Source organism: Anabrus simplex, chromosome 1, assembly GCF_040414725.1.
Source record: "Anabrus simplex isolate iqAnaSimp1 chromosome 1, ASM4041472v1, whole genome shotgun sequence".
NCBI classification, from domain to species: domain Eukaryota; kingdom Metazoa; phylum Arthropoda; class Insecta; order Orthoptera; family Tettigoniidae; genus Anabrus; species Anabrus simplex.
Genome location: NC_090265.1, coordinates 160,031,046 through 160,103,134, shown reverse-complemented (window position 1 = coordinate 160,103,134; position 72,089 = coordinate 160,031,046).

Here is a 72,089-nt window from a genome sequence, read left to right as displayed (position 1 = left end):
GGCGCTGTTGACAGTCGCAAGTGTAACGTAATATTGCTTAATGAATCTTTTTTTTTTTTTTTTTTTTTGCTATTTGCTTTACGTCGCATCGACACAGATATATCTTATGGCGACGATGAGACATGAAAGGCCGACAGTGGGGTTCGAACCCACTATCTCCCGCATGCGAGCTCACAGCTGCGCGTTCCTAACCGCACGGCCAACTCGCTCGGTGCTTAATGAATCAAAGAGGCGACACAATATAGGCTAACTGAGCTCCTGTTAACGTGTTGACCGACTGAGGAACAACTTAGCCTTATACATTGGATTTTTTTTTAATCTGTTGCCAGCTCTGTGTCAAACCCAAAGTTATTAAGCGCGCGACGCCACTGATTGACAGATTACATTTATTTTAATGTAGTTGGTACTGAACTCAAATAATGCGCACGAAGAAACGTTACTAAAATTATAATGTTAAATTTATCCAAACCAATGCATGCTCATGACGAAATTTGCTACAGTGACTACCATGATGCAAAACAATGGCGGTGCTATTAACCAGCTAGAATAGTCTTCGTGCAAATACAGCCCTAGCCACCTAACGTTTCAGCTCGCGTAGGGGCCTAACTCACTCGCGAATGATCGGTTTGTGTGTGCGCGAGGGCGCTATTGGCGTCTCCGTGAAGCAGATGAACCCAAACCAAACCAAACCCCATGGCTCTACAGCCCTTGAAGGGCCTCGGCCTACCAAGCGACCACTGCTCAGCCCGAAGGCCTGCAGATTACGAGGTGTCGTGTGGTCAGCACGACGAATCCTCTCGGCCGTTATTCTTGGCTTTCCGAGACCGGGGCCGCTATCTCACCGTCAGATAGCTCCTCAATTCTAATCACGTAGGCTGAGTGGACCTTGAACCAGCCCTCAGGTCCAGGTAAAAATCCCTGACCTGGCCGGGAATCGAACCCAGGGCCTCCGGGTAAGAGGCAGGCACGTCACCCCTACAGCACGGGAAAGGAAATGAAAGGAAGTATTAATGGCAAATTTTTGTTAGGTGTATTTTTACGAGATAAATATTGCATAATACAGTATAATTGTGTTCTTTTATAATTGTGGTTTTAAAAATTTCAGTTTACATCAGCACACAATGTCTGATCCATAACCAAACCAAACCAAACCAAAATCAAACCCCATGGCACTACAGCCTTGGCCTACCAAGCGACCGCTGCTCAGCCCGAAGGCCTGCAGATTACGAGGTGTCGTGTGGTCAGCACGACGAATCCTCTCGGCCGTTATTCTTGGCTTTCTAGACCGGGGCCGCTATCTCACCGTCAGATAGCTCCTCAATTCTTATCACGTAGGCTGAGTGGACCTCGAACCAGCCCTCAGGTCCAGGTAAAAATCCCTGACCTGGCCGGGAATCGAACCCGGGGCCTCCGGGTAAGAGGCAGGCACGCTACCCCTACACCACGGGGCCGGCCTGATCCATAACCGGCTTAAATAAAAACTAATTAATATATGGTAAAATCCACGTAGGTGTGTCGCCAATTTAAAATGCTAGCGAACTCAAATTGCACTGCGAAACAAACAAATAGAACGAACGAAAGAGATTGCAAGAACCTATCGTTCACACAGAAAAATAATTTTGTATTATGACATGAGTTATAAGGGGCGGTCAAAAGCTTTCCATTCGATGGCCGTATAGTCCTGAATCAGGATACCAATCAGGCAAAATCACAGTGAGCGTTGAAGCACTCATCCCACCAACGCAACAGGTTGAAGAATCCCGTGTGGTAAAGCACCCGTGTCCTGCCGTACATCCTCGTCCGACAGGAAGCGTCGATCTTTCAAGGACCTTTCTGGGGGAGCGAAGGCGTGACAATCGCATGAGGAGAGATCGGGACTGCAGTGCGTGTGCTCGAGTGTCTCCAACTTGAGTTGGCGTACCTTCTGCGTGACGACCTTCGCGGTATGGCTAATGGATGAGGCTAGCCTCCCAGATCGACCGGCGTCTTGTGGCGAAACGCGACCCTCACGGAACTTGGTGCACTATTCCACAAATGTGGTTTTCGACAGACATGCTCCCCCATACACAGTCTTAACTGACCGACTGATGTCCACCTGTGGTCATCCTTCGGTAGCCAAGAACAGAATAGCAGCACGTTGATCCTGTTTGGACGCATTTGGTAATAACGTCACCATAGTTCACGTGGTCGCATCTAACACACGCACCTCGGCACGACAAGACTGCCACACTAATCCCTTGCCTTTCTTTGGCCGAAGGGCGTGAAATGAAAGGCTCACTAGGCCTCGCAAATCTAATACCGTCGGGGTCGGAAAATAATAAGAGTCGGCCAAGAATGTCGGGTAGGTTAGATGAAAAAGGGGAGCCAGGCACAAGTAAGTGGGAATAATGTCAGACTCAGCTAGGGCCCCCGTATTTGCTAACCTACGCTACCAAGTTTAGAGTACTTGGGATTACCTCTTCTAGTTACCTCTTAAGACAGGCAGGGTATATCGAGGTTATACAGTATTGTAGCGCCTCCACTTACAGCGGGATTTATAGGTGAGAGGGGGCGTACGAAAACTACTTTTCTCAAATGACAGATTTTTGAGCGAAGCGTGTGTTTCGTTTTTATTTTCCTTTCTGGCTCTCCCTTTTCATTAAAATTTTAAGTTTCAGTTTGGTGGTCGTGTTCGTCACAGTTATTTTAAGGCGGTTAAAATCAGGAATAATCAGCCCAGCAGCCCCTCTGAGATAACCATTTTATATTTTCCTTTTCGTGTATTTAGTATAAGAGGCTGCCTGGCCGAGGCGGTAAAGGCGTGTTCGGTTCGCCCAGAAGAACGTGGGTTCGAATCTCCGTCAGGAAGTCGTAAAATTTAAGAAACGAGATTTCCACTTCCGGAGATGCACATGTCCGTGAGGTTCACTCAGCCTACATCAAAAATTAGTACCAGGTTAGTTCCTGGGGGCAAAGGCGGCCGGGCGTAAAGCTAACCACTCAACCCCATCAAGTGCCGAGGTTACGGATAGTGGAAGCCTTTACTTTCCACCCCTCCAAGGGCCTTCATGGTCTGTGTGGAGATGCCTTTGCTTTGCTTTTCTTTGCTTTTGTATTTAGTATGAGGGGACACATGGGCTGTGGTCTTGATACTTTGCACATAAATCGAGTAACCGAGTTCGAATCCTGGCGACTTCGGGTTTTAGTGATCATTGTTTTAAAGGGAATTAAATTGAACAACTTTGTACTAACACTAATCAGAAGAGAAGAAGGAAAATTGTAGATTCTGAAAGTTAGACTTGTATGATTCAGCTCTTAATGTCGCACTAACCTTTTTCCTTCGTAGTTAACTACTGCATCTTACATCTATTCTACGATATTCGTCATATAACCATGCCTTAGTCTACCCCTAACGTCCTAAATGTCCCAGGATATGTCCTATCATTTTATATATTTTTTGGTCATATTTCACCAAATCAGTCACCAAGTCAGTCTCCTCTCATCAACTCGATTCAGTACCTCTCCAATCGTACCTTTCACCTTTTGTAACGCCACATTTCAAAATCGTCTATCCTCTTTCTTTAAAATCTAGTTATTGCCCATGTTTCACTTCCACACAATACGACGTTCAAACACGTCTAATTTGTTTACCTATGTTTGAAGCGAGTGAATGTATTTTCTTAATAAAGGCATTTATTGCTTGTTGTGGTCGGCATTTTATGCCTTTCGTACTTCTGCCATCCTTATCATTCAGAAATTTATCAAGATCTCCTACAGAGTAAGAAAAATTAACAGCTTCTTCGGCAAATTTTAGAGCTTTGCTTTCCTCTCTTTGGATTTTCCTTTCCCAAATTATTTTTTATTTCCTTTACCCACTGCTCTATATAAACGTGGGAAAACAGAAGGAACAAACTATGGCCCTGCCTCGTTTCTTTCTGGATTGCTGGTTTCTTTTTCATAGACCTAGATTCTTATCATTGCAGGCTGATTTATGTTCTGATAATGATTTTCCTTTCACGGTATTTGATCGTTATAATCTTTAGAATCTCAAAAAGCTTAGTTCAGTGTATGTTACCTAAGGCCGTTTCTAGATCTGCTAATACCATTTACGTGGGATTGTCGTTCTTAATTCGATCCTCTTAATATCAAAATCAATATTTCCTACATTCTTCTGATCTTCTCCCAACTCAACTTCAATTTGTCCTGCTATTTTTCTCTAAATAATACGTGTTAGAATTTGGCAAGCATGATATCTTAAATTAATGATGTGATAGTGTTTACACTTGTCAGTGCCCGCTTCCTTTTAAGTTGAATGGCACTTCTCCTGTATCAGTTTGTACGTCTTAATGACTACTGTAGCTAGAATAATAATGGCATCCCAGTTTCTCCTGAGGTAGTCAATGATTCTGAGTGTATTTCATTAATCCCAGTTGCCTTGTCTCTATTTTTGTCTCTCAATGCTCGATGAAATTCTGACCTCAAAGCTGAGTTTTCCATATCTTCAGCATCAATATATTCTTCTTTTTTCCATAACCTTATCATGTGTGTCATTCCGTTTTGTTGAATATGTTCCTGCCACTTTTTGCCTGGTCTTCTTTCCCTAGAAGTGGTTTTCCAACTGACTTTTTTAATATGGATGCACCTAGACTTCCTTTCTACAAACGTTTTCTTGATTGTTATATATGCAGCGTCTACTTTTCCTCAACCATACAACCACCAACATCCTTGCATTTTTCTTTCAGCCTTTCTTCCTTAGCTGTCTTGCAATTTCTATTTACATTTTTTCGTCGCCTATTTTCTTTTCTGCCCCCTTCATTTTCTCATTATTGTACTTCCACTGTTCATTAATCAGGTATAGCATCTCCTGAGTTATAATTTTCTTTTTAATTGACCTTACCTTTTTTCCTATCCTTCCTTCAGCAACCCTACTGATATAATGTTTGAGGTCTGTACACTCTTCACCTATTGCATTTCTCTCAGCCTTTTCATTTATCCCTTGTGCAGCATCTTTCTTGAAACAATTCCTCAATCTTTCTCCCTTCAATATACCTACATTCAATCTCTTTGTATTTGCCTAACAAGGATATTTCTGACAGCACTTTTCAGAGAAGTGTGAGGGCAGCCGGTCTATCTGGAAGAATAGCGGTCAAGAAACCACACCTTAGTTCAATTAAGACTGGGATTGCCATAAGGTTCAGGATGAAATTCAGGACACCAACATCGACAAGTTCCAAACATAGGTGCCAACTCCACGGTAGCACTTTCCTCCCATGCATATAGTAGTACGGGGACACAATCGTGTTTTTGTTCCCGCAAAAATATTTGATATATTCATCCTTGCCCCCGTGCTCAAGACCAAAAGTTGGCGCCTGTGGTTCAAACAAGTGTATTTGGGTAATTCCATGTGAACTATCCCATCCATTACCAAAAGACACACTTGTTATATGATGTTAATGTTAAAGATGAAATACAGAAATAACAACAAATCATATTTCAAATAAAATACCTACTCTACAGACCACTCCAAAATTAAATAATATTAAATGTTATTTGCATAGATTTTAAGTAACAGATGGGACATTCCCTTTCAAAAGCATTTGAGCAAAAGTTTAAATAATTTCCTCTGATTTTTAAAATTCAGGACATTTAGGTATTTTTAAAAATGCAGTCAGGGCGTCGGGACACATGTTCAAATCCAGGACAATCCCGCTTTTCCAGGACGTACGGCAACCCTAATTAAGACACACAAGAAGCTGCAACGGGTAAAGGCTCATACAAACTTGACTCCTAAAGACTGAAAAAAAGTGTTGTGGACAAAAGGAGCCGAAATTTGAAGTGTTTGGACAGATATGGGTAGAAGATGCTTCTTAAATACATCACACCTACTGTAATTTATGGTGGAGGTACTGTTATGATATGGATTGTTTCTCATTCAATAGAGTTAGGAAACTTCATATAATCATTGGAAAACTTAACAAAGACGGCTGCCATACCATATTAAGCAGGCACGTTCTTCCATCGGGGAAACGGCTCCTTGGGCGTGGATTTGTGTTGCAACAGGACAATCACCCGAAGTACATACCCAAATTATGTTTTGATGATATTCTCTCAAAACCATAAGAAGGAGAATTGTGTATGTGGTGGAATGGGTACCACAATCACCCGATCGCGTGCGTGCGAAAGGAATGTCCCACTACTGAAAATAAGCTTTGCGATATCTTTCTCGAGTCCTCGGACACACTGAAGCAAGTGTTTGTGAGAAACGCAAGCAGACATTGTCTAGAATAAAAAAGAATAAGATAGCAGTAAAGAGAGGATTTTTTGATGAAATGAAAATTGACGCATTTTTGCTAACTAGGTGCAAATATGTATTCTGTTTTATATTTGAAATAGTGAGGATCGCAGAATTTAAACTTCTTTTAATACTTGTGCAACATGTTGCTTGAAACAATTATTCAATCTATTTTCATTTTACATGCCTACATTCAATCTCTTTGTAAGGTCTCTCAACAATTTTTATTCTCCAATATATGAATTTTGTCCAAATTAATTTTGTCCAAAAACTTTCGCCTAGCAATGTATATGTAAACACATTTATTTCTTACTCTGCGCCAATGCTGGAAGCCATAATCTAAAAATTATTGAACTGTCATGAGGCTATGAAATGTTTAACTACCTCCAATGTGATAGTTGGTGAATCGAAGGGAAGAACAAGGAACTTCAGGTGGTACGAGAAGGAACGCATTAATTTTTTATTATGAAATCGTGATTGGAGGAAATTATGTGAGAGGAACCACAGAAAAGACTGATGCATTAAATGAGAAGTTGGAAGAATAGAGAATGACTGCCAGTGTGGAGAGAAGCAAAAAGAAGAGGTGAGGTGAGGGAGAGGAGAAATGAACAATAGGAATTGGAGATAATATTATTGGAACTATGGAACATTTCAAGCACTTACGAGAAGAATTTAAAGAGAATTCAGGATTGAACATGGGAATCAACTGGAAGAGATAACGGTTGTTTACTATCACAGAGTTTGAGAGAGGATACACTTCTTTACTGCACAAAGAATATTACATAAACTATCACTAATGTCATAGCCGAAGCCAGCAATGAGTGAACATTGAGTACACGCAAACTAAGCGAAATTTCTGACAATTCGGAGGACACAGAGATGAATGAAACCATACGGTGTCCTCGTATTCCTCGAGGTGGAGCAGCTCTTTCGGGCACACCTCCAATGGAAGTGAGCTGAGTGTATCTTTCCTAACCTCGTACCAGCCTTCCTGCCAATCTATCTCTGGCAGTATCGAAAATCGAACCGAGAACCCCCGAGAACAGCAGCTAATTGCGCTAAACGTTACGCTACGGAGGTGGACACACATACGGTAACGATGTGGATGATAATGAAACAGAGAAGAATATAATATTGCACCAGCAAGTCATCTCAGTATAGCTCTACCCAGGCCATTTGAATCCCCTTATGAATCTAATCCAGTCTAGGTTAATACATATTATTCCAGATCAGATCGATGTAGTCTACCTTGATCAAAAGTCCATTTCCATCCAGTCCAGTCCAACCCTTCATAATGTGGACACACTACTCCAATGCCACACCATCCCAGTCAATACTGCACATTTCAATTCTGAACGTTCCTACCTTCTGTGCCATTTCCATTGTTCTAAGAGCAATTTAGCTGAGTCGAATTGCATGAGATTACCGCTAGTGAAATTAAACATTGTGCATAAAGTGATTGAATATCAAGGAAATACGGAGTAGAGCAAAAGAGTAATGGTCACGATCGCAGAGACAAATCACTGTTCGAATTGTTAACGCCAACACTAATATCAGGACGAATAGAAATACACAGTGTGACGACTTCTGCTGGTTGATATGTTTCTACACTACACGGCGCTGGTGTAGATAAATAGTGATCAGCTGTCCCCGAACATGTGATTCTAAATGAGATCTGATGTGACTTCATTCGGAATTTGTCGTTTAAATAAATTATTTAAAACTGAGTGTTCATTATTGTGATGTTTCAGGACTGTGCATTATGTTTACTGGCCGATGACTGCGTTTATGTCCGATCTGTGTTTCGTTCAAATTAAGATACAGTGTTCCTTGTTTTGAAAGTAATATGTGAAGAAATGTGTAGGAAATATTTTACATTTAGTAACGATTATGACATTACTTCTGAAATTGGTTCGTCAGTATCTTAACGAATATTTCAAACGTGTATGTGTCTATAGAGCTAAGTGATCTGTCATTAATTCACCACGAAATCAAACTCAGTTTAATTTATCAATTATAACGTTAAAAACAAATGTCCAACTGTTAGTGTACATCCAACGTAATATAAAAGTATTAAAACTCTGCAGGCACCCACATGTAACGTACCGGTATGTCATACACATTTAATTCCTACATAACTACTTAATGTATATGTTAACATGCTCAGCTTAATGAATACTACCAGCACTTCACCCCCATCAGTCAGTTAACTGGACACCTTGGACATTTTCCGGGTATGTTTTGCGGTCGTACGAGCTTGCATTTCTTTCCTTACTTCTTTTATTCGGAAATAAAATCGGCATCGCATGTAATGTAAAATTGATTTTGGTACCAAGTCCTGAGCTTGTTCAGTACAGCACTTGAGTCCATGAGAAACAGTAATTGGAGGTAAACTATCCACTCATTCTAGAATTATTCCTCGACTTAATGTTTCTTGTACACTAAGATTTCTCACAACTTCTTCTACTGATAAAACATAAATAATAGTTCATTCGATGGGTAAATGAGATAGCTGGATGAGCTACATTATTCTTGTAGACTTGTTAGGGCTAAAAAAGGACTGCCCTTTGCCTCCTCTGTATTGTTTTGCAGAGAACCAATACATGCTGTGCAGCCTCTCACTTCGCTTGCATGTTTAACAATATACCCACAGAAATGATACATAACATTCATTGTTGAACTGGTGAAAGGAGCTATTTGTTCATCTTTCCAACTTTATAATAGTGGCTGATCAAAGGTAAGATTGCTGTGATTTTTTTTCCTAAGCTGTAGTTATGATTTTGGCATTCTCTTTGACAACAGTTTTTGCCATGGCTCTAATCTGACTGAAAAATGATGTTAAGGGTACTATCACTTGTGGGATAGCCCTCGACCACTTTGAGAACAGAGTGGGTTTTGGGGGGTGAAAAAAATGCTGTTTTCCATTCGAATGTTTATCGTAACACGACTTACAACCCGGAACATAGCAAGTTGTAGGCATATTCACACGCGGTAGTAAACTGAAGCATATGCCGGAGTATACGTCCTTCTTCTCAAATGTTTAATCTTCTTCACTTTTCAGTTCACGAAAAGGTAACACCAGATATTTTTCTCGTATAAAACTGTAGAACGTATAAAACTATCAAAAAGACCACAAACTGTTTACACACTTCCACATTAAGCCGACAAAAAGCGTGCGTACTTGGACCTCTTATCGATAGCAACGCTACAGGTGGTGGAGAACATGTACATCGTGTCTGTTAACATGTGATTCAGAGGGAGTCGTCAGACTATTCATTTCTATTCGTCCTGCTAATATAATAAAATTACAAATGACTACACATCGATGAAAAGCGGACTAACTTCGGTCAAGAAAGAAGCAACTCGTTAAAGCACTGAAACTAATATAGCAGCGGAAGAAGGAAAGAATATATTGCAATCATACGTAAGAACAACGTATAATTACGACAATAATATTAATAAATTAATGCTAAATACTGCAAGATTCAATCAGCCAAGCGTTAAGAAGAAGGCATAGAATAGGCCTTGGCTCGTAAAAGAAAGAAACAAATATAAAATGCCCCTTATGTAAACTAATATAAGTAGCGATTACATTCAATATAAATAACTAAAGCAAAAGCGGACATATTGAAGATCGCTTAAAATTAGAGAGATAAACGTCTATTTAAACCGATTCTCGATATCATTGTTATGTTAGAAGGCTTTGCTTATATCAAGATGTTCCAACTAATCTCTTCTATGGATTTGTATCTTCCAATTGCGCAAGACAACTACGTCATGGACATGTAGGAAAAATGTGGGCCGATTGTTCGGGGAAAATCCAACCGATATGACGGGCACCGGAGAGCTGCATTCCCGAGAATATCCCAATAACTGGCGGCGGAACATCGAGGCTGACCAAGGCTACTGAAGGCCAGCCAGAAATAACAATCCCGGTGGCCAAAGGAAAAGATAAGTTTCGTAGAGATATGAATTTAATCGCTAGTTTCTCTACATGGTAGGTTGCTTGCATTTGATTAATAGATGGTAAATCGTATATGTCTTCAAAACGAATCAAATTAAGATAGTTTATCGCGGGTGACCTAATGGTGTGTCGTTATAATGAAGGAAATAGGCAGACCTCATAAAATATAAGACTATCTCTAGTTAGGGAAGTGACTATATAGTATGATAGTGTAATGTTTACGATATTAATGTGCCATAGTGAATCATGCTGTAACATATGTGAAGTATTTGAGAGTAGAATGCTATAGGATTTAAATGAAATTTGGGATATTATGTTAATGAAATTGGTTATATGGACAGATATGGATATAAAGATAGGAAGAAGACATGTTGATGTTAAATGTGAAAACACTGATCCGAAGATAGATTTATTTAGTTAAACATGAAGATTGATATGCGTCAATGTAGGTTATATACGATAAATGTTGTAAGTATTGCAAGAGATATTAAGTGAAATATGAGAATAGGAATATGAGGTGATATTATGTGAGGATGAAAATGAAAGAAATTAGGTACGAATATAATGCTACGAGGATATAATTGAAATGAATGATATACTGAAAGAGAAAGAATGAAGTATTGACGCAAACGCGGATTGATAGTATTTATTAAGTAATAACGATGTTTCTTTGGTTAGAAATCCATATCGTACAGTAAGATGACAACATGAGGCATCGGTTGTGAATAGTGAGATAGGAGTTGATCATCAAAGATAAATCCTAATATGAATGATTATTCATTTAAATTAGTATTTCAATATGATATTCCTACTCATATGTTTTAAGAACGGTTATGGCAGACAATGATTAACATAAATAGTTATTCCTACTTCTTATTAATAATTTTAAGTGGATTATAGTCACTCAATACCTTTAACCATGGTATTCCCTACTCCCATAGTTAAGTTATATAAGGTCATGGATTGAAATTTTGATTCAGTTGAGAGTTTACTTGGTTATTTGTGATATATTTAATTTAGGTTGGTAGCTAAGTTCATGAATAATGCAAGGATAATCAATTAATTTTATTGTTTTGGATGAATTATAGCATATAATTGCTATTGATATACGAAACTAATCTTATCCTTTCCGCCGATCCTACGAAACGTTGAATAAATAAGAAAAGTGTTTGTCCTAAGAACTGAACACAGACTTACGGTAAAATGAGAAGTGTCATACGACAACAAAACTCAATACTAAATTAAATTGATATTAACTCATCCGAATTTGCAATTGTTAAATTTTTATGTGATGTACTATGAAAGTGAAGCAGATACCCATTTCAATGTTAATATTAAGGAGACATGCGACGAATAATAATTATGTATGAACGATGCAAGTTTGTAATACTGAATTAATTGATTAATTTTGGATCATCAATCCATATTTACACATTTTGTACATCGTATTTTCCTTTTATGAATAAATGTTAGTAAGTAAGATATTTTTGAGATGTCATTCATAGCCACTTAGTATAATATATAATTTTGATTTAAATATTGCCTAATGCAATATGTCTGGTCTCCCGACGACTCGTTTGATGGAGACGTCTATCACTGGTTTTCTTAGTCAACGAAATATTTAGTTACGACTCGGGTTTTTCTTTGGACACACTTGAAAATACTACTATGATTACCCAAAGATACTCGCCGATCCTAGCTGGAGTTTTCTTGTACGCCGTCCATCCTGGACGCGGGAGCGGCGCAAGAAAAATTGGCGCCCAACTTTCAGGCAAGAAAAAGACATGGATAAATAAAAAATTATGCCCAACGGTAGGACAGAGTTCAAGAAAAAATATCGCCACCTAACTGAATCCCTCCCTGCCACTTTATACCTTTCAGCAGATGATCCATGTAGACTACGAAAGATTACAGCCTTGTCTAACCCCTGTAATTACCTTGAACGAAGAACTCATTTTACCATCAATTCTCACTGAAGCCCAATTGACAACATAAATGCCTTTGATTGATTTTAATATTTTACCCTTACTTCCATAGTCCCCCAGTAGGGCGAACATCTTTTCCCTCGGTACCCTGTTATATGCTTTCTCTAGATGTACGAAACATAAACACAACTGTCTATTCCTCTCGTATCATTTTTAATTACCTGACGCATACTGAAAATTTGATCCTGACAGCCCCTCTGTGGTCTGAAACCACACTGGTTTTCATCCAACTTCCTCTCAACCACTGATCGCACCCTCCCTTCCAAGATGCCAGAGAATACTTTGCCTGGTATATTAATCAATGAGATACCTCGATATTTGTTGCAATCCTTCCGGTTACCTTGCTTATAGATAGGTGCAATTACTGCTTTTGTCCAATCCGAAGGTACCTTACTAACACTCCATGCTAAATTTCATTTCATATATCTCATTTTATGCCTGCCTTTCCACTATACTTCACCATTTCAAATCAGATTTCATCTATTCCTGCTGCTTTGTGAGAATGGAGTTTATTTACCATCCTATCCACTTCCTCAAGCGTAATTTCACCAACATCATTTTCTTCCTCCCCAGGAGCTTGATTGTTCGCGATACCCCCAGGAAGATTTCCTTTCACATTGAGAAGATGTTCAAAATATTCCCTCTGCCTGTCCAATGATTCCCTGGGATCTATTATGAGTTCACCTGAATTACCCAAACAGACTGTTCATTTCCTTTACACCTCCCTTCCTAGGAGTCTTTATTACTGTCCAGAAAGGTTTGACTGCTGCTTGACCTAGCCTTTCCAGGTTATTACCTAAATCTTCCCAAGTCGTCTTTTTGGATTCAACAACTATATGTTTCGCTTTCTTTCTTTCACCTATGTAAAATTCCCTGTCTGCAATGGCCCTTGTTTGAGCCATTTCTGATAAGCCTTATTTTTACGTTTACAAGCTGCTTTCACTTCATCATTCCACCAAGATGTTCGCTTTTTCCCGTCTTTACACACAGTTGTTCCTACGCATTCCCTTGCTGTTTCTACTACAGCATCCCTGTATGCCATCCATTCTCTTTCTATATCCTGAACCTGTTTACTGCCCACTGTTCAAAACTTCTCACTAATCATATCCATGTACTTCGCTAATTAACAATTAATTCAATAAAACAGCATTCGCGCCTGAACCGTAGGAACGAGATGAGCAGCCGCATACCAATCTCAAGAGTGTTTTTTGGTAAATCCCCCGGCGTGGGGTGGCTAACTCTTGACTGTAAGAACTGAGAGATTTAGAGGGAGGCATCTCATTCTGTTCCAAGATTTTCTCCTGTGTGGTTGTGAATATGTCGGGTTGATCAAGATATTGCGCCATAGGCTTTGTGTTGAACAAAGACTTAACATTTATTCAGTGCGGTCAGGTAATGGTTCAGCCGATAATCGAGCAATGAACTCAGTATAGAACAGTTTTGATTTAATTACTCCGATTGAAAATTTGACAGTGCGGTCGGGAGTGAATTACGGTATGACTGCTAATAACGACGTACGCATAGACTTCGTCGTAGAAGCTGTATGGGCAAACTATGCAAATATAAAAATGTAGAGTATAGCTAGAGATATAGACTCGAGCAACCAATATAATTACCACCAGATTAATATGCATGTAGCGACGTAAAGCCCCTAGCAAAAAAATGTGCGTGTGCAGTTGAGCACGAGACAGTAACATTTATTTTCAACTAATTAGGCTATCGTTTCTGACTTCAGTTAGAATCATTTTTCACACAAGTTCGTGTGCAGTTGAGCAGCAGACAGTAACAGTTATGCTTGGCTTTGCATATTGCCAATATCTGTTTTAATGTCCATGTATATGAGTGGGAGCATCCTTTGTGCAACGCAGTTGACTAACTAGACGTCTGATTGCAGTTAGGACCTGGAGTCGACCTCAAGGGCTGATAGAGCACGAGACCTTCGTTCATTTACCTCAAACAAACGACATCACAATGAAGCTATCCAAGGAAATGAAGCCCGGACTGTCAACCTTTTTTGATGGCAGCATGATGATGCGCTAAGAAGTGTAACCGTGTCCGAAATGGAGGCGCCCTGAGGTCATCAACCATGAGATAAGTGAACAGGTGTTTTGGCATGTGTTAGGGTAGTAACGTTTCGCAGATAGGTTTCTTTAATGTAATTATGATGCTGAGTAAGCCCTTCAGGCAACCTTTTTATGAAAGTAAGAAGTTGGTCAAGCCCTTCGGGCAACCTTTCTATGTAAATAATATGAGGATTAAACCCTTCTGGCAAGTAGTTAATTCTCACAGGACTACTGCACGTGTAAGTTGTATTTATAGCCTTGTTTCATCTGTTACGAGGTAGATAGGTAAAACTTAGGTTCGTTATTATGCAAATATTTAATTTTATTTGTTTATGCATGTTAATGTAGGTAGTTGTGTAGTTAGTGTCTTCAAATGGAAAGTTCTGCCAACTTAAGATGTCTAATGGGAATTTATTATGAAGTGTTTAGTTAAAGAGAGGATTGGCATGATTACATGTGTGCATACATTTCAGAGTGATGGGATAAGCAGTGTGCAAGCATTTGCAACGTTGAATCAGTAAGGATTTTCTAAATTTTCCGGCAGAGTTTTCCACATCTGTGCACTCGATCTAAACTTGGTTATATTGAACGGATGATATTCCGTAAATTATGTAAGGCATTGACACATGGAAGTGTTTTTATTTTAATGAAATGGACCCGTGATGAGGTCAGGCACATAGGCCGTAAGGTGAATAAGAAATAATGATCTCATGTGTATTATGAAGAGGGCCAGTGAGCCAGTGAATACCTGCTTTAGAAGAGCAGAAAATTGAAAGTGTCCCATTTTGCTGAGGCAGTGTCAGCTGTGTGTGGAACCAGGCCGTGTAAAAAAGGGTCTGTTTATATATTTTGTCGTGCGAGACGACCTTCACCCATCCCACTCTGCCAGCGGTCTACGACACAGCATAACACCCTAAGCGAGGGGAGATCCTTTCTTTAAGAAGACTGCATGTGAAATGTGTTTCTTTCATTTAGCTTGTTTTTAAAATTTCAGGTGGCAGAATCTGCGTCTTACTGTGTGTTGTTGCATTATTGTGCTTGTTGTGCTGTTTATATTTTGTTGTATTGTGATATGTGTCGCTGATTATAGAGTGATGCAGCACATAAGTTACATAGTTGTTGTGGGTTCAAACCCATCCTGTGCTTAGTGAGATTCGGGCTCACATTTAACTTCTGTGATTTTGGAAGGGAATAATTTAGTCCTGTTTTCATGTACATGTGTAAATATATCCCGCATGCGAGGGAATTTATAATAGTGATAGTTTATAGATCTGCGAAGTATTACTGCTCCTAACATCATAAAACTTTTAACGTTATGCCAATGCATTTGATAATAAGCGCCTGTTCACATTTATCGTAATCCCTCAAGGTGAAGACAATGATCGTTGGACTCCATGAATCACTTGTTCGATTGCCACTTCATGGTATGTGATTTAACTTGCAATTTATTGCCATTGCATTATGCAAATTTTGAGTTTTTTTCTACTTTCATTTTTGTGCTTTCGATTATTAAAACTTATTTATCTTACTTTGTTCCTCATTTACTCACACAACGACGTTTCCTGTCCGAATAGATCTTTATGATCCTCTTAGTTATAATTTACTAAGGCCACAGGACCGTTCACGCGCTTTTCGACTACTAGATCGGTGCAGCAAGGACAGGAAAGATAGGTAAGTTGTATAACCCCGTACCCACTCAACTTATCTAATTAATTAAGTACCTGTAGAGTACAGTATGTATGTATGTATGAATGTATGTATGTATGTATGCATTGTGACATTTCGTTACATCCGATGGTACCGAGCTCGATAGCTGCAGTCGCTTAAGTGCCGCCAGTATCCAGTATTCGGGAGATAGTAGGTTCGAACCCCACTGTCGGCAGCCCTGAAGATGGTTTTCCGTGGTTTCCCATTTTCACACCAGGCAAATGCTGGGGTTGTACCTTAATTAAGGCCACGGCCGCTTCCTTCCCACTCCCAGCCCTTTCCTGTCCCATCATCGCCATAAGACCTATCTGTGTCGGTGCGACGTAAAGCAAAAACAAACAAAAATTCCGATGGTGTGCTTTGGACAGACGGAGTGTTATATCCTCATGTTGGATGACTTTGCAAACAAGTGTCGTTTTGGTTTGGCGACCTGCCACTTTTGTTTTATTTTTCTTCTTGGCCTTTTGATCTTTGCCGCGAGATTATAAACCTGTGTCGGCAGCAAATACATAAAAACTTGTTTGTAAAGGAAAAGGGATGTTTGCGATCGAAGTTACGAGAGGGTTGAAAGCTATATGCGAATACCGCTTAAGTCCAGTTCTACAGACGAGTGGTGTGATAAACAAATATTACGATCAGAAGAAGAAGAAAATTCTCCTAGTAATAAAGTATTCTTCATTTTGGTCGCCATTAATCCTTGTAGTACAAAGGCACTCGTTATGTGGAATGAAATTTGTGTAATATTGGACAAAAACTCTCTTTTTTACTTCCGGTATGTGCGTGTGATGTGCGCCGTGATTCGACAAGGTCACTCACCTGTCAGGGCTGTGACTGGCTCACTTGCTTAAGGGATCAATCTTCCAGCGGACTTCAGAACGCAACGTTCCTGCCTTCGAATAACTTCGAGTACAATGAGACCTGTCATTTTTGCCATTCAGTTATTTATGCAGAGCATAATAGCTAACAGTCGTCAACCTTATCGAGACTGCTAAAGTAACTTATTCGTCTGTCATATTAAAAATGATCTACGACTTGACAATTTCACCAATATTTTTGTATAAATTTCAGCTACGAAATCAAAGACATCATTCTTATATCAACGATGTTCTTAAAATTAAACACAGGTCCCAAAAGTGCGTCTTTTCAGGAAATCCAAAGATGTACATTCCCACAGAGAAGTCGAAGCTTAGCGATGAGAATCTTAAAAAAATTTAATTATTTTCAAAGTAAATGGCAAACTACTGCATATGAATGTACAAAAGTCATTAACTAAAATAAAAACGATGGGAAACCATAATTGCGAAAGTTCCGAGGTATCATGTTTATTCTCACGGAGTGATGATAGCCATTTAACGAATCCAGGCTAAAAGAAAACCCACAAAAAAAATTTAATTTTTTGTGGGTTTTCTTTCCTTGCAAACTTTGTATTATACGATAAAAAGTCAGACATTAAGACTGTAAAATAACTGTAATTGTAATTTTATTGATTATTTGTTGAAAAAGTAATTTGTAACTGTCATTGAGTAAAATATATCTCAAGCAACTGTAATTCAGCCCAGTTATTTTTACTTGCACTCTCCCCATCACTGGGCGTTGCTCACACATTATATTTTTCTTTGTGATATTTTTACAATGAGCTTAACGTCGCACCGACACAGATAGGTTTTATGGGGACGATGGAAGAGGAAAGGCCTATTAACGGGAAGGAAACGGCCATGGTCGCAACTAAGGTACAGCCCCAACATTTGCCTGGTGTAAAAATGGGAAACTGCGGAAAACAATATTCAGGGCTGCCGGCAGAGGGGTGCGAACCCACTATCTCCCGGTTGCAAGCTCACAGCTTATCGCCGCTAACTGCACGGCCAACTCGCCCGGTTTTCTTTGCGAAACATTGCAGGTAAATGTGAGACGGTTATTATGTTTTAAAGGTACTAACGTATGAACAGGTTTTGCTTTCCGAGCATCTTTACATTACTTCCACAGGGTGGAGATTAGTTGATTGCCAACAGTTCTCATTTACTGAGATGCAAGGTGTAACAACAGCGTTAACGGCATTCAGAGTATGCCGTTAAACTACAAGACATGTAGCACAACAGCCTGTATGTTGTCGTTATATAAATCACTACTGATCTGCATTTAGTGCAGTCGTTCACGTGGCAGATTCCCTAACTGATGTTTTCCTAGCCTTTTCTTAAATGATTGCAAAGAAATTGGAAATTCATTGAACATCTCCCTTGGTAAGTTATTCCAAACACTAACTCCCCTCCCTACAAATGTATATTTGCCACAATTTGTCCTCATGAATTCCAACTTTGTCTTCACATTATGATCTCTCCTACTTTTAAAGACACCACTCAAACTTATTCATCTACTAATGTCATTCCACGCCGTCTCTCCACTCACAGCTCGGAACATACCACTTCGTCGAGCAGTTCGTCTCCTTTCTCCCACGTCTTCCTAGCCCAAACTTTGCAACATTTTTGTAACGCTACCCTTTTGTCGAATTTCACCCAGAAAAATCGAGCTGCTTTTTTGGGGATTATTTCCAGTTCTTGAATTCAGTAATCCTGGCGAGGGTCCCATATATTGCAACCATACTCTAATTGTGGTCTTACCAGAGTCTTACATGCCAATCGTTTATATCGTTACTACAACTCCTAAATACCCTCATAATCATGTGCAGGAATCAGTACCCTTTATTTACAATCCCATTTATGTAATTACCCCAATGAATATATTTCCTTATATTAACACCCAGATGCTTACAATGATCCCCAAAAGTAACTTTCACTCCATCAACACAGTAATTAAAAGTGAAAGGATTTTTCCTATTTGTGAAACTCACAACCTGACTTTTAACTGTCCATCTCACAACATTATCGAGGTCATTTTGCAGTTTCTCACAATTTTATAATTTATTTATTACACTATACAGCATGACATCATCCGCAAAAATCTTTATCTCTCATTCCACGTCTTTATCTCTTATATGTATAAGAAAACATGAAGGTCCATTAATACTGTCTTGAAGAATCCCCCTCGTAATTATTACAAGGTAAGATAAAGCTTCACCTACACTAATACTCTGAGATCTATTTTCTAGAAATATAGCAACCCATTCAGTCACCCTTTTGTCTGGTCCAATTGCACTCACTTTTTCCATTAGTCTCCCTTGATCTACCCTAGATCTACCCTACCTTAGATAGGTCAATCGCGATACAGTCCATTTGTTCTCCTATATCCAGGATACCTGTTATATCTTTCTGGAATATTACAAGTTGAGCTTCATTGGAATAACCTTCCCTAAACCCGTACTGCCTTCTGTCGAACCTGTTATTCATAATCAGAAAGAATGCTTTCCGAAAGCTTACATACAATGCATATCAAACTGACTGGCCTGTAATTTCCAACTTTACGTCTATCACCCTTTCCTTTATACACAGGAGCTATTATAACAACTCCCCATTCATTTGGTATAGCTCCTTCATGCAAACAATCATCAAATAAGTACTTCAGATATGGTACTATTTCCCAACCTATTGTCTTTAGTTCATCCCACGAAATGTTATCAATTCTAGGTGCTTTCCTAGTTTTCATATTTTGTATCTTATTGTAAATGTCCTTGTTATCATACGTAAATTTTAAAACTTCTTCAGTATCAGTCAGCTCTCCTATCTGGACATTATCATTGTAATCAACAATCTTTACATACTGCTGACTGAATACTTCTGCCTTTTGAAGATTCTCGCATACACATTGCCCTTGTTCATTAATGATTCCTGGAATGTCATTCTTGGAACCTATTTCTGCCTTAAAGTACGTATACATACAGTTCCATTTTTCACTAAAATTTGTATGGCTGCCAATTTTGCTTGCCATTATGACTTATTTGCTAGATTCAATTCACTAGTAAGTTCCTTCAATTTCTTCTTGCTTCCACAGCCATTTCTAACTCTACTTCTTTCTAGTCTGCACCTCTTCTTAGTCTCTCTGCTTCTCTGTTATAATACAGTGGGTCCTTCCCATTTTTTTTTTTTTGCGATTTGTTTTACGTCGCTCCTATACAGATAGGTCTTATGGCGACGATGGGATAGAAAAAGCCTAGGAAGTGGAAGGAAGCGGCCGTGGCCTTAATTAAGGTACAGCCCCGGCATTTGCCTGGTGTGAAAATGGGAAACCACGGAAAACCGTCTTCAGGACTGCCGACATTGGGGCTCGAACCCACTATCTCCCGATTACTGGACACTGGCCACACTTAAGCGACTGCAGCTATCGAGCTCGGTAGGTCCTTCCCATTCCTTACCACGTTTAAAGGTACACATCTGTTCTCACATTCCTCAACAATTGCTTTAGACCCTTCCCAGAGTGTGTTTACATTTTTATTTACCTCTTTAACGATCATTATTACTTTTTTTAAACTCCCTCATGCACGTTTTATCAGCCATATGGTACTGCCTAGTAGTCCTACTTTTAAGACCTTCCTTTCTATCACATTTACTTTTTAACTACGACAAAAGACAGCTTCGTGATCACGAATACCATCTATTACTTTGGTTTCTCTATACAGTTCATCTGGTTTTACCAGCATCACGTCCAGAATGTTCTTCCTCTAGTTGGTTCCATCACTTTCTGAATCAGCTGCTATTCACATATCAACTTTTTTGCCATTTGATGGTCATACTTCCTGTCGTTCGCATTACCTTCCCAATTGATATTTGTCAAATTGAGATCATCCACTAAAATCATGTTCCTTTCCACATCATTTCCCACTTAGCTGATTATCTTATCAAATAATTCTGAATCCGTGTCAGCGCTACCCTTTCCCGATCTGTACACTCCAAAGTCATCAAGTTGCCTTTTACGTTTAGAGATGATCCTACCGAGCTCGATAGCTGCAGTCGCTTAAGTGCGGCCAGTATCCAGTATTCGGAAGATAGTAGGTTCGAACCCCACTGTCGGCAGCCCTGAAAATGGTTTTCCGTGGTTTCCCACCTTCACACCAGGCAAATGCTGGAGCTGTACCTTGATTAAGGCCACGGCCGCTTCCTTCCCACTCCTAGCCCTTCCCTGTCACATCGTCGCCATAAGACCTATCTGTGTCGGTGCGACGTAAAACAACTACCAAAAAAAAGAGAGATGATCCTCACACCTAGAATTTCATGTTTGTAGTCTTTAACTTTTTAAAACTTACAGATTCTTCTTTCTCCAGAATGAATACTCCCCCTCCATCCATTCCTATCATATATCTAGGATACACACTCCACTTCCGTGAGAAAATATCTGTATCCATTATATCATTTCTCAGTCATGACTCAACTCCTATTAAAATATCTGGTAAGTATATATCTATGAAATTACTTAATTCTACACCTTTCTTTACAGTACTTCTACAGTTCAACAGTAACATTTGTATGTTATCCGTACTTGACATACAGATCCCCGTACCCTTATCACCGCTCCCTAGACCACCCCGTTTCCCTGAATGTACCTCTCTATAATCCTTCTAAACAAATTTCCTAACTTATACGTACCAATGCCGTTTAAATGAAGGCAATCTGGGCTCAGATCCCTATCTCCTACTCACCCATTAGGATCTAGAAATCTCACTGCCAGTTTCCCACCTACCCAATCCACAGTTTTATTTAAATCCGTAATCACCTACCCGTCAGTATCCCTCTCACTGGGTATTTCATTGATAACAATCTCCGCTGCCTTAAACTTCGCCCGTGCTGCGTTTTACCAGATCCCACACATCCCCACCTATGTTTGGTGCATATACCTGCTTGCCTTACGTTGGTACCAACGTGAAACACTACCACCTTCTCCTTTCCCTCCTCCTTCGCTTTTACTTTCCTCAATAGCTGCCCCAACCTACATCCCGGATAACATTATACCCTGGTTCCATTACCTCTACGCACTTACCCCTCATGCCTAACAATGAAATCCCCCATGACCAGAGCCTCAACCCTACCCACCTCAAATGATCCCCTCTCCTCCTAGCCAGCCCTATCTTTCCTGATTGCTGCAGGAGCTAATTCCTCCTCCCTTTTCATGTACTAATATAACCGCTGCGTAAGTTACAACTCTTTTTAATATCCCGTCTCTGTAAGTATTCTATTCCATCAACAAACCTTCTAATATTTAAATTAAAAAGTCCATTTAAAAAAGAAATATATTCTTCTATCACGCAATCCTAACCTGCAACTTGTTTTTTTTTGGTTTTTTTTTTTTTTTTTTTTGCTAATGTCTTTACGTCGCACCGACACAGATAGGTCTTATGGCGACGATGGAATAGGAAAGGCCTAGGAGTTGGAAGGAAGCGGCCGTGGACTTAATTAAGGTACAGCCCCAGCATTTGCCTGGTGTGAAAATGGGAAACCAAGGAAAACCATTTTCAGGGCTGCCGATAGTGGGATTCGAACCTACTATCTCCCGGATGCAAGCTCACACCCGCGCGCCTGCAACTTGTAATCTAGCGAACGCCTACGGGACTACTCAGAGTAAAATAATGTAAATACCACTAATATAAATTCCTGCAAACATTAAGTACCAATATTTGTGGATCTGAATGTATGAAACACACACAAAATTTGCTTAATTTCTACTACTATTAACTCCTTTATCACTAAGATAGTACAGAGCTCTTGGAACAGCCAACCACTCGCTAACAATGCATGCAACAATTGGCAATTGTCGGCTGAGTTCAACTCTGGTCATCCGTGTAAGCCACCTATCTCTGGAGAGATAGGTGGTTTGTGAGCTACTGACACCGGTGAGCTTGAGCGCTTCACTGTCGGTCATTATTTGAGATATTTAATTTTGAGGGTTAAAAATAATAGTGGTGAGTTAATTAGTAATACTAGCATCCAATTGTAAGCGGAGTGAAAAATTAAACAAACCAAAATGAAGGGGCTGGCAGCTATATCTGGCACAAGATGTTTGTAGAGAAAGATGTTAAATACTAAATATGAGCTACATAATATTATTCCAACTTTGCTTGTAAAATCCAGAGCATTGTATGTGGTAGAAGTATGGAGCATTGAAGAAGGCATTAAGAAACTAGATGTAATAGGTAATATTTTTTCCAAAATAAAAATTGCTCCACCATAATGTACAGCTAATAGTGAAGTTAGAATTCTGTGTGAAGGTATAAGTATACAAGCAGATTATAGCTAGAAAGGTAATAAAATGTTAGTTAAGATTAAGAAATGGAAACGAGAGGGAAATATTGAATTTAAATCATGATTACTGTACTTTTTAAGCATATTATTTTATAGCTGTGATAAGAAGAAGAGGAATATGAACGTGATTAGAGTCGCATTGTCTCCACCCTTGAAATAACCTTCTTTATGTGTGTGATCACTTCATTCGCGATCGGTATATCTTCTTCTACTTCCACAATTCCTTCAGCATCATCAATGTCACCATCTCGTACTTCGTCGTCGTCTTCTTTCTCCTTTCGAACTGAATGGATTATTTCTTCATATTCTACACATTATGAAGACGGCTCACTTATTTTCAACTTCAGGCCAGTTGTTTAAATCCTCAAGAGTAACGTCACAACGAAGAACACTACGAGCAGACTGAATATCACTGCCAGAGAATCTTCCCATCAGAGCAGTTTTCATCGGTGAGATTGTCCGTTTCTTCGCTAGAACAGTTCTGAATGATAGCCGTACTAGTTCTTCTCCGTGAGAGACCTACTGAATACGCTACGGCATTGACAGATTTCAGGTAGAAGTCCATTTCGTTATCGGAATTCACCATAGCATGCAGGTCATGGCGATAGTGTGCTTTAAACTCCCTGATAATGTCTGATCCAATGGTTATGTCAGTGCAAAGGTGTTTTTTCGGTAAGGGTATGCCTGTTATTTTCCTATATCTTTACTTCAGAAGATCTGCGGACAGATGTGCTGGACTGGACTGTGGTCGATGAGGTGTAGAGCCTTCTCTTCAAGTTTCATTGACCATAAAGGGCTTTTCACTGATGGAAATAAATCTTCATTGAGCCACTTAGTGAAAATGTCACTCGTCATCCAAGAATTTTTGAGTGTCCATATGAGGCAGGTAATGACGTCATCTTAACATGCTTGAAACGTCTTGGATCTCGACTTTTTCCTCTTAGCAGTGAGTTAAGTATATGGTTGCCTTTAAGTATATGGTTACCTTTAAGTATATGGTTGCCTGATTTGCTTGTGGCAATCAGGATGGCAACTCGGTCCTTATTCATTTTTGACCCAGAATTACTGGTTGAATTTTCCACATTAAAAGTTCTGGTAGGAATCAGCCAAAATACAGGGCCGTTTCATCCCAATTTCACTCTTGATGATCACTCAGATTGCCTTCGATCATCACTTTGCATAATGCCTGTGGGAATAATGCAGAAGATTCATCGTGCTTCCCCTACAATGTTCTTCTTACTTATACCGTGACGTTGCTTCCTCCGTGAAAACCAATCAGACGCAGTAAAGTCATGGTTACCATGCAAATCATTATGAAAGTTCACGGCTTTAAAAATTGGTCCTGAAAGTGGTACGCCTTCGCTTCGTTTCATTAAAACCTACATGTACAGACACTCATCTAATTCACTATCTTTGTTTCTTTCTGGCCCCATATCACCATCGATTGAATCTACGAAACTTCGAAGTTTCTGTTCTTCCTTTATGTACCCCTAATTGTTCCTTCTGGGATTCCGAATTCACGTGATAATGCAGATTTCGGCGTTTCATTCTTCACACGATTGATTATGTTCAATTTAACGTTCACAGAGTAGGCTTTTCTTTTTTTCTTTTTTGTGACATCACAGCACCTGCACCGAACTCAAGACTTAACTAGGACATTGTCTGACCAAAGCCAAAAATCAACTCTTTTCTTTTTTTGTCGGGGGGGGGGGGGCGGGAAGCGTGGGTTCAGGCAAACAAGTTGTTGAGGGGGATAGAGAAAGGACATCTTAACTTACCCCAGTGTACACAAAGGCTTGGCCAATTCTTCACGTCCCGTTATTTCTGTGAATAGTCAGGCACGCAATTCCTAAAATCCCATTCATTCATCCCTTGAAGTTCTGTTTAGCATGGAGTCGGTAACATTTATACATTGTAGAAAACCTCTATGAAGTTCGTTATTTTATTACATTAAAAATAAGAATTGTATTACTTTTTCGGAGACATAATGGTACTTTGTACCGCGTTCAGTCCTAATTCGCGGTGAATAGGTATGCGTTTAACCGACGATCGACGGATGACCCAAGGGTTCAATATGTCACTTGAGAATTACAACGAGCAATACTTCCATCTAACGTCAAAATTGAAGTAAGTTAAGAAATAACATTTTTAGGTGTGTTGTGTGAATAATAAATAAACTCTTTCGTATGCGGTACACTATATTCTATGAATCGTAAGATACTACGTCTTTGAAGTTTGTAATAGTAATATGTACTTTTTACAGGCCATGCAAACTTCTGTCACGAAATATGTAAGCTGGCCCTCAAAATTCCGTGATAACCTCAGTACTGTATTTCTTTTTGTCTGTTATGTGAATATAACAACATTTCAACACACAATCCGACAAGAATATTAAGGGGAGTCGGAAACCAAAGAAATTTAAAAATTGAATTTTTCCAAATGTTGCCTCATTCAATTATTTGAACTCTGCTGATTAAAATGGTGTATAATTTATTTTAATACGACATGGAAGCATTTTAAAGAAATATTTAAAAAATCAATGCACAATTGTCAAATTGGGCAATTTAGACATGTTTCTTTTTGAAAATATAAATATTGGAACCCTTTAATCTAGAAGGGTGTGGTTCTCACTGTTCTATTTATGAATGTTATGTTCAGAGGTTTCCGGCACTGTCATAACAAACATTTCAATAATTTCGATTAAATAGAGTTGGATTTTAGGGACTGTTATGGGTAAATGTGTGAGTGAACATTCTGACTTACTTTTAAATCATATTCTGAAAAATGACTTTTTTTCACACGTTTGACCCATTATCTCAGAAACTACACTTGACAGGCAGTTCACTGTTTGCAGAGAGTCACTTTGTGCCATGATACAGCTACTGAACCCGATAAAAGCACTTCACATATATAGTTTCTGTTTTACATATATTTATAATGACATTTTTTGTCAAAAATTTGGAACTTATTAAACAAATTCATAACTTTACAATCGTCTGCTCCAACCATTCCATCCTGATCCAGTACTTATGGAATAGATGTAAATACAAGTAGTAAAACTATCAAAGCTCTAAACTTAATACTTCCTGAGATAACGGGGCATCTTTTCTGTCAAATTAACATTATCAAGATAGGGCTTTCCGACTCCCCTTAAATAGAAAATCAGTACAAATACATTTAGAATTTTGGTTCATATTTAATGGAATATCTAAATATTGTTTAACATTTAATCTTTCTTGCAGCGTATCTTATTGAGATATTATTCTCCAAAATACCGTTCACAAGGGCCAGAAAACGAATAGAAATATACGAATCCAACATCGAACGTAATTTCAAAGAAGATATATATATACGAAAATGTATAGGATTATTAACACCTTACCTACAAAATACTAGTCTCATACAGTATCTTCAAATATACAGATCAAATTATTATTTAGAAAAAAGTGTCTTATAAGACACGGTATTAAATATGTAGCCAGGAAGTTTGGTATGAATAACAAATTAAATTCGGTCGTTTTAAGGAGAAGACGATTCATACAGTGCACACCTGCTTGTGAAAGCTGCTTCAATTTATCTATATGCTACGAGAGAGTAAAGTAAATATCCATCAATCGTCAAATCGCCATTATAAAGTTTACTAATGAAAATAAATCTCCCGTTCTGCAATTTTTTGTCTTGAAGTACTTTATTATTTGATGCAGGATTTCTGATGGACTTTGCTGTGGATTTTGTATAATTATTATATTGTAGTCATATAGAATTATTATATTTCATTTATTGAAATGGTATTGTGTCGGCCTCCGGATCCCAAGATAGCGGATTCAAACCTGGCAGATGTAATAACATTTTTTGAAGGGCGGAAAAATATCCATTCGATACTCCATGTCGTACGATGTTAGCATGTAAAAGATTGTGGTGACACATTTGGTGTTCACCAAACAAAATTAATTAAAACTCAGTCATAGACGCCCAAGGGGTTCGAGTTACTCTGCCATCTAGTAGGTTTTGAATAAAACGGAACGTCGAAATTGACTGGCAAGCAGTCAGAGGGCGTCAAATTAAAATGCTTGCACACGTTACCTGAGGCCATACGAATATTTATTTTATTTATTTGAAGTATTTTTAAAATTCATAAAGACTGGGTAAATATAAACATTAAGATGTTAGTAAGTCATATGCTTGCAAGGGAAATATTCAGCTTCAACTCTGCTTTAGCTTAACTGATAACATTAATTTACTCTTTCTCATAACCATCCCCTTAATAACATCAAGAACACTGACTGAAATTTGTTGTAACGTGACAGACCGTTGGAGAGGCTACGGCAAACCAGTGCTACATCCGACCAGACTGAAATATTACCGGTTCTTTGAAACATATTCATGTGAGCCGCCACTTGATATTCCTTCTTAGGCTTACCTTAATGTATATTGGGATTAGAATCGGATATATCCACACATCACAATTATTACTTCACACAAGGAAACTGTGATTGTATGATGAACGTGTCTCGGACTGATAAAAATTAGACCACCGTCTAACACAATATCGAACAACACTGATTAACACTGGATAGCAGTAAGTAGCACTAATTAACAATGAAGAAATGAGCAACACTGTTTGACACACTGGATACTGAACGAATAAGTAACTAAGGGCTGTCCTGGTCTCCTTATGTAAGAAGTATGTGTCGCCGACAGGAGACAAATCGCTCCGCTAATAATGATCCCTCAGGATCGTATAAATATTAAATTTGTACATCTTGACTTCCTGTTTTCACTGATCTACTTTCAAATAAATCGCTTCGCTGAATCTGTGGTAATCTCACAAGCATCATCTTGGATCTCAGCGCATGAAGTAGTTGAGGGGGGACTTTCATATTTCTGTCAAGATAAGCGCTCACGGCTGACGGTTCCCATCACGCACATCTGTCTAATGTGCGTCATTAGTACTGCGTTTGTTAAGTAATACCTTTTCTTACATTATCAAATATTGTAAATTATGCTGATCCCAATGAGTCCTTACTTGTAAATTTCTAAGGTTTGTACCGAAATTTTATTAATATTATTATAAATTGACGCTCGGAATTTGTGTTTTAGTATCCACGAACATACAGAGTAATCGCTGAGAATATCCAGTTCTCAAGTTAGAACTCTGTAAAGTTAACTCCGCCTCCTGACAGAGGCAATATCTGAATGTGGCGTGCTGTATGCACGCTAGAGAGCGTAATTTCAAGGTTTCGCTGTACAGAGAGCTCTCTCTGTCGGTACGCGCAATTGGAGCTTCACCCTTCAAGCTAGCGCAGCGCCGCTTGTATTCCGGACCGGGCGTAAAATGCTTATTACTACCAAATATGTCATAGAACGATGCGAGAAACGGCTTATATATCCGGCTGGGCCTCATGACATGCCTATTAGCATGGTGTTGAATGGTTACAGTATGTAACAACAAACCATCTCACTTTGATGTACAAGCATAAAAGGAAGGAAGGAAGGAAGGAAGGAAGGAAGGAAGGAAGGAAGGAAGTCAAATTGGGCCCAATAAAATCCTGTAAAATTACTAAGATATCTGAATGTGGTTATTGTTGATACGTTTCCGTTATAAAGAACAGGTGCTACAAGCTTTTGACCAATAAAGCAAGAAAGAACTTATTTTAAGTATTCAGGTATTCATTCATTCATATATTGACTACACTGCCAATAACACACAACCACAGACAATTTCCTCTTACAATAATAATCATGCAGTAAATAACATTACAACTGAAATTTAAACCAAAACAAAAGAAAATGCAAGTTGCAAGAAAATAACGAAATTGCAAATATGCGGTATGAATTTTTCTTTCTATAACGGTAATTCGCCTGGGTCATCAGGGAAGGCTCTTAGAGGACAAAACTGAATTGCCGAATATTTTGTCCAGATTGCCCTAATTCCATTACGAACAAACTGCATTTTGTGATTTTCTTCTAACCCCGGTGGCTTAGTCGTGACGCATAGTATTTTCATAGTCACGACGTAGTGAGTTATTGACAATAAAATACCAATAATCATTGTACCGTGATTAAGGCATGTGCAGTGAAGGAGACAATAATCATAACAAGTAAAAGTTGTTAGACTAGCCAGGAAGTGCTCCATAAATGAACAAGTGACGCTCACGTAGGAACAAATAAAGCCAATAACTGAGTTCCTTTATAATGAAAAGGAATCGAGTAGTGACCTTCAGGGACAGCAACCGATACTCGGGTAGTCCATTCGAGTCTATGAGTGGGTCTATCAATTTCATGTTATTCGAAGACATATAGTCAGTGCTCCGATAACCAGTTCCCCATTTTTGCTCATGAATGTAAATGTTCGTCGAACCCATGATTCTACTCTACCAGAACGCGCCGGTGTGCCTGAGTTATTCCAGTCAAGGCCCACGCAGAACTTCCAACAGTATGAGATTGCAGATCAAGAAACCATGGATTCAACCCCGAAGAAGATGAACATAACGAGGTGTCAGTGATGGAGACGTAAATCCATTTGGATATCCTCAAATGACAGCATGGTTACACATAGCAATGATAAGTACATTCCATGATATTCCTAAGCATGAAAATCATAAGTGTCGCATTAATATGTAAAACTTAACTATGTAAATATACTTTTTCAGCGTGCACTTTGATATCCGTGATAACGTGTAGGTGATGCAATATGCGTGTTTCAATGGGGTAAAGTTTCATTATTAGTTTTCTTTTCCTTTCCTTTTCTTTTTTTGGTCTTCTGTGATTATGGGTTAATCACAAATTTATTCCGTGTATTTTTGAATGAGTTAGTGTGTAAGGCCCCATGGTGTGTTAGGTTTGAGTGAAGCATTCGTAAGGGTGGAAGTTGATAATTCAGCAGAATTCATAATCAATTCCAAGTTCATTAGCTGAAATAGGTCCTCTCAATTTTTCAAATATATATTATTCAAATGCTTCACGACTTTAATGCATGTGTACCGCTACATCTCTTTTGATCTTAAGGATGTTAACAACTGGAAGGGAGATATGATGATTCGAGGTGCGACAATGATTTAGATAGTTACGCGAGTGAACGTTATGTTAATTAAAATACCCGTCGATTTAGGATCATCTCAATGAGTAAATAACGTGGATTTGAGGTACTCGTGTGTGAATTGAAGGGCGAAACGGTATGTGTGAAAATGTTTAAAATGACAGATTAAGAGTATGATAGTAATAATAATAATAATAATAATAATAATAATAATAATAATAATAATAATAATAATAATAATAATGAAGTGAACCAATAGGGCCTACTGAATATTGTTAAAGCCCTGATAAAATTATATTTGGAGGTATCTATAAATTATTTGCTTGGAGAATACGGGAGAAATGAACTAAGAATTACATATTTATGTCTGGTTGTGAGTGAAAGTATTTTCCCAACTGACAAATACAGGTTTTTCTTAGAGGCAGATTTATGGCCATCAGAATGAAGGACAGGGGGTAAAGCACCAGGCCCTCGAGGTTAGTACCGTTATATCTGTCAAATGCTCGCACGAGTCACATAGAAATGTTTCCCTCATTTTCGCACTGTATTAAATATTCACATGCCAGTAATGCGTTATCATCAATGTTGTATCCGATAGGTGAAGTAATCCTCCAAATTTTATATTCAAATGAGATCGCAATAGATATTTCAGATAGCACCTCGAAGTCAAACTAGCGTATTTCGATACCCGATTGGTATCGACGTCCTTGGATCGACACCAGTAGACCTGAAATGGGTCACATTTTCAGAAGGCATTAAAGTATTGATGTATTTACAGGTGATTGCTTCATTCTTACACGTGTTTTTATTTGTGTGTTATATCAGTGTTTGGTAATTTACAGTAATTTACAGGATACCAACGTCGTGTGTCCGCTTTGTAAAATATTAGAATAAGATATTGCCCCGGAGAAATGTGTATATACGCGATAGTGTGATGTATGATTAATGTGAAAAGGTAGACTTTATTAGCGTGTTAGCGACAAGCGACGACATGATTTTCATGATTGGGTAAATAGGCGGAGCTGTATTAGATAACATAACATGTCCTAATACTACGACAATCTAAGATAATATTATTTTTCTCACGAGAATGCCATCCTTTTCATATAATTTATGTGTTGTTAGGTAATAATATAGCGAATACCTGCGGGTACCAAAAGTTAGATACAGGGACAGAGCCCTATTGATTAGGAAGTGTAATATGTGTGTGTGTGTGTGTGTGTGTGCAGTGTTAATAAGGGATTTGGGAATGCCAGAATGAGATTCAGAAGTGATAACGACTGACAGACATTTACAGCATTTTCCATATAACTAAATTTTGTGTTTAAAAATTGCCACGCAGGAAACAATATGCCATTTCTTGTGTGTACAGATATTTTCATGTGACTCTATCAGTTATTAAAATTATGTTTGTAGGTTCGAATCCCACTATCGGCAGCCCTGAAAATGGTTTTCCCTGGTTTCCCATTTTCACACCAGGCAAATGCTGGGGCTGTACCTTAATTAAGGGCACGGCCGTTTCCTTCCAACTCCTAGGCCTTTCCTATCCCGTCGTCGCCATAAGACCTATCTGTGTCTGTGCGACGTAAAGCCCATAGCAAAAAAATATGTTTTGAATTGGGAACAATCCATTCTTATTATTTATAAATATAGCGTATTCTTCTCACTATAGCACCCTGCATCCAATATATTTAGATTAAGTGCCCACTTTACTTACGAACAGGACCATTGACCCGTATGCTCTTCAGCGTAGCCGTTGTGCCAGTTGAAGGTAGGGAAGATGGGACTTCGATGCCTGGGTTTGATTTCCGAAGTTCCTCATCCAGAAGATTTCCATCCAAATATTTATTTGTGAAAACTGAATTTTATATTCAGCACTCTGTCGACCGGGGACTGGTGGAATACTAAGAAGGGGTAACGATCCCTTTGTAAATATAATATAGAGTAAAACTTACTTTTCACGATGACATTTTCAAAACTTTCATCCTAAATATGTTTACGATCATAATGCCTTTGTTATCTCTACTCTGAAAAATCAACAAATGTTTAGTTAATAAAACTAAATGGAAGGTTATTCTCACATTACGGTGTGTTGTTTAGTAATATTTGTAGAAAGGTCAATATTTCTGTCGTGCTCTTGGATATTTTACTCATTTATCTCCTTTTTCCTATTCATGACAGTCGTGCATTTCGTCCAAAAATCTTGAAACATTCTGTTCAACAACCACACGTACTTACAGTGTTTGCAGCCAGTTATACAACTAGTATAGATTTTGCATTTATACTATGTGCATTACTAATTAATTGACTGTGCTTAGGAAGGAAATGGCCTCAGCCTTCAGACTAGGTACTGTCCTAACTTTCTCCCAGAATTGGACTGAAGACACTGAGAATACCCCTTCTACTTTTCCCAAGAGTAGGATATTTATTCAGGCTACATTTCTATTGTGATCCATAAACTAACAAGCAATTAAATAAATGAAACAGCTGCATTCAGAGTTATTTATTTACCTCACTCCTAAAGTCAATCAAGAATGATCCACATGATGAATTTCGTAATATTTTACTCTAATACAGACACATAAATTCAACGATATTGATGGTTATCTACCAGACTGAAATGGGATAATAAAAGTATATAATTAGAAAAATAACTAAAATAATAAGTAATGGAGATACGCTTCCTTGACTCTCAAATTCAGTGTCACTTTCGGAATCGCGAGAACAGGACGATTTGTGTCGATATTCTGACCAGGAATGAGAAAAATATCTAAATCGTGAGTTATTAGTACGTTTGTTTCCCTTCTGAGACGACTGTCTAAGATTGATAAGGAACTTTTTATTTGAACGAACGCCACTGATTTCTATTATGGAAGAGTTGCGATTGATTTTTATGTCACTGTTAACACATATGTTCCTTAATAATATTTTTAGTGTTTTAGGGTCATTTATGCATACATTACATACTTCTGTTTCATTCCTATCAGTATATCTGGGTAAAGTATTTCCTACTTCCTTACAGTCAGTATATATCTTTAATACGTTTTCTATGGAACTGCTACTCAAACTGAGGTTACTGGTACCCATCTCCATTTTTGTAGCAATATTTCCCCATCGTGATAATCGTCTAATTACTACTGTGTTAGATATCTCGGAGTAATCACTATCGTCTCTTGTACATATGACACCTTCGTCACTGTTAACACATAAGTTTCTTGATAATATTTCTAGTATTTTGGGGTCAGTGATGGATACATTATATATTTCTGTTTGATTCCTATCAGAACATCTAGGTAACGTATTTCCTACTTCCTTAGAGTCAGTGAATATCTTTAAAATGTTTCCTTTTGAACTGCCACTCAAATTCAGGTCACTGGCTCTCGTCTCCATTTGTGTAGCAATGTTTCCCCATCGTGCTATTCGTCCAATTACGACTGTGTTCGATATGTCGGAGTAATCGCTACCATCACTTATCCATACATCTTCATTGTTATATTTTTCTCTTTGCTTATTCAGTGATTTTCTCCGAAAACGGGGTATTTTCTTAAGACCTATACTCCTCAGAAATTGATTATCTTCGCATAAAATTTCAATAGATTCGTTGTCATCTACTCCGTCTGGCTTTAAGACATGTGTTTTGACAGGTCGGAAGACTTCCTTTGGAAAGTACGACTTGCAAAGAGCGTAAAGCTGCGGGGTTTCAGGTCCTTGTACACTCCTCTCGTACTGCCTTTCATCATATTTCATCCTTCTTTGATTCTCTCCATTATATTTCACTTCCAAATCTCTATCGGCGTCCTTCTTTCTTATTGCGTCCCCTCCATCATGAATATTTCCTCTACCTTCGTTTCTTTCATCACCTTGCCTCCAAAGAATCTCAAGTGTCCCATGTTTCTTCTCGTGAGGTTCTGTTTTGTGGCACTTGTCTTCTCCAATATATTTTACCTCATAATCAATAGGCTCTTGAACGTCGACTCTTACAGATAGTATTTTATTAACTCTAATGGGCTCAGTTTCGTAGAAACCCTGAAGAGGTTTGACCTGTTTTACTTCAGAAAGTGATATCTTGGTTTGAATCTTCTCTTCAGTTCTTTGTAAGAGCCTCAATGGCTCTTTTCCCTCATTTCCGGGGGTCTCAACTTCATTTTCATTCTCCCGATTACCATATTGCTTTTCACGAAACTCTGTCGTATTGTACGAGTTTTCCTCACGTCCTTCTTCATCATATTCCCACCCGTAAGGGTTCCCATTTTTATTTATCTCATCTTCCTTATAATCCGTGGGTTCTGGCAAGCTAACTAACACAACGCTTGAACGAAATCTTCGAATGTCTAGGGGCTCCATTTCTTGATATCCTTCCACATACTGTACATGGCTTACTCCGGAAAATGACACTTTATTTTTGAGTTGTATTTCCTTTGCCTTAAATAATGTTAAGGACCCTTTTCTCTTGGCTCCCGAAATACCCTCTATATCTCCTTCTCTAGGGAATGAATTATTCCACCCCAAACCCCAAACACTCGATGTATGTTCACCATCTCTCTCATAATTCACGCTATTCAGTGGTATATCAAACAAGGATTGATAACTTTCACTCTCGGTTGAAGTATCACTTTCTTGAGTTTCAGTGTCAGACATTTTCGTGTGAAATGATTTGAAAATTGACTAATCCAAATTGGCACTACAATCTGCTCTGCATAACGGGACCGATTTATTTTCGCTTATCACGTACTGAGTGTAACACCCTCGAGCAAAGCGCATGTTAATATATCAACGAACATATCTTTCCTTGTTATTTCTGTCGTCTCCTTCTGACAGGAGCAAAACAAGTTTGTACGTTTTCATAAGGGAACCTCATAAGTAATTTTGAAGTTGATTCCATTCATTTGAACGTTTATTCGGTTTCTTATTCAATCAAATTTCGCATTAACAGTTGTGCATTTGCTCATCAAAATAAGATGAATCCGACCAGATACCGAGCTTCTCTCTTGTATATTCCTCTCGTTGGATTTGATCAAGCTCCCTCGAGTTACAACATTCTCTTGACAGAGATTTCTTTAAATATTTGTATCCTTCACTTTGGAGGCAGAATTATTATTATGGTCCCATTATAAGACAGGATGCTAAGCAGTTTACTTTATGCTTTATGGTACTATGTTAAACGATATCGTATATTTCTATTTAACTTATTCGATCGAGTATGTAGTAAATTTTCTCCTCTTCTCAGGATATGGATCTTACATACCCTTTTATTGGGTCTCTGAGTGTTTACCATAATAACACTCATAACTGTAGAGCTCCAGTGAGTAACTCAAGTGCTCCGTCACCATATTATCTCGGGCTGATCCATGAAGTTCTTCCTTTACCCCGCCAGCTCGTTACCTATTTGATGAAGAACTTGAATTAACGAGACCGAACATCGAAGAAAGGAGATGATTAATTGATCCAAATAAATTTTAAAACATGAAATTCTATACGACACAGTAAATATTCAGAGCCTGATATTATCATCCAACTTATTTTTGGAATATGTATATGGGGCGTATCCAGAAAGAAAATTCTATTTGGCTATTAAAAGTTAGAACGACGTTTACCAAATATTTTATGACTGAAAATATTTCCAAGGTCTTTATTTAAGATTCTGGCTCGTCTCTTTATAATACACCCATGTATTGCAAATTATACATACACATCTCTAAATAGATGGTAAATGCATAGGTTGATATATTAGTAGTGGCAACTACATTTTCCTGTATACATAACATATATACAAAGTTCTAGGTTTTACAGGCCTTGGATGTAGCCGCCAGTGTTGCGTACAACGTGTTGCTAGCGATGCGGATGCCATTGGACACCTTCGGCATTTGCTAATTTCTGGATGGTGCGAAGAGCCATCGACTGCCTGCAGAACGTCTTTATCTGATCGTAAGAGAATCCTACGCAGTGGTTCCGTCATCTTAACCCTGGTTTTCGGTGGTTTCCCATTTTCACACAAGGCAAATGCTGGGGCTGTACCTTAATTAAGGCCACGGCCGCTTCCTTCCCATTCCTAGGCCTTTCCTATCCCATCGTCGCCTTAAGACCTGTTGTGTCGGTGAGACGTAAATCAAATATCATCTTAGGGATTAGGCCGAAGTTTCAGAGACTTAAATCCGTAGAGTATGGTGGGTGGGCTATGGTGGAGCACTTCCCAGCCTCAGCGACTGAACATATCAAACACCGCTCCTGCTGTATGTGCCCTTGCATTCCCATACAGAATGATGAGTGAGTTATGCATAACGTGTCTCTGTTTTCTACTCAGCACCGTCGCAGATTTTTTGCATAAATTAACAGCAGTACTCCACACTGATGTTCTGCCTTGAGGGAACTATATGCGTCATGATAACATCATCCCAATCGTAGGCAATAATCACCATAACTTTCAAATTATTGGTGTTCTGCCGACCTGTTTTTCTTCACGATGACCCACAATGACGCCAGTCGGTTGACTGTAGTTTCAACTTTGGTTCGTAAGATCAGGGCTAGGTCTCATCAGTGATAATGATCGGCCGTAAGAAGTGCTCTCCTTCGCACTCATAGGAGTAAGAGTAGCGTCGTATAGTAGACATTTCTGCATTTCCGTTAAACAACGTGGAACCCATTTCGAGGCAATTTTTCGTATTCCCAGGTGGTCCTTCAGGATGTGAAGCACAGTCGAAGGTGGCACTCGGTATTTTGGGCTAACTCACGAATCGTTATAATATACTGGATCCTTACCACTCCTTACCACCAAGTAGGAAAGATCACAATATGAAGATAAAGTCGGAATTCAAGAGGACAAATCGGGGTAAATATTCGTTTATAGGAAGGGGAGTTAGGGATTGGAATAACTTACCAAGGGAGATGTTCGATACTTTTCCAATTTCTTTGCAATTATTTAAGGAAAGGCTAGGAAAACAAGAGATTGGATGGATGGATGGATGGATGGATGGATGGATGGATGGATGGATGGATGGATGGATGGATGGATGGATGGATGGATGGATGGATGGATGGATGGATGGATGGATTCCGATCCGTCTCCACTAACGCGGGCACAGTCTGCACGTCGTCGTGACTTACACAGGTCAGACCTACACATGTCTGACACATTTTCCCGTCTTTACCTGAGGGCTCTTACTCTCCTTGATACTGTTCGGTGTGGTAATGCACATACACTGTAACCCGGTTGCAGTCCTTGGTGACTCCGTCGTGCATTGCGACCCCTAGCATATTCATTTTTTATCCATTTCCGCTGTTGCTTCGAAAACATTACGAGTGTATTCCGTGACTGCTTGTTCATAACTGTTTTGTTCCTGTTATCACTGCGCACGCGTATGGAGCGGAAGAGCGCATTCATTTGCACGGAGAGAAGGCATCAATCATCAGTGATCTGCATTTAGGGTTGCCGCCGAGGTGGAAATTGTTTACCTAGCCTTTTCTTAAATGTTTTCAAGGAACTTGGAAATGTATTGAACACCATCCTTGTTAATACATTCCAATCATTTATTCCTCGTCCTATAAATGAATATTTGTCCCAATATGTCCTCTTGAATTCCAACTTTATATTAAATGAGCCTTCCCACTTTCAAAAGCTCCACTCAGGCTTATACTAATTTAACCCCCTGTGGAATAAACGATATGGCCTGGATCCGCTTCACGGTGGTGCTATAGCATTGTTGCCACTATTGAATAATCAACCTATGTATTGTCATCTTCACAACCTTCATTTCTTTCCAAAAGGCTGCAATACCATTTTTTAATTGTTCAAGTATTTTTAAACACTATATAGTAATCTTAAATTACCATGCATGACTTGGCAATAGCTAAACAAATTTTCTTTTTTTATAATTGGCTTTACTTCACACCGACACAGATAGGTCTCATGGTGACGACTAAAGAAACTCAGCACACACATGTGTAAATATGATCCCAGTGCTGCAGCTATATTGTTTGCGAACGGAATTTACTTTCTGGATACATGACCTATATAACAAGTACTTCATGAGACTGTATGGACTTAAGGTTTGACTAACTTGCATTTAAGAGTTTAATGTCAAAATTCAGAGACGTTTTATTTATGACGTGTAAATATACAGTAGATAAGTTAATAATTCCATGAAATTCACAGTTTTAAGTGCAAACGCTAATTGTTTGACTAGGGCGCGAACTTTTCGGTCACCAGGTCGCCATTGGCGACCAAATATTTGAAACAGACGGTCAAGTTTTAATATTTATAAAATATTAGCTATTTGCGAATGACGACAGCGGACGGTAGAGACTTCTTACTGATTCATCTATTTATACTGTGTTCCGGCATTTAGAAACTCGTTAGTCATCTTTAGTGGTACTCTGTCCGCCTTCGTAGAGTAACTGTTAGAACTATTACGAGGGTGAGTCAATAAATAAATCGCAAAACTGAATTGAGGCAAAATAATCAAAGTAACTTTCTAACATTTCTTTCACTTTTCCACATATTCACCTGTACATTCAGGCACTTATCCGATCTCTTTACAAGTCCTTGAAAGCCAGCAGCAAAGAAGTCCTATGGTTGCTGTCGCAGCCAACGTGTAACCTCATAGATTACGGCATCATCCGTATCAAAATGACGCCCACCCGAATGATTATTTAGGGGCTCAAACTTATGAAAATCACTGGGGGCTAAGTCAGGACTGTACGGTGGATGTTCCAAGCGCTCCCTATCTCTGATGCTTTTCCTTCCATGGTTAAACTTCTGGATCCAATTGAACACAGCTTTCCGTGAGAAACAGTTTTCACCATAGACGGGATCCATTTCGCGATGCACTTCTCTGTGGACAGTCCTTTGGCCCACAAAAAAAAAACGCACAACTTCACGCTGTTCTTCTCGTGTAGTCTGCAGTCATGCAACACATGTGCCATCGTGCACCAACAGCCTCTGACTAAGTGCCTGCGAGATGTCGTACGACAAGCATACATATACTGCCATCTGCTGGCAACACTTGCGCACGTAATTTCAAATGTTATAAGGCACATACATGTTTGCGACTTATTTATTGACTCACCCTCGTAGCTGCAGTCTTCGGGAGCTCACGCTCGATTCCCGATGCTGTCAGAGATTTAAGAATGGCAGGAGGGATGGTATGTAATTAAAAGGGAACATGCAGCTCACCTCCACTGGGAGTGTGCCTGAAAAGAGCTGCACCACCTCGGGACGAGAACATGAGTTTACGTTAGTGGTACTCTAGGCGAGTTTGGTGTTCAACAAGTCGACAATTATTACAGGTGCTTCGTATTATCTCTCGTGTCCAACAACTGCAAAGTGAACATTGTGTCTCTGGATCAGCGTCAGAGAGTTCTGTCAGTGACTGGCAAGGGGCATTAAACGGATAGTGCTGTGAGTGTACGAACAGTGCACGACGTACAGAATTGTGAGACTGGGTTTTCTTTGCTGTAGCAGTTAAGTTCAGGTAACCACCAAGGGTGGTAAAAACAAAATGATATTATTTTTTTTTTTTTTAAGAGGGTTAATGTTGTGAAGGTAATGATGACCGGTAGGCATCCCATGTAAAAACACGCCTCCGTAACAAAGTGAGAATGAATTAGCCAGATATGCTAAAATATTTATGTTTAGCTTTTTATTTCATAGCAATGTTTTAACATGTCATTAGTATATTCCTGTGTAGAAGAAACTAAAATAAGAAAAGGTATTAACATTTTATAACTTATTTTATGTATGTGAGAAATAAACTTTGTGGAGACCAAAGTATCAGAACTTGACTACTGCCCTCATTTAAGCATTCGAAATGTGGGTGTACAGACGGATGCTACGCATTTCGTGGACAGACAGAATCCGGAATTCCGAGGTGTTGCATCGACTTGGAAAGAAGGCTGAAGTCATGCTGACCATTAAAAGGCGGAAGCTGGAATAAATGCGGAATGATAAGTACAGAATCCTGCAGCTTGTTACACAAGGACGTAGGAATCCTGGTAGACGACGAACTCTATGGATGAAGAACCTCGTAGACTGGTATGGGTTGGACACGATGTCTCTGATCCGTGTCGCTTCAACCAAATTCAAGATCGCCATGTTAACCGCCAACCTTCGCTAGATAAAAGCCGGTGTCGGCACATAGTCTACTCCTGTCGAATACCACCGAGGGGTCTGCTCAAGGCTTAACGTCACCGTCCGACGGACGAATCACCATCAACAGCGTCATATGCTCTCACTCCATATGAGCACTGCAGAGAGGTTTGGAATTTAACCCATGCTTTTGGCACGCAATCTAGTGATTAGACATTGTATACCACCACATCTCCTACCCTGCCGACCAACATTCTGATGGTGATTTTTTTTTTTAACCAACAGGACTCGAATCAGCTAACCAACGGTGTCGGACCGTTTGGACTTCAACGCCTTAACGATCATGGCCACCGACTGGGCAAGAAATGAATTGAATATTGATAATAATTAATGTTAATTCTGATGAAATAGTAAATCCGAGAAACATAACAATACCATGTGCTCGTTAGATTTTTAAGCGACTATATATGTACTATACAATCGCTCAAAGAGGATGAGAGCAACTATGAGTCTATCGAGTACGTTTGGCTGTAAGGCTAAAGTTATTCGATTATTCTTGGCAGTGGAATGACGGAATATAAGAAATTCAAGTTCGCATTAGCTCTTATTAATCCGCTAAGTTAAGAAATACACATGACGCTTGCAATTAGGTTTATCCGTCCAAGGTCACACTTCTCAACAATTGCTTTAAACCCATCGCGTAGGCTGTTTTTATCCTTTCTATTCACCATTTTCCACTGATCATGAGTACTGTTTCTAAGTATCCCCATTACTCTCTTCTTACCCATATGGTAATGCTTGATAATACTACATTTACAACCTTCCCTTCTACCGCATTTATTTTTAACTACGACAAAACGTGTCATGATCATGTCTACCGTCGATCACTTCAATTTCTCGATAGAGCACATCTGGTTTGAACAGCACTACGTCTAGAATATGTTTCCCTCTAGTTGGTTCCAAAGCTTACGGATTCGGCTGTCCTTCCCAGATGGACTTTCTTTACCATTTGCGGGTCATGCTTTCTGTCATTCATATTACTTTCCCAGTTAACATTTGGAAAATTGAGCTCACCCGCTACACTAACATTATTTTTTCTGTCGTTCCTCATATAGCTGATTACCTTATCAAATAATTACGCATCAGCTTCAGTGCCACCCTTTCCAGGCCTGTAAAACCTAATCACATCAAGTTGCCTAGTAACTTTAGAGATAAGCATTACCCCTAGATTTTAAAGTTTTTCATCCTTGACTTCTTCATAGCTAAATTCTCCTTCCGCCCATGTGAATACTCCCCGTCCTAGCACCCGTATAAACTCGAGTTCCGCGAGAAAAATTCTGCATCCATAATACCACTTCTGAGTCATGATTTAACTCCTATTGCAATATCTGGTAAATGTATATCTATTAAATGACTTTTTTCTCACTTTACATAGTCATGCAGTTTAACACTTTGTCATACTTGCTTCACTTCCAGCTCCCTACTCCACACGGTTTCCCGGAATATAACTACGTATAATGCTTTTAAACGAACTCCTAACTTATACGTACCATTAGGATTCAAGTGAAGGCCATCTGAGCATAGATACCTATCTCCTATATACCAATAATAATAATAATAATAATAATAATAATAATAATAATAATAATAATAATAATAATAATCCCGTGTTTTGTTGTTTTTGTTTTCTTTTTTGCCAGTTCACCTATCGTGCGTGTCCTAGGTGGCAGATAGGGAGGCTCAACGGACTTGTCCGAAGGGTTTGAGGGAAATAAAATACCTCTCGCGGATCCAAGAAAAGGCACAGCCGGAAAAAGTCTTCAGGCAAACTCTAATGCGACGTTGGTTGTAACAGTGAGATCGATACATATCCATCTCCCCATTATCTTCAACTTGCTAGCATAATGGGTTCTTGAACCCATCATGCTTTTCATAACTTCTAAACCAAATAGAGGGGATAATATTCTAGAAGTAGTGCTGTTAAAACCAAATGTGCTCTATCGATAAATTGAAGTGATCGACGGTAGACATGATCACGAGATTGCAGTTACCCCGGGCCCTATTAGATATACTTATAGTTTATCTTACTAGTTTACAGTATCTCGGTCATCGAATTCTGGTGGTACCGAGAATATCATGTGGGAATGTAATGGAGCTTCCCAGATCTCTTCGTCCAAAGTGCAAACATTTCATTGGTACTCTAAACCTCAATACTCTTCTAAATACTGGAAAGCTCAAGCAATTAACGAACAGATTAGATCAATTCAACATCCTTATTTTAGCACTTCAAGACAGGTACACTGACGAAAATCACTTTGAGTCAGGAAATTATAGGATTTTCTGAAGGAAACTAGCGAACTTCCTCCATAAGAAATGAGTAAAATTTGGCACTGGATTGGCAGTCAGAGAAAACATAATAAATTCAGTACTCAAGTTTACTTCTCCTTCTGAAAGAATTTTCATACTGTCGATAAAATCAGGAAACATAGCCTATACAAAAATAAATGCACATGCACCCAAAAATAATTATAATCAAAAATATCCGCAAGAAAAGCAGAAGACTTTTGGAACCTTCTAGAAGAAACGTCAACCAAAATTCCAAACCATCATATAAAAATTATGTTGGGGCACATCATTTCCAAAATAAGAAGATAAATGTAGACCCTCCACAGGACTTTACTCTGTTCACGAGAGAACTAATAGAAATAGAGAAAGACTAATCGACTTCTGCGAAATTGTCGATCACAAATTAATGTCAATGTGGCACTTCCACACACACACAGAGAAAAGAAAAAATTGGATATGCCCAAATTTTCTTTCAGGAGAATTTCAAATAGGTAATGTAGCTATTTGCAAGAAAATCAAAAATGATTTCTGAACGTTAAGATCAAGAAAGGAGTCATTGACTCCGACCACCACTTATCTACAGTCAAAGTAAAATTTCGACTGACAGATACAAACTCAGACTGGCCAGAAACCTATGAATCGAACCGGAATTTCTTAAACGAAATTTAAGTATATTTCTTGAAAATATGACTAACTATAATCCATCCAACTGGTTGAAACTCGAAGACATGTTTTTTAAAACTTCTCAAAAGGTCGGAATACCCCCAGGAAACGCAAACATAGATAGTGGAATGAAACATGCGACAAAACCATAAACTTTAAAATAGAGTCTGGAAAATTGGAATTCCTACAAAACTGAACGAAATTGGCACCAAAATTCAGAAACAAACATCAAAAAGAATTAGGTCTGAAGAAAAGCAAATATAATCACTACAGACTGGCAGAAATTGAACAATATTTTATAAAACAATACGTGGAACTTCTATATGTCATTCATAGAAGAATAATCATCAAATTATCAGGCACCCATCTTTGCTTCAAATTTCCGGATGGAAGTGTACAAACGAATAATCAGCCAGCTGTAAACTCCTAGCAAATTACTTCAAGGAACGTTTAAACAGTGAAAAACCCACAACATTAAAAATATAGACTACTAATCTGATGGCCATCTTTGAATCTACTTGAATCACTGGCAGCCATGACACTTGCGGGAGGCAAGCTTGAACCTTTTCAGTAATGATACAACAATGAGTTTGGCCATGTAACGCTGAAATTAGAAGAGTTCTAATTCGTTTAATGGTGCCAACTGCTAATACCGTTGTACATAATGGTACTGATGTGTTGCGTACTCAACTGTAAGGAGAATTCCGACAAGTGCATGCATTAAGTTTACGAAAGACGAGGTTATGCGTCAGATATGTTTGAGTTCAACTCCAAGACAAGACTACAGATTTACTAATAACTCAATGGTAAGTAACTATTACTATTACATTCTCACGCAACCATAATGAGTATAGGCCTATGACGTATTTACCTACACACAACAGCTGGTGATATGTAGGCATATTTACTCTTCAGTTATATAAGGTTATGTTAGCTTACAATCATGGAATATATTATTTCAACGGTATTATTATTTTTATTATGATTATACTCATTAAAACATACCACCTACAAGAGCTGCTAGTGTAGGCCGAATCACTCTGTAAATGCACGAATTTCACTCACGGTGATACATTATTTTACAGGTATACAACAGACTTTTCAAAGTCGGTGATATTTTATGGGAAGTAACTGGTACTGATCCTCAGGAAAAACTTTCAACCACTCTTCTTTCAAGACCACGACTGTCAGAGACTGCAGTGGTTTATATCGTTCCCAACTGCCCATCATATTTATGGTCACATTCTGGCAGGTGAGGAGAAGAACTAGGCAAAAATGTAGTATAGAAAGAGGAGCAATAAACAAAGCCACTGAAGATAGTATATATCTCATACACAGAATTTCAATCCACAATCTTCCACAGCTGAAAAGTACAATAAACATGTTACCTGATGGTTGTTGTACTGTGATGAAGGGAACGTAAGTAATTTTTCTGTACGTCGATACATCAAGGCAACCATACTGCATAGCATATGTAATCATCTTATAGGACATGGCCTTTATTCTAAACGGCTTTTATTAAAGTATAAAATATTTCGAATATATGTGTGGACAAAATTACTAATAAAAATGCGGTATATTTTTTAGTTACAAAAAATCATAGCTGCATCACAAGGAATGAGTGTAACAATGTGTAGAAAGATTCAAGAAATAATTCTAGTCCTAGTTGGTGAATTGAACACCGTGGACCATGTCCCCACAGTTAATTTAATAGTCATAGTTAAAACATTTCTTACTTCGTAAAGGAGTATGTGTATGATTTTCTTGTTATTTGTTGAACCTTCTGTCTGATATCTCCTCATGTTTACAAATTTATGGCCAACCCCGTGGTAAAGGGATATAATGCCTGCCTCTTACCCGGAGGTCCCGGGTTCGATTCCCGGCCAAGTCAGGAATTTTTACCTAGATCTGAGGGCTGGTTCGAGGTCCACTCAGCCTGCGTGATCACATTTGCGAGCTATCTGACGGTGAGATAGCGGCCCAGGTCTAGAAAACCAAGAATAACGACTGAGAGGATTCGACCTGCCGAACACAAGACACCTCGTAATCTGCAGGCCTTCGGACTGAGCAGGGCAAGGCCAAGCCCTTCAAGGCTGTTGCGCCGTGCGAATTTTACAAATTTATGAGACATAGTAGCAATTTAATGTTGCCACATGTCAATACTTTTAAAGGAATAGGCTCCAGTCTGAATGGTAGTCCAATATTAGGACAGAAACTTACATACTTCCTGGAATACATAAAACATAAAGTTCAAGGTTTCGAACAGAATGACAAATTGGTAACATCGATGGTAGGTGAAATTCTCATTAAACCATACATGAACTTCAAGGGAGGAAATACTGCAAATACTGCCAGTGATGCTACATCAGCTTAGATGTTAGGCCTATGCTAATATTATACGTGCTAGTTTTCTTTTAAGATCAAGTAATGCCTAATTTAAATTGAAATATGTTTGTAACATCCTGTTGTGCTGTTAGCAATTCGGCCTAAGTAAGTTAACATTGCAAAATGTTGTCATGTTTACAACTGTTTGCTTTTTTTCTTTAATGGCAGAGTCATTAAATACGGTAATAACGACAGTATAGTTCAATATCCTTTATATCTGAAACTCTATTTGTTAGTAAATAAATTATTCCATTGGCAAAAAATATATTAAAATCATGCCTGTGTTTAACCATGTTCCGCGTTTCTCTGCATTGCCATCGCCTCCTTATCGTGACGTCACCACGCTGTTGTTAGGCCTTATTATCTAGGAGGTGTTGGCTTATTTCCTCTGAATCTCCCATAGAAAGGATCTGGAGAAGTTGTTGTGTGATAGAGTACGATCTTTAAGAAGGTGTGCAAGGTTAAACTAAATGAATGAAAAATAAATAAATAAATAAATAAATAAATAAATAAATAAATAAATGTAGGCTATGAATTCAGTAGAATGAAGTCAGGCGAGGTTTGACCAAGAGAGGTCCGGTAGAAATATTAAAGTGGTAAAGCTGGTAGGATACCGTATGTGGAAGGAATGCTACACTCAACCAGGGGTCCGGTGGTCTCAACTTTAGAATCTGGAGTTACCCCATTTAGTGGCCTCTTACGACAGGCAGAGGATGCCGTAGAGATATTCTACACCGCAACCAACGGACGTATGTGCTACATGTTGGACAGCAGTTCTTAGAAAGTAGCCATAAGTAGCAAAAAGCATAAAACATAACAAACCAGACCAAGAAGCAAAATTCAAAAATTATACCAGAATGACACTGAAGCTATGTCATGAAAAGGCAGTGGTATCTTCCTCTACGCGTGTGAATTCCTCAATGAACTGCTGTACGTATAACATGTCTTTCTGTAGCGAATGACTTTATTGTTAGTACATAACGCCGAATTATCCATCCTTCTACATACGCAATTCTTGTTTTAACCAAGCAAATGCTCACCATATTCACTGCGCTTATTTCATTACTAGCAAGATACCCGTGCTTCGCTACGGTATTATACTGAAATTTATAATTGAATGCTTATTGTTTTAGATATATAATCCGCCGAAATTCGCGATCTGACTCGTTTTCTGCGAGAATCCACCAAAATTCCCGATCTGACTGGTTTTCTATGATTTTACGGCACGTTTCCTCCCATTTTTAAATCTTCCTTTCCAGCAATCGATTTCGTACTTCCCGGGCTAGGCTCAGGTATTCCTCCCGGTCAGTTGGGTTCGTAAATCTTTGCCATCTTTTCCTATAATATTTTTAATATGGATAAAATCCTTCAGGAGATCCGGTGTGGTGTCATATTGGGTGCCTTGGTGGCACTGAACCCGCGGCTGGACTGCATTCTTAGTCATTACCCGTCCAGGAGCCGTTTCCAGCGCGGTCCCCGCATTTGACGACGGTCCGGATTATTATTATTATTATTATTATTATTATTATTATGTGTTGCTGGAATGGCTGATGACAGGGAAAACCGGAGTATCCGGAGAAAAACCTGTCCCGCCTCCGTTTTGTCCAGCACGAATGCCACATGGAGTGACCGGGATTTGAACCACGGAACCCAGCTGTGAGAGGCCGGCGCGCTGCCGCCTGAGCAACGGAGGATCCTTATAAGTACATTAATAACAGTAAAATCAATTGGTCTCACCTCCTTCTACACCCCACCGCCGTTAAGTTTATTTACCGCCACCCCCCACCAAAAAATTTAAAAGAATGCTTGTTTCTTTATGTTTAAGGGAGATTCCAAACACCAATGTTCACGTCTATTACCTTCGGTTTTGAGATGTAAATATCCCCATAAAAATAATTCATTTTCTTTCACTTCCTTTCACACTCCTTCCCCCCCCCCCCCCCAAGTGAATTTTCCCGCAAAAAATACTTGTTTCTTTAATAGTAAAGGATCTTCTAAATACCAATTATCACGACTCTAACTTCTTCAGTTTTTGATTTATGTGTCCTCATGAAAGGAATTCAACTCCTTTACACTCCCGCCCTCCAAGAGGGTTTCCCCACCAAAACGCGTTCTTCTTTGTTTTTAAAGGAGGTCCAAATACGAATTTTCACGTCTGTAACAACTTTATTTTTTATTAGCTGTATGTATTCTCATACAATCAAGTCAATTAATTTTTCAAGTCTTTCACACGCCCCCCCCCCCCCCTTCATTGGATTTTCCGAGAATACGTGTTTCTTTACTTTTAAAGCAGATTGTAAATATCAAATTTCACGTCTGTAACATCTTCATTTTTGAGATATCAGTAGCCTAATTAAAAGAATTCATCACCATTTTCAGTCACTTTTACCCCCTCCCCCTCCCTCCAACCAAGTGGATTTCCGAAAACTAAAAGTACACGTTTCTTTATGTTTAATAGAGATTAAAAAATACCATTTTTCACTTCTGTAACATGTTAAGTTTTTTTAGATACATTGTAAAAATTCTCATTTTAAAATTTCACCCCTTTTGAGTTCCCCTTAAGTGAAGTTTCCAAAAAAAAAAAAACACCTATATTTCTTTACATTTACAGGAGATTTACACCCACTCTTTACGTCTGTAACATTTTACGTTTCCAAGATATTCTGTAGATATAGTCTTTCAAAAAATTCACCCCAATTTGTCACTCCTGTTTAACCGCCATTAATTGGCTTTTCCAAAAACTAAAACATAAGTGTTTCTTTATTTTTAAAGGAGATCCCATATACAAATTATCAGTTCTGTAATATCTTTCGTTTATGAGATATGTGTATCCTCATTAAAGGCATTCAACCCATTTCTCACCCTTTTACACCCCTCCTATTAGGATTTACAGGAAACAAAAAAAAATACGTGTTCCTTTATTTTTAGAGGAGATTCTAACTACCAATTTTTTCATCTGTAAATTTTAAAGTTTTAAGATGTAAACACACTTTTTAAAAAAATTCACCCCTCTTTTCACCCCCAATATTTGGATTTTCCAAAAACGAAAAAATACGTGTTTCTTTACTTTTAAAGTAGATCCAAAATACCAATTTTCAGGTCTGTAATATCTTCAGGTTCTGAAATATAAGTAGCCTCATGAAAGGCATTCAACCCATTATTCACCCTTTTAAACCCTTCCTATTGGGATTTTCGGAAAACAAAATAATACGTGTTTTTTTTATTTTTAAAGGAGATTCTAAACACCAATTTTTACATCTATAAACTTAAAAAGTTTTGAGATATAGATACACTCATTTTAAAAAATCACCCCCTTTTCAACCCCCCGCCATTAATTAGATTTTCCACAAACAAAAATACGTGTTTCTTTATTCTAAAAGGAGATCCCAAACACCAATTTTCAGGTCCGTAATATCTTCAGGTTGTGAAATATAAGTAGACTCATGAAATGCATTCGACCACCTTTTCAACCTTTACCACCCTTCCTATTACGATTTTCCGAAAACAAAATATACGTGTTTCTTTATTTTTAATGGAGATTCTAAATACCTTTTTTTTTTTTTACATCTATAACTTTTAAAAGTTTTGAGATATAGATACAATCATTTTAAAATATTACCCCCTTTTCACCCCCCCCCCCTTAATTGGGTTTTCCAGAAACAAAAACAATACGTGTTTCTTTATTTTTAAAAGAGATCCCAAACACCAATTTTCAGGTCTATAATATCTTCAGTTTCTGAGACATAAGTAGCCTCATTAAAGACATTCAACCCATTTTTCACCCCTTTTCACTCCTCCTATTGCGATTTTCCGAAAACAAAAAAATACGTGTTTCTTTATTTTTAATGAACATTCTAAATACCAATTTTTACATCTGCAAACTTTAAAAGTTTGGAGATATAGATTCACTCATTTTAAAAATTCACCCCCTTTTCACCCTCCCGTTAATTGGATTTTACAAAAACAAAAAAATACGTGCTTCTTTATTTTTAAAAGAGATCAAAAGTACCAATTTTCAGATCTGTAATATCTTCAGTTTCTGAGATATAAGTACCGGTATCCTGATTAAAGGCATTCAACCCATTTTCCCCCATTTTCACCCTTTTTCATCCCTCCTATTGGGATTTTCTGAAAACAAAAAAATACGTGTTTCCTTATTTTTAAAGAAGATTCTAAATACCAATTTTTACACCTGTAAACTTTTAAAATTTTGAGATATAGATACACTCATTTTAAAATTTCACCCCCCTTTTCACCCCCTTAGCGACGGAATATCCAAAAATCCTCTCTTAGCGAGCACCTACATCTTAATATGAATATATCCCCAAAATTTCATTTCTTTATGTCCAGTAGTTTTGGCTCGGCGATGATGAATCAGTCAGTCAGTCAGTCAGTCAGTCAGTCAGGACAAGTTATTTTATATATATAGATAACATCAATGCAACATTAAGCATGTTTGAAAATGTCGTGTTTATTTTTAGATAAATCTTTCATTGAACTGATAAGGGCTAACTGTCAAGACCAAGAAGTGGCAGCCGCCATGACAGTTACAGGCAAAAGTTAGTTCGCTGTGCTTCAGCCACGGGCGCTGTAACGAGTATGTTTAGCAGTCTTCGTCTTTCATGTCGTTGTGAAAAACCCACTCCCAATCTAGATCCAGTGCCTTCCACATTGGAAGAAGTCAAACAAATAATACGTGAACTTAATAACAAAACCCAGGGGAGGATGTTACAACTGCCGAAATGATGAAGGTAGGAGGTGAAATCTTGAGTATATCTGGGTCACTGAAGAAATCCCTGGAGACTGCAAATCACTCATACATCTACAAGAAGGGGTATTAAACCGACATCAATAACTACAGAGGGATTTCCTTTATACCGATTACTTACAAAATTCATTCCTAAACCCTCCAAAGACTTCAAAGAAAAACACATCATCTAATAGGCGGATATCAGGCAGGTTTAAGAAAGGACAGAACAAATTCTGGATCTCAAAACTCTCTTACAAACGCGTAACACTAAACAGACAGTAATCACTTGTATAGACTTCATGAAGGCTTAAGACTCTATACTTTTCAGTATACTAGAAGTATTAAAAAATGTACAGGAAAAAAAAGATAACGGATCAAATATTAACTGACACTAATTATATGAAATACCTGACCATTTTACTATAAACACAGGTATCCAACAAGAAGATGGATTATTCCTTCTCTTATTCAATCTTGTACTTGTAAAAATAATAAGAACGTGGTAACAGGAAATCTAAGGAGTGAACCTTGGCAGACTACTCGAAGACAGAATTCAAGTGAAGTGTTTGCCTTTGCAGATGACTTAGCAATTCGTCCCAAGGATAAGCAAAAATAAATTAATTCAGTTGGAAACCTCCATGGAATTTCCATCAGAACAGGACTTCAAATCTCGTACGAGAAAACTCAGTACATGGAAGAAGCCCCACGATATTTAGATGGACAAACTTTGATAACTAAATTCGGAAAAAATCTCAAGGAAACAAGTTCGGGTACCTAAGGGAAGCAATTCAATCCTTTACGTAAAATAGTGAGGTAAATAAATAGAAAATACCTAAATTTTAAAGACCCTACGGAATCACCTGGAATTCATATTTTAAATATCAATATGTAGGAAAGTAAAACTATGGCATTATAATACAGTAATCAAACCCGAAGTATTATATGCATCTGAAACGTTAATCATGGGTGGTAGATCATTAACTGAAAACACAGAAAAGCAAGAAAGGCAAATTCTACGGAAAATCTTCGAACCAGTTAGTACATACGCAACCTAGATGAAAAAGAAATATCAGGAAATATATTGCCATGCCGAAAAATCTCACACACCTTCAGGAAAAGGCGATTGAAATTCTACTGGCATATTTTCAGAATGATCGAGGACAGAATAACTAAAAGAATTTTCAACCTTGCCCCTTGATTAAAAACTAAGAACAACTGGCAATAGACCTCTAAGTAAATCAACATCACCGAGGAAGTTATATGGGTTAGATGCAAATTCCAAACACTAATCGATAATCACCAATTTGCAGACGAAACCAACCACAAACCTGGACAGAAGAGCGCAGGGAAAAAATGAGAGGATGAAGAGATTTTATGAAAAGAAGAAAGCAAAACGATTAGCTAATGATTTCAACAATTATAATAATACTAATAGTAATAATAATATATCATAAATAATGACAATATTCGTTAATCGATTGTATAAATATGTCGTTGAACAATCGCTACAGAGTCAGAGACAATACTTTTAATCAAGAAGCAAAGGTTTTTATTATTAGTCAATCAATCATTAATCTCCACTTAGGACTGTCGCCCAGGTTGCTTTTGGTCTATTCTCAAATGATTTTAAAGAATTTGCAAATTTACCGAACATGTCCCTTGATACATTATTCCATTTCCTTAATTCCTCTTCCTGGAAGTGAATATTTGCCCCGAATTCTTCTTGAATTCCAATTTTATATTATATTATGACCTCTCCTACCTTTTAAATCTCCATTCAAGCTTATTCTTCAACTAAGATCATTCCACGCCATCTCTCTACCGATAGCTCGGAACATCCCGCTTATTCAAGCAGCTCGCCTCCTTACTCCCAAGTCTTCCTAGTCCAAAGTTTGTAACATTTTTGTAACACTACTCTTTTGTCATGGTTCGTGGTGTGGGTTACTGTAGTCACGTGCTAGTTCGTAAAGCATACGCAGCGGCTGAGTGGCCTAGTAAGTGTTCCTGCGTGTCGGAATACCAGTTGCTATGGAATACGAGTTGGTATCTCGGACATATTTTGAGTCATGGAGCTTGTGCTCAGACGGCTAGGACTATACAATCCACCGAGGTCACTAACCCGTTAGAGGAGAGGTCCTGACTGGGACTATGTGCAAGTACGGTAGCACAGAAAATTTTAAGCAAGCCTCTGACCTATGGGAGTAACGGAGTCCCACTTCCATTTGACAGGTGAGGGACTCCTTGGAAAAATCTTGGCGAAGGAAATGGAATTCGATGACGAGCTATCAGTATCAATGAGTCATATGGAAGAACGGAAATAGAACTGGCTGAGACAGCAAAGGGGATTCGTCTGAATGTGTTAGGAGTTAGTGATATTCGGATAAAGGGAGGTAACGAGGAAGAGATAGGAGATTATGAAGTAATCTTAAAAAGAGAAGAACAGAGTGTGAGGTAGGATTGATCAACAGGAATTCTATTGCACGCAACATAGTTTCTGTTAGGCACGTAGATGAGCGAATGATGTGGGTAGATTTAACTGCTGGAGGAGTTAGGATGAGAACTGTCTCAGTCTATTCACGATGTGAGGGCACAAATTAGGATGAATTTGACACGTTTTATGAAGCACCGAGTGACATCGTAGTTAGTCAAATGCAAGGATAAGGTAGAACTAATGGACGATTTAAATGCGAGAGTTGGAATTAGAAATGAAGGATACTAAAAGAATGTGGAGAAGATATGGAAACTAATAGGAATGTGAAGCATATTGACCGTTACACATGGGAGGATATAGGCACTAGATCCATAATAGACTACATTAGAACCGATTTTGAATACAGGAAATCAGTCATGTGCGAGTATTCCGGATAATTATACTTCAGGCACTCTAATTCTCTGAATTCTATTCTATATAAATATAACCACACATTCGGTCACTCTTTTGTCTAGTCCAATAGCACTTAGGTTTATTATCAGTCTCCTATGATCTACCCTACCATAAGCCTTATAAAGTGAATGATACTCTGAACCATGTTCTCGGGTCATAGCGGAGAGAAAGGTTGCCAAGCATCATTACTCCACCTTGTGATACTTTCCGTTGCTCTTAGAGGAAGAGTGGAGTTGAGCCCAGGACCAAATTCTGGAATCTCAACCAGCCGCCTGTGTAGTGTGTGTATTTCTGAAGGTCTTGTTATTTGTGACGTGTACATCTTGTCACTCACCAGTTCACAGAGCAAAAATTAATACATCTATACCAGGGCCTCTCAGGGTGCATGCGCGTGGTGCATGCACTGTGCACGGTGCAAAAGACGACTTGGCTTGGTTGACCAGAGTGCAGACCCTCACTCCTCGATTTGGAGCAATAGCGCTGTCTCTCTCTTTCCCCACGCCTGTCTCGCTCGCTCCGCCTGTCTCCCTCTCCCCCACTTGCGCCGTAGCGCTCCAAATCCTGGCTGAGTTGAGCCGAGTATAGCCGAGCAGAGCCGAGCATACCCGAGTAGCCCAGAGACGAAGCGTTGATCCGAGCCATACCGAGCGGCACCGAGCGGCACCGATGCACAGTGCACGGAGCTCTTGCGCCTCGCTCTGCACGCGTGAGATTTTGGGCGTTTGAGAGGCCCTGATCTATACTGACGATGAGTAAAATGAACTCTGGGCCACAGGCGTGGTGATGCCTGAAAATGTGGTTTTTATCAACTCTCTGAATCATTTTCAATACTTAGAGCAGTTTAAATAGTGCAGAGATTGATTTTGGCAGCTCATAATCTTGGTCTGGAGGAACTAGGACAGTTATAGTGTTTTCGTTTATTGCTCGCAGCTTGAAAAGTGAGAAGCGAAACCAGGTAACCCAGGCCACTCTGACCTCTTTAGACACATTAATTGTGTGCGTTAGTGAATCCGGTCTAATTCGTCAATCTAGGACACGGAAATGATACCTCAATCGTACACAGTATTCAGGAAAGAGTTCTTCACTCTGATGAAGTACGGTGAATATTAGTTGACACGAACTATGGCATCAGCGACCATTCTTCATGATTTTACTCTCAGCAGCATACGTAGCTGCTTGCTATTTTTGTAATTCTCAGCTCCTTAAGTCGAACGAAATATTCGCTAACGTCTTGGTCATAAGTAAAAACTCTATAATACAAAGTGGAATTTTTGTTATCGATACTGCCTGCAGAATGCAAACAAGGAAAGGGAAGTTATAATATGTTTAGCTTTTGGTTTGACTTCAGGAGTGGTGATTTTGCCAGTTTCTCTAAAAAAACTGTTGTAGGGTACAAGCGAATCTTTATTAAAAACAAGTTAATATCTAAATGTTCAGCATATATGATATAATGTTTCTCGATCTTCATTTTAGATTGGATTGTGACAGCTTGCTATCATTTATTACAGTCGCTGAACGTTTGCTTGGATCCAATTATCCGAAGAGCTGATTCATACTAGCATTCATACATATATCATACATATACATCATTATAAATATATACATATATCAACAAACTTTTCCCATCACCCGTATATTGTGTAGTTCATGGCACAGAAAACAAAACATGGCCATTATTCGTGAGGCTACATACATTTGTAATAATTTCAGCTCACCAAATCACAAAATATATATATATAAAACACATTTTTGTACAAGAAAACCTAATTTGTTTCACATGGGGAGTTTCACATGCGAGGTTGAACATCCCCTTGCTCGGATACAGGCTGCACTCCGTGATGGCATCAAATCCACAAGAACATTCAACTATCCTTGATGCAGGTCGTCCCATTCTTCGCATGTGATCCTGCGTACGTCGTGTAGAGTACATGATCGGCCTGGACATCCTGAAAAAGCACGTTTATTCGAACTCACATATGTTCGATGGGACTCATGTATGGGAACAAGCAGGCCGCTCGAGTCAGAAGATCCCAGGATGATGACGAAAGATGTTCTCAAGAAATTCACCATGGGCAAACGCGTTATCGTCCATGAATATTACATCAGCTCCTTTCCAAAGTGTTGGAAATACGGTTCCACTATTGGTTGCAGAATGCTATTTCCGTACTGTAGAGATTTAGGGTTTCCTAAAGAACCACAAGAGGTGTACAGTAACCCCATGTAAAGCCATCCCAGAACATCACTGCACCACTAGCTCGTTGCAAACGTCTTACGATAACATGAAGGCGTTCGATATTTCCAGATTTCCTCCAAACATATTGTCTGCTAATGTCAGTGTCAGGCAGATCTAACATTCGTCGTCAAACAGCACCCTACACCAATCCGGGGTCGTCCATGCAGCATGATTTCGTTTCCTTCTCTGACGGTCTGCATGGTATCGTCGTGTACGATGTGGAACGCGCCATGGTTATTGGGAATGCAGATTGCCATCATACAACCTCCCCTGACAGTTTTATTGGACACGTTGATGTCCTTTAGACTTTATGATCTCCGAATTAAGCACCACAATACCCGGCGCTTGGTTCCTCCGAGCCAAGAGTCGAATGTGCGAATCATCAACGGCAGTTACAGCACGTGGACGGCCTGTGCATGCTGTCCTCAACACTACCTGTCATTTTGAACTAATTCCGTGTCCGTACAATATCACTTAGACTCCGTCGACCAACTTTCCTGGTTAACATGCCTTCTTGCCGTAACGTGATCCTGCAGACCAGATCAACGGTCAACAGTGTCCTTCGAAGCATGATGGAAGTTACTACAATGGTCAAAACGCGCCCCTAATGCTTCCTTACCTAATGCTCCAACTTCAAGATTTCGAGTGTGGCGTTCTACCCGTAGGTGATGTACATATAGCTGTGGGTATGCTTAAAAATAACTTACGGGGGCGGCTGTCAGTTATACGCAAGAACGGTCAATATAGCATCACTCAAACACGACATATCGGGGTGATGCAACACGTTTGCTGAAGTGTGTAGCTTGATCATCGGCAGGTCCCGTGAAGCAGATACATACAATTGCCATACACAAAATAGCCATGTTGGCTATATAACTTGGATCATAAGACTATTCATAAACAAAATCAATAGCGAGATTTAATAATCTAGGTGGCATTGGTCCACCCTGGTGAACGCCATATCGAATAACTATTTTTCAGATGTGCAGATTACTACTTTCCACCTGCACAGTGTTTTATTTAAGCAGGATGAGAATCAGAATTTAAAGTTGGATGAAACTCCTTGTGCAGCGAGACGTTTCTCAATATGTACGTGACTAACTTCATCACAGGCAACGGAAATATCGAGAAAGGCCACATCATAATCCCTATTTGTCGATTTATCCAGAAATCGATCAGAAATGTATATGGCATTCTACAAAATTTAATCAATTTCACGCTGATTTTTGTTGAGATTTTTCTGAGACTTCAATAATTCTTCTAAGTATGAAGTAAATTACTGTAGTATTGCACACCGGGAAGATAGGTTACTAATATATCCTTTTCCTTTATAAAGTAAAATAATTCTACCTTCTCTTAATTTGGAGGTTGCATAACGAGCAAAAAGCACGATATTAATAAGCAGTGCTAATTTCGAAGCTCTTCAAAGTTTTTATGACTACATGACTTGATCCAGCCGAAGAATCTAAGGACATACCTTTGATGGTTTTTCCACGCTATTGATAGATATTTAAAAATATATTCTCGCTCATTATTGTGAGGGAGATTCGTTCTGATAGATTTGTTTGGAAATACAAACATGTTTTCAAAATTCTGCGGGAAAATTTAGGACACTTTTGCGGATTGTCTGCGTTCATGAATTTTCACAGCTAATGCCATTTTATTATAGTAACTATATTGAACAATTTCGTTCTCGTACCTCTATTGATTTATTTTCGTTCGAACTTTAAATGACCTTCGAGGATTAGACGAATATTTATCATTCATACCAGCTGACTGTTTCCGTTGCTTCCTGATTTTATAGTATCGTTTAGCAGGATGTTCTGGTCCGGGTAATGTGGAACTGCCTTCACACAGAAAAGTCAAAATCAATAATTTTACAGTCAAAATTATCAGGATTATAAACTAAACATTATTATAAATTTCCCGAAGTTCTTTGTCATTTTTATACCTTCGTTTGAACTTTTGGGGTTGTGTTTGTACTGAGATTTTGGAGGTTGCACGAATTCGGAATTTTTTGGAAATTTTCAATGTCTGTAAATTATTTCTTCTCCTTGCTGGACATCTGGGTTATCTTGTTAATGTGTATAGTTCGTCATGAGAAGCATGAAAACGTAAACCATACAAAGCACAGTCATGTGTGTTTAGGGTAATCGGGTATACAAACTTAGTACCTATGTTCTCAACATTTGCAGTTGTATAATTACTTACAACTTCTTTTTTGCTTGCTTTATGTCGCACCGACACAGATAGGTCTTATGTCAACTTCCCATTTTATATATATATATCACATGTTGTTGTTTGAGTCATCAGTCCATAGACTGGTTTGATGCAGCTCTCCATGCCACCCTATCCTATGCTAACCTTTTCATTTCTACGTAACTATTGCATCCTACATCTGCTCTAATCTGTTTATCATATTCATACCTTGGTCTACCCCTACCGTTCTTGCGACCTACACTTCCTTCAAAAACCAACTGAACAAGTCCTGGGTGTCTTAAGATGTGTCCTATCATTCTATCTCTTCTTCTCGTCAAATTTAGCCAAATCGATCTCCTCTCACCAATTCGATTCAGTATCTCTTCATTCGTGATTCGATCTATCCATCTCACCTTCAGCATTCTTCTATAACACCACATTTCAAAAGCTTCTATTCTCTTTCTTTCTGAGCTAGTTATCGTCCATGTTTCACTTCCATACAATGCCACGCGCCACACAAAAGTCTTCAAAAACATCTTTCTAATTCCGATATCAATGTTTGAAGTGAGCAAATTTCTTTTCTTAAGAAAGCTCTTCCTTGCTTGTGCTAGTCTGCATTTTATGTCCTCCTTACTTCTGCCATCGTTGGTTATTTTACTACCCAAGTAACAATATTCATCTACTTCCTTTAAGACTTCGTTTCCTAATCTAATATTTCCTATATCACCTGCCTTCGTTCGACTGCACTCCATTACTTTTGTTTTGGACTTATTTATTTTCATCTTGTACTCCTTACCTAAGACTTCATCCATACCATTCAGCAACTTCTCGAGATCTTCTGCAGTCTCAGATAAAATAACAATATCATCGGCAAATCTCAAGGTTTTGATTTCCTCTCCTTGGACTGTGATTCCCTTTCCAAATTTCTCTTTGATTTCCTTTACTGCCTGTTCTATGTAAACATTGAAAAGGAGAGGGGACAAACTGCAGCCTTGCCTCACTCCTTTCTGGATTGCTGCTTCTTTTTCAAAGCCCTCGATTCTTATCACTGCAGACTGATTTTTATACAGGTTGTAGATAATTCTTCGTTCTCGGTATCTGATCCCTATCATCTTCAGAATCATAAATAGCCTGGTCCAATCAACATTATCGAATGCCTTTTCTAGATCTACGAATGCCATGTACGTGGGCTTGTCCTTCTTGATTCGATCCTCTAAGATCAGACGTAAAGTCAGGATTGCTTCACGTGTTCCTACATTTCTTCTGAAGCCAAATTGATCTTCCCCCAACTCAGCTTCAACTTGTTTTTCCATTCTTCTGTAAATAATACGTGTTAAAATTTTGCAGGCATGAGATACTAAACTAATAGTGCGGTAGTTTTCACACCTGTCAGCACCGGCTTTCTTGGGAATAGGTATAACAACATTCTGCCGAAAATCGGATGGGACTTTTCCTGTCTCATACATCTTGCACACTAAATGAAATAACCTTACCATGCTGGTTTCTCCTAAGGCAGTCAGTAATTCAGAGGGAATATCATCAATTCCAGGTGCCTTGTTCCTATTTAGGTCACTCACAGCTCTGTCAAACTCTGACCTCAAAATTGGGTCTCCCATTTCATCAGCATCAACAGCCTCTTCATGTTCCAGAACGAAATTATCTACATCGTTACCTTGATACAACTGTTGGATATGCTCCTGCCATCTTTCTGCTTTGTCTTCTTTCCCTAGAAGTGGCTTTCCAACTGAGCTCTTAATATTCATGCACCTAGATTTCCTTTCTCCAAAGGTTTCCTTGATTTTCCTGTATGCAGCATCTACCTTTCCCAGGACCATACAGCCTTCGACATCCTTGCACTTCTCCTTCAGCCATTCTTCCTTAGCTACCTTGCACTTTCTATCCACTTGATTCTTTAATCGCCTGTATTCTTTTCTGCCCTCTTCATTTCTAGCATTCTTGTATTTTCGTCGTTCATCAATCAGGTCTAGTATCTCCTGAGTTATCCACTGATTCTTAGTTGATCTTTTCTTCCTTCCTAACATTTCTTCAGCAGCCCTACTGACTTCATTTTTCATGACTCTCCACTCTTCCTCTACTGTGTTTCTTTCGGCCTTTTCATTTAGTCCTTGTGCAACATGTTCCTTGAAACGATCCATCACACTCTTTTCTTTCAACTTGTCTAGATCCCATCTTTTTGCATTCTTTCCTTTCTTCAATTTCTTCAACTTCAGATGGCATTTCATGACCAACAAGTTGTGGTCAGAGTCCACGTCTGCTCCTGGGAAAGTTTTGCAATCCAACACCTGGTTTCTGAATCTCTGCCTAATCATAATGAAGTCTATTTGATACCTTCCAGTGTCTCCAGGTCTCGTCCACGTATACAGCCGTCGTTTGTGGTGTTTGAACCAAGTATTGGCGAGGACTAAATTATAGTCAGTGCAGAATTCAACCAGCCGACTTCCTCTTTCGTTCCTTTGTCCCAATCCAAATTCTCCTACTGTGCTACCTTCTCTTCCTTGGCCTACCACTGCGTTCCAGTCTCCCATCACAATTAGATTCTCGTCACCTTTGACATATTGTATTAAAGCTTCTATCTCCTCATATATTCTTTCAATTTCTTCATCATCCGCTGAACTAGTAGGCATATAGACCTGCACTATTGTGGTGGGCATTGGTTTGGTGTCTATCTTGGCGACAATAATTCTTTCACTATGCTGGTCGTAGTAACTTATCCGCTGCCCTATTTTCTTATTCATTATTAAACCAACTCCTGCATTGCCCCTGTTTGATTTCGTGTTGATAATTCGGTAGTCGCCTGACCAAAAATCCTGTTCTTCCTGCCAACGTACTTCACTTATACCAACTACATCTAACTTTAGCCTATCCATCTCCCTTTTCAGATTCTCTAACCTACCACAACGATTCAAACTCCTAACATTCCACGCTCCGACTCGCAGAATGTCAGTATCCATCTTCCTGATGATCGCCCCCTCTCGTGTAGTCCCCACCCGGAGATCCGAATGGGGGACTAGTTTACCTCCGGAATATTTTACCCGGGAGGAAGCCATCATCAGTACATCTTTCATACAGAGAGAGCTGCATGTCCTCGGGAGGTGGTTACGGCTGTAGTTTCCCGTTGCTTTCAGCCGTGAAGCAGTATCAACACAGCTAAGCCATGTTGAGTATTATTACAAGGCCGTATCAGTCAATCATCTAGACTGCCGCCCTTGCAACAACCGAAAGGCTGCTACCCCCCTTTCGATGAACCATTCGTTAGTCTGGTCTCTCAACAGATACCCATCCGATATGGTTGCACCTGCGGCTCGGCTATCTGCATCATTGGGACACGCAAGCCTCCCCACCGCGGCAAGGTCACATGGTTCGCAGAGGAGGATATATCACATATTAAATGTTATATCATTAGCCCGTGGACCACCAATCATACAGACGCGTAACGATTGTCGTTTGTTTTCTCGCTCGCGGCCTTCTCGGTAAGGATGTTCTGCAGCAGTGTTCAGTGCTGCCAACCTCTGTACTTAGGAATTATGCTTCGATCGTTCCCCGTTCTTGCCGTGCGGACGGTTAGGATTAGGATAGGATCTAGACAAGACGATTGGTCTGGACAGTTACGATTCTTGCCGTGGACAAGACGATTGGTGTGGACGGTTAGGATTCTTGCCATGGACATGACCATTGGTCTGGACGGTTAGAAACCGCGAATTGGTCCTAAGCCCGTAGTTTCGTGAGGAAACACGATGCGCTTTTATTGTACTGCGGTTGGTAACGGATTATGATCAACATTCTTGACGGGAAGGAGATTATGTGCCACTCTACATTGGCCAATAGGAATACAAGTTGCTACTTCAGACATGAAAATGGCGTGTAATAATCTTTTAGGTTATAAAAGTAAATGGCTTCTTGGGGGGGGGGGGTTCTTGGACATCGCAATGAACACATCTCTCCTCTGAGACGCTCTCCAAGTAAGATTTCACTAATTGCACTTACCTGTAACATTACAAATATGGTGGCCCACGGGCTAAACTAATACCAATAATATTTCGAACATTTATGGCTTCTAGTAATGTGAATCTTAATTCCTACTCTAGTATATCTGTTTCCACATGCAGTATATATGTCTTTTCACGAGAGTTTAATCATGATGTAAACACTGATTCGCTGAGCGTGCAGTACCGACCTCCACCCCGTCAACGTCTCGTGTTCGGACGTACAGGGCTGCGCATAGCATGCGACAACAGTGCGAAGATCTGAACTTCTGAATAAACTACTAAACCTGGATTCTGTTCACTTAGTTTATTGAACACATTCACAACGCACTGCCGATGGTCACTTCTGAGCGGTTTTCCTCTTTTCTGCTTCACTACACGCGATGGTCCTACCTCTTGCTCCATTTCTCTCACTATGAATACTGACACTGACTGCTGCTGCAAGGTGCAACACCTTATCTCCAGTCTGTACAGACAGCTTGGGACTTCCCCCACTACGAGAAGACTTCCTGTATTACACCACGCCTTGTGCCTTCATTTCCCGTTATTTAATCGCTATTTCATAAAATTTTAAAAAACATGTATATACCGGTACACATGACAAACATATTTTAATTTGATTACGTACTCGTCCAAACTCTTTAAATGTAATAAACTAAACTAAAGTAAATTAATGCAACGTACTACTTTTCTTCAAGCTCGCATACAGTCGAGTGAGTGCGACGGTTGCTTCTCCAATCAACTACGTCTATGTCCACGTGCAAAGGTCAGGTGCTCCGCCTATTTGTTTACATCAGGATTAAACTCTCGTGAAAAGCGGTATAGTACAGTTTACGCAACACTGCAGGCTATTGGTAGATGCAGAAGGACCTTTAACTCCATTGGAATTCATCAGATAAGCACTAATACCTACAAAGCCGTTTTCTGATTTAATTTATATTTCTTTAAGAAGTGTTGTAGACTATTTCCTTTCTTCTAATTACCGAAGGAAATTTCGCACTGAAAGGCTCAAACAGCAAAACCCACATTATACATCTAAAGGAGAGTATTTAAATAACTCAAACTTCATAATATATGTCAAAGTCCTTAAGATGAGGCTAAACGCGAAAGGCCACAAACTGCACTGTTACCGTTGTCTTGTTGTTAATAATAATAATAATAATAATAATAATAATAATAATAATAATAATAATAATAATAATAATAATAATAATAATAATAATAATAATAATAATAATATACACACATTCTACAGCAGCTGTTCTTAAGAATATCCGAAGTGCCGGGATCCTCCAACATGCTGGTAGTTAAACGCTGATCTCTTGCATAGGAACACTGAAAAGCATTAACCGACTATGCCAGGATCTGACCCCGTGATCCTGCTCCCAGATGGTCTGAAAATCATTTCTTGTTATTCTGGAATGATAGTGTGTTGCATGCTCTAGTTAAGTGTGTGACTATCCGTGATACTGTTATGAAATATAGAAAGTACCTTCTTCACAGTGGGAAACGTCAGCATGATGATGATGATGATAATGATAAAACAGCCAAGTTCTAAGTTCATCTAAACTGAAAACCACTCATTCCTGATAAGCCTGTCGTGTGAAATGCAGAATAATGTGAGTTATGGTGGTATTTAGAAGTACAATTGGTCAGAATACATTCGATAATTGCCTGTTTAAAATTTTGATTTTTTGTTATTGTTTAATGCCACCGTCGTGAATGGACTGGACTTGACGGAATTGGTATGGTATAGTCTAAAAGCAGCCTAAATTTGTTCATTGGTCATAGATATATTAAGGAAAATTATTTTATTTTCCTTACCGCATATCTCAATCTCCCAGAAAATGTTCAGGGAAGGATGATCTCAAGCTAACCAAAACCACTGAACTGTCCGTTGGTTTTGTTTTGGTTGCCATGTTTGGTGTCTTGAAGAAATATCTCTTCTGCAGACATGCTGCATGCATTAACTTGTAATTTAGCCCATTCTTATTGAGGTTGTGCGTAATTTCGAAAAGGAAACAGTTTCCATGGTAAATTAAGCTCGCATTTAAACACTGCTTTTACAAGCAAACATGAAACACGTACCCAATTACAGGAATTCTTTCCCGTTTTAATTCACTACGTCAAGAAGGGACCTGTTTTAACGTTCTCTGTTGAGGTAGCAATTTTTTCCTTGAGAAATATTGGTGCGTCTCAAAATATTCATCAACTGACCTGGGCAATAAAACGTTTTAATAATTGTTTATTGCCAAGTATGAACATTGTTTACATGCTTAGCAACAAATGAAAAATTATTCAGTTCTCTAGCAACCGACAAAGTTGTAAATATAAGACGTCGAAAACCTAGTTCTAGTGGCTGTGATGGTGATAAATGTTTCGTGGGTAGTTTTTACTAAATAACCATCCGCTCTTAACTTTCTTAAGAAAAATGAAACGTTCGATCCTTCAAAGAGTGAAGATCTCGGCAAAAGAAAATGGGAAGATCACGATGGGCGAGAAAGTGACTCACTAGGCCCTGGAAGCCAAATACCCTCGGGGCAAAAGAGAAGAATAGTTAGGGCGTAATCAATTGAGGTCAGAGAAGAAATATGAAAGGGAGAACGCCTGGCAGAGTTAATTCGAAGCTTGTCTTAAATTGTACCTAAGACGAGCGTCTGCCCAAGCGGCTCTCTACTTGGTTTTGGCGATCGTGGAGCTCCTATCTGGCTCTGGAATTGCTTCCTCTTACTTGAAGTACGTTGTTCGATCCTCCCTTGGCCAACTTTTGTTCCCATCCATCCCGACAGCATGGGGTTTACGAGCCTCAATAAGTCATTAATTTTCATGCCATTTATTGCACTTCCCTTTTTTGATACCTTCATTCTTCGAAGGACTAGATGATTTTATGATTAGAATTAAGAGAGGATGATTATCCATTTGTACTTCCCCTTGAAACAATAATCAACATCCCCACTACAACTAGAACCTCTATCTTCTCTTTATTTTGTCGATAATCCTTCTAAGATCACCACTGATCTGCATTTTGGCCATTAGCCCAGGTGGTGGATTCCCTATCAGTTGTTTGCTAGTCTTTTCTTAAATAATTTCAAAGAATTTGGAAATTCATCGACCATCTCCCCTGGTAAGTTCTCCTAAGATTAGAGTTTACAGGGGATGATTACCTCGTATGTTCTCTGAAAACATCTATCACAACTACCACATAGGTTGTATTGAAATTGAGAATGGTATGCGAAAAGTGTTCTCAACAGACTTTCGATCATTACCACGCCAACAGAACCCATTATTTCAAATATATTAATCATTACAACTTCTTACACGTTAGTGGATACAATTATGGCACTCAAGTCTCTTCAGCTTTCATACCGTACGCATTTAAGTGGACTCCGACTTTACGTTCAAGTTGCTTGAACAGTCCGAGCTGTCAGTGAAGAAATTGCTTGGAATGACACTAGTAAACGAATAAGATTAAATGAAGTCTTTAAAAGTAGAAATTATCATTATATTGTAACGTGCTTAAGCGATTCCAGCCCTGTGGAATCCCCCTTCGATATCTGGAAGGAATGAGTGAGTCAGCCCGATCCTTGAGGACATTGCTGGTTTCTCCTTGTGTAGTGCTTTCGTCTGGTTTCCCCGTGGGCCTTCTGAAAGGCGAAATGGGAATATTCCTTCTCTAGCCGCACCCCGAAGATTCCAGTACTTCATGAAAGGAGGGTCACTGCGAACAGGGGTGAGTCAGTGTTGTATTGGGAGTGTTGGTTGTCGTTGTGTCGATGTGTGAGTAGTGAATGTCGTCGTAACGTTGGCGAGGATTGCTAGTTAGCGCTGTTGTCATCGTTTAGTGACATATGTTGAGTAGCAGTCATGTTAACTGTGAATTAATTCACTTAACTGTGTTGACTGTGCGAGTTATTCGGCCTTTTCCAGAATCGAGCCGAGTGTACAGAAATTTGGAGTCGACCCAAGTAGCTTATATAGTAGTCGTTCGAACCTGTGTGCAAGTACTGTAGTTGCTGAGTGGAGTGGCTAGTGCGTGCGGACCTAAGTCATAGTTGAAGTTCTGCTAATTAAGATCACGGAAGGACATCCCGTTCAGGTAAATACCATCTAGCTTGAAACCCGGTGAGTGAGGACAAAATACTTTTATAAACAACCATTAATTAGTGAACTGTTATAATTCAGTTATACGTGTACTAATTGGGCCATCCTGTATTAAATTGGATCGATAAGACAAACAATGTTTTATGCGTAACAATATGAAGATAAAATTCGATTTCAAAGGATAAATTGGGTTAAATATTTGTTTATCCAAAGAGAAATTAGGAATTGGAATAATTTACAAAGGAGATGTTCGATAAATTTATAACTTCTTCCAAATCATTAAAAAAAAAGACTAGATAAGCCATTGATAAGGAATCTGACATTAGGGTGACAGCCCTAAATGCAGGTCAGTGATGACTGATTACTATTATTATTATTATTATTATTATTATTATTATTATTATTATTATTATTATTATTATTATTATTATTATTATTATTATTATTATTATTATTATTATTATTATTATTATTATATGCCATTATAGATCGTGGTGAATTTAGGGCCCCTTTAACTATACAACAATAATAAAAATCAATAAACAGTGAATTATATAAACTTGCATATAAATACGTATTAGTTAACATAAGCAAGATAAAATAAAATTATAAATAGAATTCTGTAAGATTAAAGTGGAACATAAAGATTTAAATTGAAATGAAAATGTAATGATGGAATGGAACAATGTAAAATGTGTATCCTGGAACATATCTATTTATTCTATTATTCTCACGAAGATATTTCATTGTTCAGAACATTAAATTAAACCACGTTAAAGCAATACGTGCCGATGATACCCAAAGAAGTACTCGATGATGCTTGTTGTTTAAAGGGGCCCAACATCTAGGTCATTGGCCCTGGAAGTACACGAATAGTGGGCATTAGTCAGCTACCTATATGACGTGTGGCATGAAGCATTACAGCACTAAAGGTGTCTACTATATTTCCTGTTTGTTTACTACCGTTGGTGATAGAAAAAGGCAGCTAGCTACTTGTCGGTCTGCGGTGTTTTTGACGCCAGTAGATTGCCACTTGAACTGGGCCAACAAAAAAGAAGCATAACTTGAGTGGATCGGGTGAGGTATAAGAGGGTGAGGTAAAGATAATTGGTTTCCAGACGGGATAGAAGGTCGAGCAGTTGGTCCCGTGTAGTGCCCTTCCTGCACGCGGAGAGGAGAAATTAACAGCACGCCAGTAAAGGGGAAGGGGTAATCAACAGCCTCTCGCAGCCTAAACCATAAGCGTTAGGAGAGCTCCCTGTTTATGGCAGCCAACCTCACTGTTTGCTCTGTTCGCAACGGACCGCGTCGAAAGTGCGGATGACCAACTTTTACAATGCCATGGTTGACTCTGGTTCTGTTCCCAGTGATTGGGTTACAAGCAATACAGCAGAATATGAAAATTCACGTCCAATTTGTCTCTGTCACACAAAATGAATATTTTTTTGAGAGAATCTTTAATCGGCAACTGCGTGACATCGTCACCATTAATACCAACCAGTGCGGTGTAACTTAGTAAATTTTATTCGGCTGCACCGTCTCTTCTCTCGCTTTTACTCATTCACTGATGCAGGCTTTGCTATCTTTTCATAGGAACATGATTGATCAGTTATTTTAACATACTGATAATTAGGACAGGGAAACATATATCATAGCCAAACGTGAGGCTACGAATGCTATCACTGAAGCCAGGAGCAATCACTATAATGACCTGCACACACATACAACACTGGACTCAAAGGAAGGAGAGAGAACTATCTTCCGACTGAAAAAAGCTAGAACAAAGTCAGCAGAGGCAATTGAGCACTATGTGTGCATGAAAGGCAAAGATGGTCAGCGATTACCGGACAAACAGGACATCCTCAAACGTTGGCAACAGCACATTGAAGAGATTTCCAACATAGAGTTCCCACATTCTCCAATTGTAGATTGTAATCCGACAGCAGGTATTAACTTACACATCACGTCAGAGGAAGTCACCAGCGACATCAGGAGTATGAAAAACCTTCAAGCGCCAGGACCAGATGACCTTCTGGCAGACTTTCGGAAGTTAAACTAACCAAACTAACCCCATGGCACTACAGACCTTGAAAGGCCTTGGCCTAACAAGCGACCACTGCTCAGCCCGAAGACCTGCAGATTGCGAGATGTCGTGTGGTCAGCACGACGAATTCTCTCGGCCGTTATTCTTGGCTTCAGAAGTTGCAGAAATTAAAAGAACCCACGATCACCTGGCTGACCAACTTGTTCCCAGTGATTGGGCTACAAGCATCACTGTTCCTATCTTTAAGCAAAGATGTGATCCAGCAAAATGTGCAAATTCCCGTCCAATTTGTCTCTGTCACACACAATGAAGATTTTAGAGAGAATCCTCGATCGACGACTTCCTGACATCGTCAGCATTAGTACCAACCAGTGCGGCTTCGTCAACGGTGCTGGAACATCCGATACAATCTTCGCGGCCAAAATGTTAATTGAAAAGCACCGAGAAAAATAACAGCCACTGCATATTGCCTTCCTTGATCTTGAAAAGGCTTTCGACCATGGTGTACCAGAAATGGTTATCAATTGGATCAAGGTGCTATGAACGAGCACAAGTCGTGTACGTTGCGTTGTCAGCACCTTGAAGAGTTTCCCAATGAAAGTTGGTGTACACCAAGGCTTCGCACTGTCCCCATTGTTCCTTGTCCTCGCCACGGACACAATCACTCAGGACCTGCAAAGGAGTGTCACTTGGACATATTTGACAAATAAATGGTACCAAAGCTTAGTTTTGTTCATTATAATTGTATTAGCCATTCTTCAAGTATTATTCACATGATTTGTCCCGGCAGTGCCGAGTGATTGTGTTTATGTTTGAATACTTTAGATTTCATTTTCTTAGTAGTATATTGTCCGCATTCTTGGCTGAATGGTCAGCGTAGAGGCTTTAGTTTCAGAGGACCCCGGGTTTGATTCCCAGTCAGGCCGGGGATTTTAACAAAGTATATTGGTGATAGTGGTGGTGATTATTGTTTTAAGAGAAACTACAACAGGACAACCATCCTCCACTAACACTAATCAGTGGGAAAAATGGAAGTGGTCCGACTCTTCGAAAAATGTTATCGGCCAAAGAAAGACAACGGCAACGAAGGGTGCGAAGATGCTATTTGTTATTTGTTTTACGTCGCACCGACACAGATAGGTCTTATGGCGACGATGGGATAGGAAGGGCCTAGGAATGGGAAGTAAGCAGCCGTGGCCTTAATTAAGGTACAGCCCCAGCATTTGCCTGGTGTGAAAATGGGGAAACCACGGAAAACCATCTTCAGGGCTGCCGACAGTGAGGTTCGAACCCACTATCTCCCGGATGCAAGCTCACAGCTGCGCGCTCCTAACCGCACGGCCAACTCGCCCGGTCGAGTATATACAAAAGCAGTGTGAGGGTGTAGCTGGAAGTCAAGTAAAGATGACGTAAAATTATCAGGGTTAAACTGCAGAAGTATGATTTTAAAAAATAGAATAACGTAATTTACTATATATACCAGATATTGTACTGTAGTAGGTGTATAATCATGGCTCAGAATTGTATTACAGATGTGGAAATTTTCTCAAGGATACAAGTGTTTATCGTAGAGATAGGATAGGAACGGCAGGAGGGCGAAGCAGGGAACTTGATGTTTATGGGGTGTACAGACCTGGCAAGGGTGGTGCTGGCTCTGAGGAACTTAGAAGTTAGCGAGGAAATAAAGAAGGGTTCTTAAACAGGCCAATGAACTTCTATACTTGACAAAGAATAAAGTTCCCTAGTGGGTAAGTGTGTGCAGGGAAGCGAAGATGAGTTTCCATTCATTCTACGAATCAATCAATCAATCAATAAATCAACCAATCATTCAATCAATCAACCATCATCATTTATCTGCATTTAGGGCTGTCGCCTAGGTGGCAGATTCCCTACCAATTGTTTATCAAGACTTTTTTTTAATGGTTTCAAAGAGAATGAAAATTGATCAAACGTTTCCCTTGATAACGTATTCCAAGTCCGCCTCTGTGGTGTAGTGGTTAGTGTGATAATTTGCAATCCCCGGAGGCCCGGGTTCGATTCCCGGCTCTGCCACTAAATTTGAAAAGTGGTACGAGGGCTGCAACGGGGTCCACTCAGCCTCGGAGGTCAACTGAGTAGAGGGAGGTTCGATTCCCTCCTCAGCCATCCTGGAAGTGGTTTTCCGTGGTTTCCCACTTCTCCTCCAGGCAAATGCCGGGATGGTACCGAACTTAAGGCCACCGCCGCTTCCTTCCCTCTTCCTTGTCTATACCTTCGAAACTTCCCATCCTCCCACAAGGCCCCTGTTCAGCATAGCAGGTGAGGCCGCCTGGGCGAAGTACTGGTCATCCTCCCCAGTAGTATCCTCCGACCCAGAGTCTGAAGCTCCAGGACACTGCCCTTGAGGCGATAGAGGTGGTATCCCTCGCTGAGTCCGAGGGAAAAACCGACCCTGGAGGATAATCAGATTACGAACGAACGAACGTATTCCAATCTATAAGACTTATTCCAGAAATTAATATTCGTCCTCTTAAATTCCAATTTTATCTTAATCTATAATACTTATTGTACCGGGCGGTACACCTCCACGCCGCTAATTCAAATATTGCGCCAGTTGAAACTCCTCTACAGGAGAAAGCCTGAACTTTAACAAACTGAATTAACTCAACGGTTTTTCGGAAGATGTCACTACTGTAAATTTGGTAATTTTGAAGTGTTCTGAACTGTGTCTATTTTGATTTGTGTTTATTTGCTCCGTATCAAGAAGTTTGGACATTCTCTAACAGATGTCTCTACCAAAACTTTGATAACGCACTCTGGTGTAAAGGAATGAACTTTCTTGAAGAAATTTAGCATTCATAAGTTTTGTTTTTACTAAATTTTGTTCTGTGGTTTGGGGGTTGGCAACAGTTATCCTTTCTTTCCGCCTGTTTTGAATTTAACCAATAACTAATTTTGTAATTAATTTCTGACCAATAGTGTCTCAATGTTGATGTGTAACTTTCAGCTATCCAATAAAAGCGAAAGGGTGTGTCTACTCATTCCTGAAAGGTCTCGAATGTTCCACGAGGGTATATAAACTGCTGATTTCTTGTCTCGGGGCCACTTCCGTAACATCTCCCTTAGTGTGTGAATATGTAGCAGGGGGCGGGAAGCGCCTCTTTCTTCGAGCAGCAGTTCATCTACAAGGTAATGGCCTGTTAACATCTTCATTTCTTGCTAGCTCAGCAGTTTAACTCTCGGGGAGGGTTCGAAACCTTTAGTATGTAACCTACCTTTTTAAAATGTAAATTCTTTTCTGTCTATCTATAAATTACAAATCTGTAAAGCGGGGATAGAGAGTGCTTCACCCTCTCGAACTCCCCTTCATTTTTGAAAAAGGAGGTGACTACGTTTTCATAACCGTTCTTCTCTTCTTTAGTATAGTAAAGTTTTCTCATACGTGTCACCTCCCTAGCTTGAGATTAGCCCCTGTATGATCGGCCTAGCGCCACATTGGTTTTAGACAAAACTTGGTGTAGGAGTGCAAGTTATCGCCTCCATTCATTTGGTATTTTGGGCCATTTTCTTAACCTGTTTTGTTTTCTTCATGCGAAGGCCCCGTAGGTTGGGTATTAATTACCCCTGTTTCATTGTGTGCCTTAAGGGCAGATAGAAATGAAGTTTGTTGTAGCCTTTGATAGGCTTGTAAAATTGAGAGCGGGTCTGCTCTTTTCCTTAACATTGTAATTAGGAGCAAGTGCTCCTTGTACTTAGGGGTTTTCTGCCCTTTAGCAATTGTGGTTGTGAGCTGTGAGCTCAGAAATTAGAATTGGGGCTCGAAGCCCAAATCTTGTAACAAACTGTAAATTGTTAATTCGTTGATCTGCTACTTGGTACCTCTTATACTCTGTTAATTGTTGATTTTGAAAAGAAAATATAACCTTTGTTAAAGTTTTGAATTAACTTTAATTCTGTAGTTGAGACCTATTCCAGCCCGCACCTTCCTTCACCTCTAACTACCACGGATATCTCCGTAACACTTATAAAAGGTCGATTCGTCGACTAATGTCATTCCACGCCATTTTTTCACTGTCAGTTCTGAAGATAAGTTACCACTTAGTCGAGCAGCTCGTCTCCTCTTCCCAGTTCAAAGTTTACAACATCCGCAAATAGCCTTATCTATTACTCCACTTCTTTACTCATATCACTTAGCCTCTATTTACACTGC